The sequence below is a fragment of the Megalobrama amblycephala genome, linkage group LG12, assembly GCF_018812025.1.
Source record: "Megalobrama amblycephala isolate DHTTF-2021 linkage group LG12, ASM1881202v1, whole genome shotgun sequence".
Lineage (NCBI taxonomy): Eukaryota > Metazoa > Chordata > Actinopteri > Cypriniformes > Xenocyprididae > Megalobrama > Megalobrama amblycephala.
Genome location: NC_063055.1, coordinates 3,117,748 through 3,189,836, shown reverse-complemented (window position 1 = coordinate 3,189,836; position 72,089 = coordinate 3,117,748). Strand labels below are relative to the sequence as shown.

The following is a 72,089-nucleotide window of genomic DNA, read 5'->3' as shown; positions in this document are numbered from 1 at the left end:
TATATATATATATATATATATATATATATATATATATCAGTACAGTAGGCATAAATCTAAGTAAATCAACTAACATTAGTAGTAAAGAAGAAAGGGCCATAACCTGATACTGAGTTTCACAGTTCATTAATAGTTACTTAATAGTTATTAATAGTTACTTAATAGTTATTCCTCCTGAAGCTGAATTAGTAGTTACTTAATCGTAGTTCTTCAGGAGGGATGACTGAATTGATTAGTTACTGATTAACTAATAGTTACTTAACACAATTAAAAAATGCTATGACATACTGATTAGTTAACACATATTCCTTAGTAGTTAATAGTAGTTACTTGAGTGTTAATGAAGAACTACCGATTAATTCTGCAGTAATTCCTTATTAGTTATGCAGTAAGTACGATACAGTATTCTAAAGTGTTACCAGGGACTACTTCCTTTGGCGGGGACTTTAGACGTCATCATGACAAACAGGACATTTGGACAGCATTTCTCATGAAAAAGTGGATAAGCATTAATACACAGCGCAGATTATAATCAGCAAGCATGTTTTTAAATAAAATTGTTTTTTTAAATAAAGTTTGAGGAAGCTTGGTGGTGACATTGATCTGCGATCATGGTGTGCTGTAGTCCGTTTATAGCCTACTGTTAGCTTTTTATATCTGACGAGTTTATTTAGGCTTCAAAATGTATAAATGTAGTGTTAACTTGTAAAGATTATCTTGATAGACAAAACGTGTAAGTGTCATAACCCTTTGTTAAACACAGAGCTTATTTTTTGCGATTTTACAAAAGTCTATGGGAAAAATGCATAGGCTTTTGATCGAGGGAACCCGTGCGCTGCTAACTTCCGGGTTGGCCTACAAAAACACGTCATCCCTGAGGTACTCTATATGCCGGAATAAGTCCTGCCTTCTAAATAAGAGCCAATCGCGACTGGTAAAGTCATCGCGTCACTGCAGCGGCCGTTAGAAACTCCGGTTTCTATAGAAACAGTCAGATGCGCGCCTCCGAAATGAGGCACAAGAGATGTGCGTTTAGGACTGTGCACGTGCATTAGATTGATCCAGCCTGAAAAATACAATTTTTTGTCAAGATTCGAGCATTTAGAAACAATATTTATGAGACAGTTGGTGTCAGATTTCATTGGTGAGATGAAATATGAAATTTAATTGAAAGCTTGGCAAACAGCTTTAGAGAATTTTATGTTTCCCCATTCACAGACATAGGAGCTGCATGGATGCCCGAGAGGCGTTTCAAAGATGGCCGCCGAGTGAAATGAAGGGACTTTGATATTGTACGTTAAAACAGTATAAAATATGCTGTATTATTGCTGTACTCATCGACAGTAAAGATCAATGTCACATAAGATAACGTTACCTGTGGTTGTGTGGATTATTTTACAAAGGTTTAGAGGAAATTAAAAGTTAATATTACTCAGAAATATTGGTTTTTTTTTTATGATTTTCCCCCCAATTATTTTTACTCAGTTTTATTTGTTAATGTACAAAATGCAGTTACTCATTTCTACTAATTCCTTTACTTACATTTACCCAGTTCATATGGTGTATATAATTGGTTTCACTGATTTACAATTTAATCAATAATTTTAGGTGTAAAAATGTTTAACAAAAAAAAAAAAAAAAAGTAAATAAAAAAGTAATAAAAAAGTAAAGGTAAATAATAGTATAAAAGTTTTTAGAGAGAGATGAAAATGAATCATTGCCTTAATAAAAAGAAAAAACTGAAACTTTTTTTAATTTACATTTTTTTAAATGAATGCAGTTAATTCAGTTTCTCACCTGAATAAAATGTAGTTTGGGGTCACATATAAAGCCAGCGTCTGAGGATTATACTAGATTAGTGGTGTCAAAACTTGTTTGCAGAGGGCCACTGCCCTGCAGAGTTTAGTTCCAACTTGCCTCAACACACCTGAGGTTCTAGCCTAGTAAGACCTTGTTTAGCTAGTGTGTTTAATTAGGGCTGGAGTTACACTGTGTTCCAGGCAGGTTTTTGAAGTCACGACTTCAAATCATGACTCACGACTTTGTAGTGTTCCAGGCAAGTCACGCCAAACTGCGTAAATGTGTAAACAAACCAGCATGGCGGACCGTACGGGGCTTATGCTCATTAAAAATGATTTCTATCGCCAAAGGTGCTTACTCCTTGCTTATTTGAGGGAAACAGAGGAGGAAAATGGTGCATAAGGCAAGAGAAACTGTTATACCTTTTATTTTACGTTATTTTACCGTGCACTTGCATAAACACCACATCCGTAGGGGCTGCCATTGTTGTTTCACGGGCTATGTGATGTCAGAACCCGTATCTGGGAGTACATCGATCTACAACCCCAAATCAGAAAAAGTTGGGACAGTATGGAAAACACAAATAAAAAAAGAAAGTAGTGATTTCTAAATTTACTTTGACTTGTATTTCATTGCAGACAATTGTGAACACAAAATATTTCATGTTTTGTCTGGTCGACTTAATTTCATTTGTAAATATACATCCTTTCCTGTCATTCAGGGGAGCGTTTCCCAAAACCATAGTTGCTAACTAAGTTAGCAATTTTGTTGGTTGCAATACAATTTGCCATTGCCAACCAACCTTGGCAAAGGTAACTTGCACTTCTGTGATGGCACCATTAATACTGAAAAGTACATAGAGATTTTGGAGCACAATATGCTGCCTTCAAGAAGACATCTTTTCCAGGGACGTCCATGCATATTTCAACAAGATAATGCAAAACCACATTCTGCACACATTACAAAGTCCTGGCTGCGGAGGAAGAGGATACAGGTACTTGACTGGCCTGCCTGCAGTCCCGACCTGTCTCCAACAGAGAATGTGTGGCACACATTTTTTGTTTTTTTAAAACAAGAAAAAACAATAAAAATCATGAGGAACACATTAAATAATGTGCTGTTGTATTGTCTGCAATGAAATACAAGTCAAATTTAAAAATCACTACTTTCTTTTTTTATTTGTGTTTTCCATACTGTCCCAACTTTTTCTGATTTGGGGTTGTAGTACGAGTTCACGGGTGGGAAGCCACAGGTTTGACTGCTGTTCCAGTGCACTTTCACGGGTAGAAGATTGGAAAAACATGGGTTTCGGGTTGCCTGGAACATGGTATTAAACTAGAGGAACAGGATTGGACACAGATGATCATGAAAGATACAATTTTTACTAGATTTCTGTGAAAAAATGCACCAATGATTGAGAAGAGATGTATGACACAGACCAATCATAATTCAGTATACAGATATCTATGACACCATCCCTCCTGTCATTTAAGCATGACCAAACACACCCAAACCAGTTCATCAAGATTTGCCCAAAACCATTCGCTGTATCCAGCAAATATTGTGGTTAAAGCAAAAACATCTCTAGAGCAAAAAAAACTTTAAACAACATGTTGTTTTAACTACAAGTTGAAAAAGACTAAGGTATTTTTTTTAAATTGTTTTCAAAATATAGGTAAACAAAATTAACTGTCAAATACAACTTTTGGCCAGCAGGTTTCACTACTATACAAATGGGCCTAGAAACTAAACAGCAATCAGATTAAATGTTGCAATGAATGATCCACAATAAATGGAAATACAGAAGAGTCTGTTTAATGCTTTTGATATTGGTGAAATATCAGCAGTAGTTATTCTATTTATTTTACAGTAGTTATTATTCTTTGTTAACATTTTATGCAACTGTTCATTGCTTGTTCATATTAACAGATACAACTTTTGATTTTAATAATGCATTAGCAAATGATGAAATTAACATAAAATTACAACAACAAAAATCAAAATGCTTTAGAAGTAGCCTGTTGTACAAAGTGTAAACAAATGTTTAAAAATAAATAGCCTATTAAATCTTTAAAGGGTTAGTTCAACCAAAAATATTTGGAACAGAAAAATGAATGAACTATTTATAAAGCACAGTACAAAGTAAAAACAACAAAGTCACAGATAAATAACTACAAACATCAAACCAGGACAACTACATCATCAGTCATATATTGTAAGACAGATCAAATAAAAAACCTTGATTTAAAAATGGACAGAGTAGGGGCAGTTCTAATTTCCATAGGTAAACTGGAGTCTTGAGAGCCTATATCTAAGAGCCACTAAGAGCCTCAAGTTGGCAGACCTAAGAGCTCTTGTAGGTTGATGGACTGTCAACAAATCAGAAAGGTAAGATGGTGCTAACCCATTTAATGACTTAAAAACTAATAAAAGAACTTTAAAATGTATCCTAAATTGCACAAGTAGCCAATGAAGTGACTGGAGGACAGGAGTTATATGTTCCCGTTTGTGAACTCCTGTCAAGGCTCTGGCAGCAGCATTCCGAACCATCTGAAGGCGATTTATGGAAGATTGATTAATCCCCAGTGTAAAGCCCGCCCAATCGACCCAACGGCGGTTTCCCACAGGACGGGAAGGTTTCTTGCGCGTTCGGTCTTTTCAGTGTGGCAAATTAATTTAATTCCAAGTAAACTTTTATCTGACTCCATGTTATTATAATAGTGACGTAAATATCTACCTAAGGACATGTCATTAATGAATAATGAATATAAATGTGATGTGCCATCATACGTACCATGTACGTGCTCGCATGTCAGCGCTATCTATGGTCACATGATAATGACGTAGTGTTACGAATGAAGGAGGAGTAGGCATTTCAAAATACAGGTGGCAGAGGAGCCCAATTTTGTGAACAACTGTAAGCAATTTTTTTTCAGGAATGCTGTCACTTGTATCTATCAGACAGTGTGGAAGAGGATACTTTTCCATAATTTCAAGGCATAAGGCACACGCTGATGGGCGGCATATGGCACCGCCCGCCCACGGATTCAAGTCAAGTCACCGTCATTTATATAGCGCAATACAGGTTGTTTCAAAGCAGCTTTACAGTGATATCAGAAAAAAAAAAAGAAAAGAAAATATTATATTGCTATTATTCAGCTGCCAGTTCAGTGTTGAATTATTAATTATAATAGTTCATAGGCTATTTCATCTATAAAAGTAGGTTGGAAGAACCAACCTACTTTTATAGATTAAATATGAACTATTAAACTATATTCTAGTGATGTCAGCTTAGTTCAGTTTATTACAGCAGGGTCAGTACATGTCAAGTACAGTCAGATCAATACTGTTGTTGAATATATCTAGCTTTCAGACACAAATTAACTTTTTTTTTTTTTTAATACAGACAATGGTTAGATGGTTAGACTCGACAATGCACTGTGCCTTTCATGTATTCACTGTTACAATACAGAAGGGTCGGCGACTGAAGGTAACAGATAAGGTTGTTTATTTGACACAGCAGAGTTAACAGAAGTGCAGGTCTGTTGGGATGAGTAGCATGGAATGTAGGGTGAATACGAAATTGAGGAGGTAACTGAAGTTGATATGTGACGGGGTTGATCTGCTTGGTGATGGTGAATGGGCCAATGAACCTGGGACTCAGCTTTCGGCAGGGCAGACGCAGTCGGATGTCCCTGGTTGACAGCCAGACCTTCTGTCCTGTTAGTATGCTGGAGCGTTGGAGCGGTGAAGGTCTGCTGTCATCCTGCGTCTGCGCAAGGCCCATTGAAGTTGGTGGTGTGCGGAGTCCCAGATCCTCTCGCTCTCTCAGAACCAGTAGTCGACCGATGGAACGTCCGATGGTTCCCCTGACCAGGGGAACAGTGGGGGTTGGTAACAGAGCACGCACTGGAAAGGTGTGAGTCCGGTAGATGGTTGTCGCAGGGAGTTCTGTGTGTACTCGGCCCAACCAGATAACATATTCCGTATCTTAGCAATATTTCTGAGGTGGAGAAGGCTGTTTTTGTAACATATGAAATATGATTTTCAAAGGACAAGTTGCTGTCTAATATAACACCCAGGTCTTTAACTGTCGAGGATGGAGTAACAGTACATCCTTCTAAATGCAGATTGTAGTCTGAGAGATTCTGTGTACAGGTTTTTGGCCCAATAAGTAATACTTCAGTCTTATCTGAAGAAAATTACTAGTCATCCAATGTTTTACTTCTTTAACACACTCTGTCAGATTGGATAATTTAGAGATTTCATCTGGTTGTGTTTAAATCGAGCGCAGCGTTAGTTCAGGAAGGCCACGTAGGCATAGTGCTGCGACCAGCTGACGCGGTCAGCTGTCAAATCGCTCCAATCATTACCATTCTCCTATTAGACACGGGACATATATACGTGGCATTGCTGCTCGGTAAGTATGCTCAAACTGCTCGCAACCCTCCCTCCCTCCCCATTATAAGCATGAGCATATTACTGTGCACCTTCTGGTTGTCATCATCTTTTGTTTCAGATCACTACCTTTAAAGTCAATAAGGCTTCAAGTCCCGGCTGGCATGGACCTCACTGCTGAGAGACACTCATCCTCATAACCAAGCTACAGTATAGACGTCCCACATATCTACACGATACCACGTTCGCTCTTAAAGACATTACTAGTGTCTTAATTGTCTCTGTATTTCCAAGCTGATGGTTCCGGGGGGTTAATGTTAAAGCTCTTGTATGTTCAATTAATTTTGGAGCAAGAACCCCCATAAGGAACCATACCGCCAAAGATAATTGTGTTCAATAAACTCAAGTAACTTGCCAAAGTGGTCCTGTCTGAAATATATAATTGAGTATCATCGGCATAGCAGTGGAAGCTAATTTCATGTTTTCTTAAATATTGCCGAGTGGCAAAATGTATATTGAAAATAGCAGAGGGCCTAATACGGATCCTTGCGGCACTCCATAATAGACACTGTTTCTATAGACTGTACTGCACTCACATTTCTATCAATTAAGTGGGCAGAACACAGACTGTGATTTGAGGTTTGACTTACTAGTCATATGGTGCGAAGCGTCTTCTCTGACAGAAGATCAGCTCCGATTCTGCTGGGGTGCAGGCCATCAGCACTGAAGAGCCTAGGTCGCTCCCAGAAAAGCTTTCAATTATTTATAAAGAGCAGCTTCTGTTCATTACACCAAGACATTAACCATTCATTTAAAGCAAATAATCTATTGAACCTTTCATGTCCACGTCGGTACATCAGAAGCGGTCCGGACACGATCGTCTTCATCGCGGGCGATGTGGCTCGTACCGTCTCGATCAGACTCCTGAAGTCCTGCTTCAGTACCTCCGCCTGCCGCAGCCTGGTGTCATTCACCCCCGCGTGCAGAACAACAGCTCCGATGTTCTCAGCACCATTCGGGATCGAGGGAATGGCGCTGTGTAGCGACGTTGAGAACACGAGCACCAGGAAAACAGTGACTGCGCACCTTACCTTTGGTTTTGCTAGCGTGGACGTGGCGGACGATGGAGTCTCCGATGACCACGGCGTCACGTTCCGCCTCGCGAAGAGGGGAGAAGCAGTTCCTCGTCGAGACCTCGAAGACCGGGGGCGGCGGAGGAGGAGAGGTCCTGCTCCGAGGCCTGGCCTGTGCCTTCCGCTGCTGAAGAACCCAAGGTCCCTGGTGTGACGGTGCCGGAGTGAACAAGGGCTGGGATGAATGCGTTCTGGGTACTCGGGCCCTGTGCAGAGAAACACACGGCGTAGAGCAAGCAGGAGTGTTAACCCTTTCGCACGTAAGTTTAAAATATTCTGGCTGACCCCCCAGCGTGAGTTTTTTTAAGGCGACCGTTAACGTATCACTATTTCCATGGTGACGCGTCATTGTTTGTTACGTGACACACCGCAGCACTGTAGGAATGATGATCTGCTTTCATTTAATTTTTCCTTTGTTATTCAAAATATTCACAAATTTGTTAACTATAGCATGAAATATCTAATATTCCGATTGCCAAATATGTGCAAATGGATGTGTTTTGCTGTTTAAACACCTTTATAACGATCATGTTAGTTGAGCCATATGCACGATGGGCGCCGCCATGTTAGTTTGCGCCGCACAGAGAATCGGATCTGTTTGATTTACAACCCGTGAATTTATCCACTTCTCCCGAAATACATGAAACTAAGTGAGTCGGTGAACTGAGGAAGAATAAAGTAAGCTTTAAAGTTACTTTCACAATGTGTATCTGATATGAATAAAACGTGTCGTCTAATTATAATGGAAAGGGTTGTTATTTCCGCTTCTATAGACATCACTGTATATTTTACAAACTCTAAATATATTGTTTTGTTAGTACTCATGTGTATTTAAATGTCTAAAACCTAAAATAAACATTATTTGGTTGAAAACACTGCATATATGTAATATATGAAAAGCGCTGCGCGCGTCCGTCTCTGGTTTAGTGCGCGCATGCACATTTGAATTTGGCAGTTGATTACGTGATGCACTGAACGTTCTAATCACACCGGTGTGATCGTACGCGTCAAAGGGTTAATATCGTGCTGCAAACTTACGGAGGATTGGTGAGCGTCAGTACGGGATGTTTCCAGCACTGTTTTCCACTCCCGTAGCTCGGCCTGCTTCACCAGCAGATGTCGGATCTGCTTCTTCAGGGCCTCCAGCTCCAACTGCACTACATGCAGCTCGAACATGCACTCAAAGGTAGAGACACATCCGATACACTCGCCATTAGTATAGATGAACAATAATATTGTGAGTGAGAAGAGTACAAACGCTAGTGTGACCACGCCACTATTGCTAATGGGCTAAATCTAAATCGGGAAGTCGGATAAAACTAGCGATATCAATGCAATCTGAGTGTTTTTATATAAAATAATGTCGGGGATGTGTTCCCCGACGTAAAAGAGAGAATGATATGTTATAAGTTTGATATTAAGAGAAAAAACAAGCAATTAGGAATCAACTCGACGGAGCTCTAACTCAAACAGTGCGGCAGCAACAAACGGGAAATGATGTAATCGTGACGTAATGATGCTCCTTTGGCTACATACAGCGCCCATGGTGGTGGGGTCTTGCTCACTCTCCATTCACAATTAAGAAACCTTGCCAGAGATCGACTGTGTTGTGCACAACTTTCTCAAAGGATTTGTCCAGATGTTCGTCTCTGATTTCCTGTAGTTTTGCAGTGATGAATGGTTCTGTTCCTTGAATTCGCTTAGGATGAGACTTTAAGCCAGACCGGCGTAAGGCGTAGGCTATGATGGTTCGTAGATCAGGTTTAAACAGCTTGCGGGTCAGCTCGTCAAAGTGGGTGTCGAAAAAGTATGTGGGTGGTTCAAACAGGCATGAATGTTGCAGTTGGCTTGGATGATTTATCGCACAGCCTTCACAGTCGTCCTTTAGCTTTTTGCTGATGAGATGTTGCAGAAGTACAGCAATCAGAGCTTTTATGATTTTGAATCCGAGGTCGGTGAAGCATCCGTCTGGGGCATCGAATCCCTTTTCGGTTGAGGTAGAGGCAGTGTCAGACAGACCAGTTAGGAAACTCAGGTTGCGATATCCAAGTTTTTTTGCAGAATTTATCTAACCATTGTTTATCGGTATCAGATGTCCCAGGTTCATCTGTCAGAATAGTATCTGTAGCGTTGTCCTCAGGTGGGTCAACCTCAGGGTTGAAAGAGACACCGTAGCTGCACCCGTGAGCACCGTCTTGAGACATGACTTATAAAGATGTTGTGTGGGGTGGGACTATCTTGCCGCTCTCTTTATGGGCGTAGTGAATGGGTGGGGACGGCAAAGAGTATGTACTGCTGCGTGCGCATCTCTCAGGGTGGAACAGCCGGTATAAATTCACCGGGACTGTCAGTGGTGTAGAGCTTCACGTCTCGTGACGGTTTATGGAATATGTAACAGAATACACGGTTAATATTCAACGTAAATTCATCTCTCACATACTCCTTATTCTCGTGAAGAAAGTTTGTCAAATAGACATGCCAGCGCTCTTGTGTCGGAGCCAGAGTCAGACTTTTCATCATCTCTTCATCCCATTCTTTCTCAGGGGTTTTAGGTGAGTATAATCCAGCCATGTTTCACAACTCTTTTTTTCTGTCTACACAGAATGCCGCAGTGTCTATTTATATAGATGTGTTCTCCCACACATGTGCGATGTACATGCGACCCTCAAACATGGCGTGTCAGAGTTCAAAAATAACCCTCAACCCTTAAAATCATCCGTCTGCAATTTGATCACCCAGAAGACTTCCTGACAGTTCACAGGGCAACATCGCTATTCAAAATATGCTGACAAAGGTCATATCGGGCCCCCAGAGGATCACCAACAATGTCAAAGGTCATTGGGGTGATACTACGGTCAACCATGGGGGGGGATAGGAGAACTTTGTGGGTGGCCCATGGGGGAGGGGAACGTCGTGGGTAGCCCCCGCAGAGGTCACGTGGGTCAGAAAGGTTAGAGGTCATCATCAATCATCTTGACACAAGGTCCAGCATATCACTACTATCCTGTTCAAAAGTTTTCACCCCTCGGCTCTTAATGCATTGTGTTTCCTTCTGGAGCATCCGTGAATGTTTGAACCTTTTTTAATGGTTGAGTTTGACTCCCTCAATTGTCCTCAGAGTGAAAAGATGAATCGCAAAATCATACAGCCACTGCTGGAAAGGGTTCAAATATGCAGAAGATGCTGGAAAACTGAAGAATCTGCAGGATCTGGAGGATTTTTCTGAAGAACGTTGGTCAGTTTAACTATTCAGGACAAACAAGAGACTCATTAACAACCATCATAAAACATAAAAGCAGTCATGGATCATCCAGGTAACCACACACAGTATTAAGAATCAAGGGTATGTACATTTTTGAATGGGTCATTTTTATAAATGCAGCTATTTTTTGACTATATGTAAACATTTTTTATGCAAAATATCTTATTCAGGACAGTACTAAATAAAAAAAGAACACATTTTGCATGATCCCTCTTATTTTGTTAAAATAATTTACAATTTGCAGATTCTGAATACAATATAGAAGTACAGTACTCAGGAGATGGAGTGCGCTGTGATTGGAGGGTGCTGGAGCCTGGCGTGTCTGTGACAGCAAGGGGTATGTAAACTTTTGAGCACAAGTGTAACTGCCACTCAAAATACACAAATTATGATGGATGTTAAGACATCATAGGGGATTGTGAAGATATTTTCTTCTGGAACTATGTCACAATATGGAAATAAAAAGATCTATAGCTACTTATATTTTTTCACGCCTTTTAGACAGTCTTAACATAGTGGCTGTGTTTAGCAACTGGCCCCTCAGGTGGATGGAACCCCTTTCATTCCATCAACTAGACAGAAAAGGATATGGAAAAAGCGTGTAATTTCTGTCTGAAAGATAGTCTGTCATTATTCCAACTAGATTAGTGTCATTGAATGTAGTATCTTCTAAAGTTTGTTGTCAAATACAAACAAAATATCAATTTGAGATTACTTACTTTAGCTACTCGTTAGTGGTACTTTTTAAGCAACACATTATGTTGTTGTGGGAGGACACTGAGGATTTGAGTTGTAGTTAAAAGGACAACAACAACAACAAAAAAAGGCTGGGACATTTAACAAATATCTTCTTTTATGTTCCACAGATGAAAGTCATACAGGTTTGAAATGACATAAGGGTGATTGATTGATACATTTTCATTTTGGGTTGAATGGACTATCCCTTTAAACAGATCTTTTTTTCAGAAAAAAAAGGTTTTATCTCTCAGGTACTTTTTAATAGTGATGGCCGATTTCGAAACATCATGAAGCTTCATGAAGCTTTTGTTTCGAATCAGTGATTCGGAGCGTGTATCAAAATGCCAAAGTCACGTGATTTTATTAAACGAGGCTTCATTACGTCATCACTGTTTCGAAACATTTCAAAACAGTTTGAAATTTCAATGGTTCACCGGTAGAGGGCGATGATAAGTGAACCCATGAATCATAGATTCACTGAGAACTATTGAACAATGGTTTTACCTGATCTCTGATCAGTTTTTTACATTTGTAGATGTTTTATTAGAATAATTAAAATGAATAATGGTAGTTAATAACAAAGTCCCTTTAAGACAAGTCATTTCACTCGGCGGCCATCTTTGAAACGCCTCTCGGGCATCCTGGGCATCATGCAGCTCCAAAGCTGTTTGCCAAGCTTTCGATTAAATTTCATTTTTGAAATAAACCAATGAAATCTGACAACAACTGTCTCATATTTTTGTGCTGGATCAAGCTAATGCGCATGTGCAGACCTAAATGCGCATCTCTTGTGCCTCATTTTGGAGGCGCGCGTCTGACTGTTTCTATAGAGGGTATGCACGTGACGTCACTGTCGACCGTTACGACTGCGGCCACGCCCACTGAGTGGCAAAAGACTGAGCAGCAGCATTGGTTTTCAGCATGAATGCAGCGAAAAACACACAAAACACATCCAAAATGGGAAAGAGCTTTGTGTTTGACTGTACAAATAGCTTTGACACAAAACCTGAGGTAACGTTATATATTTAAAAACTGCAGAAAGCAACAGAAAAAATAAGAAAATGAATCACTGCAATTCACAGAAACAACAATTAAATATCAATTAAATATTTTCCATCTTATATTCTGCATAATTGGGTGTTTTTAAATAAACACTGACTAAAACTATATATGTTTTAGGGCTGGACAATATGATGATATATATATAACATTGATATAAGTGATTACGCAGATTTAAACCTACCTATATTGTAGTTATATAAAATATTCACAGGCAGATTTGCTTGTATTTCCCCGCCATCGAAATCAGGCACATATAAATGTCAGGAAACACGACTCCAGGCTGCATGTCAATATCCATGGATTAGGTTTATTTGACAAGTTGTAAGAAACACTTTTGAGTCCAACCTTTAGTGTAATCATTTGTTTTACTTGCGTTTTCGCAGTTTCCCCTATGTAAATCCAGTCATGCAGCAGGTTCTTTTGCCACTCAGTCCATCTGAGGGAGCGCGCTTTCGGCGGGAAAGTGACGTCGTTGCATACCCTCTATAGAAACCGGTGCTTCTAACTGCCGCTGCAGTGACGCGATGACTTTACCAGTCGGCGATTGGCTCTTATTTAGAAAGCGGGAGTTATTCTGCCATATTGCGTGTTACACTTTCTCCCATTCAAAACAATACGAGTGACACGTCTTGTGTTATTGCTGCGTCCCAATTCGCCTACTTATACTACGTCCAATAAAACTTTTGCAATACATTTGTAAAAGGGTATTTTTAATGCATGTTTGGCCTGAGTTTTGTTGCATTTACACTGTTCTGACCACTAGGGGTCACTGTGGAGACGGGTGTCAGATTGTTTCGAAGCCTCGACACATTACGGCACATTTGCTTCAGTGGCTACGTTCACATGCACCCAAATCATCCATTTGTAATCGGATTGACGGCTCAATCGGATTGAAAAACGTTCATGTAAACACCTTAATCGATCCGACTGAGCTCGATCCGAATGAAATTTAGATCGGATTGGAAGGGGTGGTTTATTCCTTTTCTAATCCGATCCAACAGCAAAAAAAATACCATGTAAACGCTTGAATCCGACTACTTTCTCAATCGTATTCAAAAGTCTCTGTAGCACATGCGCAGTGCAATGTTGACGATGCATTACGTAGTGCGCAAGTTCAAGTTCACGTCTTTAGTTGTAAAGATGTATGCCAAAAGGCAGTGGCATATGTATCCCTTCGTTATAATATTGGATTTGTTTTCCGTTTTAAAACAAGAAGGGGAGCCAATGGATATCACACAAGAAGCAACCTGCAAACTTTGCTCAAGAGTTATGCCGGTGAAAAAGTCTCAACCTCGGTCAGTAGGGCCTATTCACCACAAAAAGTGAAAGTAAAAACTGACAGAGCTGTCTGACACTGCATTAACGGAGCATATTCTCTCAGAGACGAATTTCAACATAAAATGCTAATAACGGTATACAACTGTCTAAATTTATTCCATTATTTCTCTTGTGGCCGTACATAGTGAAACAAATGAGAATAATAGTATTTTGTGTAAACAGGTTGTTTGAGTGTTTGTCAGTGCTTGAAGTTAAGCTGCGCTTAATTTTCATTGATGACAATATTATGTCATATTATATCATTGTATAAGACCTAAAAAAAATGTTTAAATCATTTTCAAAGATAGCAAATAGCCTAATCTTATATTATCCGTCAGTTATGCAGTGAAATGAAATTATTGCGGGACAAATTTATTATAATATTAATTTAATAATGAAAGAAAGAAGCCTAACAATAGTAATGTAACATGCCTACATTAATTGGAAATGCCAAATCTTCTTAATATTGCCTAGGTTTGATGCTTTTGACAATATCTCGTCGATACAAATAAGTATTGAGTACTATTAATGTATACTGTAGAGTTACGGTTAGGTTTAGTTACTTGTAATTATGCATAATTTACTGTTATTACTATAGTAAGTACATGTAGTAGGTTAACGTGTAACTACAGCGCTGTAAAATAAAGTGTTTAGTTATACATTCGTTTGTTATATGTATATATATGTATATATACTCATTTTTATTTTCTTAAAGTGTTATCGTGCATTTTTTCAATTCAGAACTTTTTTTGGTAAATACAAAATCACATATTTGATGAAAAAGAAAGAAACAAAACAACAAACAAACAAACAGAAAACTAAGTTCCCCACAAACAAACTTAAAAAAACTTCTTAAAGAAAACAAAACATACAACAACATATTCCCATGCCCCAAAACAGGAGAAAAAAACAAAAAAAACAAACAAGGCACTCACAGCTTCCCAAGATGGTTAAGAAGTTACAAACATGTTCAGTACAGTTTCAGTTTCAGTTTAATTTATTTATATACCACATTTAATAATGACAGAGTCGACCAAAGTGCTGCACAGAGAAATAAAATTATGCTAAGAGTATACAACACTAAAAACACACAATTACTCGAGTCCATAAGCCTTTTTAAAAAGATGTGTCTTAAGTAGAGATTTAAAAACCAGTACAGAAGTGGCTGATCTCAAGCTAAAAGGCAAGTTATTCCACAACTGGGGTGCAGCTACCGAAAATGCACGATCCCCCTTGAGCTTTAAAGGTGCCCTAGAACTTTTTTTAAAAAGATGTAATATAAGTCTAAGGTGTCCCCTGAATGTGTCTGTGAAGTTTCAGCTCAAAATACCCCATAGATTTGTTTTAATTCATTTTTTTAACGGCCTATTTTGGGGCATCATTATAAATGAGCCGATTCTGGGCTACTGGCCCTTTAATTCTCCTGCTCCACGCCCACGGAGATCGCGCTTGCCTTGAACAGTGCATAAACAAAGTTTACACAGCTAATATAACCCTCAAATGGATCTTTACAAAGTGTTCGTCATGCATGCGTCGGATTATGTGAGTATTGTATACTGTTATATTGTTTACATTGATTCTGCATGAGTTTGAGGCTCTGTGGCTAACGGCTAATGCTACACTGTTGGAGAGATTTATAAAGAATAAAGTTGTGTTTTTGAATTATACAGACTGCAAGTGTTTAATAATGAAAATAGCGACGGCTCTTGTCTCCGTGAATACAGTAAGAAACGATGGTAACTTTAACCACATTTAACAGTACATTAGAACATTTAGAAAGACAGTTTACAAATATCACTAAAAATATCATGATATCATGGATCATGTCAGTTATTATTGCTCCATCTGCCATTTTTCGCTATTGTTCTTGCTTGCTTACCTAGTCTGTTGATTAACCTGTGCACAGATCTAGACGTTAACTGGCTGCCCTTGTCTAATGTCTTTTATAATGTTGGGAACATGGGCTGGCATTATGCAAATATTGGGGGCGTACGCCCCGACTGTTACGTAACAGTCGGTGTTATGTTGAGATTCGCCTGTTCTTCGGAGGTCTTTTAAACAAATGAGATTTATATAAGAAGGAGGAAACAATGGAGTTTGAGACCCACTGTATGTCATTTCCATGTACTGAACTCTTGTTATTTAACTATGCCGAGATACATTCAATTTTTCATTCGAGGGCACCTTTAAGCACGTTTTGGGTACTGACAGCAACAGTGTGTTTGGCGACCTTAAAGGCCTATTGGTCTGATGGTAAGACAAAAGATCTGATAAGTAGTTTGGAGCTAAGCCATTCAGGGACTTATAGACAAACAATAATACCTTGAACTGGATTCTATACTCAATGGGGAGCCAGTGCAAACTAGCCAAAACAGGCAAAATATGTTCCCTCTTCCTATCCCTGTTAAAAATCTGGCTGCAGCATTTTGGACCAGCTGCAGGTGAGACAAACACATTAGGTCATTAGTGCATTGAGGTTATAGATGTAAGGCTCTCACAATCAAAGGAGCCTAACAGCACCCTGATAGAGCATAAATAACGCAAACAATCATGAGTAATCAAACCAAAGAGGCACAGAGTGCCCTTCAGCGGAATCCTTCAGCTTGGGTCTCTCCTCCTCTCCTAATGACAGAACTTCCATTTTTAGTGAGCTCTGATCTCTTTAATGGATCACAGTGACATTCCTTCTACATACATCAGTGACAGAACACATGACCATATAGTGTATGATGAAACCCAAAACCCAGAGTGATAAAAATGAAAATAAATGTGAAGCAATCTGCTGCAATATACAGATATTCATAATTTGTTATTCACAATAAGAATTACATCACTCCCAATATTAGATCATGTTTAGTCTTGAGTAAATAAAAACATCATGACAATCTTTAACCAGTGTTTTTTTTTTAAGTTTTTTTTTTTTTTTATTTTAGTTTTTTTTAGTGCATTTCTTTGCCTTCTATGCAAGTGCTGATAACTGAGTTTTGACCAGCATTTGATGGTTATTATACTGCAACGTTATACATTTCATCCATCAGTCAGTAAAAATGTTGCGTAGCTGATGGAAAAATATTTGCCAGGTTTTGATTTCGCACATTTCAGTTAACATCTGCTATGGGTTTGGACGAACAGCAGCGTAGTTTTTATTAACTTGAGAGAAGCGAATGATTTTGACCTCGTTTGTGTGAGCTTTGAAGTCCTGCCACAGATATTCAGCTGAGAGCACCTTGCTGGGTTTGTTATAAAGGAAGTACTTGTTCAAATGAGACTCCTCCTGCCATGCTGCCTCAATGGATTTAGCTGCATCAATGTCCAGCTGCTCCCGGCAGGTTTTAGCAACTTCGTATACGTCTTTTACTAAGCCACCAATCACAGCCCCACCATAATAATAATCACCCTCACCATAAGAAATAAACGCCTGAGACTCTGGCCTGCGCTCATATGGGTATTGTTCACGAGATGTTTGATAATAACCAGGATGTAACACACCAACAAGACGACCCAAAGACTCCACCCCCCAGCGACCGTAGAACTTTGTATCCACATCAAGGCTGAAAACGTAGTCGGCCTCATTGAACAATCGAGTCTCAATCAGTTCCTGCAGTCTTTTCATCCTGCTCAAAGTGATCTCCTGCCATCTGTTAGAACTAGCGACTTTCAACACCGTCAGATTGTGTTCAGCACCCAGCTTCACTGCAGGAACCTGTTCTGGATGATCAGTGAAGACATAGTAATGCACACGAAATCCAACAAAGTAATTCTGCTCTGCAGATTCCAGGAAATCTTTAAGAAATTGCGTGTACCTGAAAAACAGAGAGAGAGGAGAGAGAGAAAAATTAAAGTATTAAACTGGCAAAATATTTGAATTTTCTTTTCCCTTCTTTTGAATTTTTGAATCTATTTGAATCTTTTCCCTTTTGGCCAGATGAAGGGTGTCCAATCCTACTCCCAGAGGACCACTTTCCTGCAGAGTTTCGCTCTAAAGGCCTGTACACACCGGGACGAATATCGCACGCGTTTATCGCCAGCGTTTTCCGAGATGTTTTTTTGTGTTCACACCCAAGCGATTTTCACTGGCGATGCACAGAGTGAACGTGCAAATTCACTCCCTGACAGTATGTGGCGCTTGTGCTTAACGGTAGTGCAAATAAACATATTTATGAAACTAATAAAGTTAAAGAAGATATTAAATGGTATATATATGAGAGATGGTAGTCAGAATCGGTAGTGCAAATAAACATATGATATTAGTCAAGTTAAAGAAGATAAAAATGCAGATATTAAATGGCATATATTAAGAGATGGTAGTCAGAAACAGTAGTGCAAATAAACATTTATGAAATAGACATTCTCAACTATATTTCTTGAATGTAAAAGAAAAAAAAACAGCAAAAATACAGAAATAATACACATCTATTGGTGTGGCCAAGAAGTGGCAGAGCACCCATAGCGTGCGTCTCAATCAGCTCCCTAGTTCACTAGTCAGGGCACTGATCAGGGAGTCGGCCACATTCATTTAAATGGTATACTGATACACGACCTAGGAAGCTAGGGAGCTGTTTGAGACGCAGGGATAGTTTGTAGGGGTCTTCCTCGTCTACTTACTTTCTCTTCATCGTTTAGATATCACTGTGCGCTCGGCAAGACTTGAGCGCCACCAAGTCGTGTTTTACTGTAACTTCAGCAGCTCCAAGCACGTGAACAAAAGCACCAATCTCATTGGTCGGCCAGTTTTTAACGCAGCGCGTCAAACCAAAAAAACGAACCCGAGGCGTTTTTTTTTTTTTTAAATGACGCTTTTACGCCTCGCGTTTTACGCGTCAGTGTGCACACTCACATTGGCGCCCGTTGTTTAGTCACGAGGCGTTAAACGTCGGCGAAAATCGCGCGCGATATTCGTCCCGATGTGAACAGGCCTTAACACACCTGTCTGGTGTAATGTCATGGTGAACTGAGACACAAGGGTATTCAAGAAAGTACTGTAATGTATGATCATATGAACCCTGAACTCTCCGTTGATACATGGCTGGAAGTAAGCTGAGCGCAGAATCCAGGAGTCACCATAGAAAAGGTTGATAAGCAGCAGAGTGCCATACCCCTTTCTTCATTTATTTAATGGCAGTTTAAGCCCTATACACATTAAAGGATTAGTTAACTTTCAAATAAAATTTTCCTGATAATTTACTCACCCCCATATCATCAAGAAGATCATTTCTTTCTTTCTTCAGTCAGAAAGAAATTAAGGTTTTTGATGAAAACATTCCAGGATTATTCTCCTTACAGTGGACTTTAATGGCCTCCAGACGGTTGAAGGTCAAAATTACAGTTTCAGTGCAGCTTCAAAGAGCTTTAAACGACACCAGACGAGGAATAAGGGTCTTCTCTAGCAAAAAGATTGTTCATTTTCGAAAAAAAATTGGAAATGTATATACTTTATATAAACAAATGATCGCCTTCCAAGTGCTTCCGCCAAAACCGCACTTTCGTATTCTTCAAAAAGTTTACGCTGTATGTCCTACACCTTCACTATTCAACTTACGGAACGAACGCGGCGCCAGTTCCATATTTTCCGTTAGTAGAATAGGGAAGGCGTAGGAAGTATAGCGTAAGCTTTGTGAAGAATACGAAAGTGTGGTTTTGACGGAAGCACTTGGAAGGGGATCATATAGCATATACATTTAAATTTTTCCGAAAATGAATGATCTTTTTGCTAGAGAATACCCTTATTCCTCGTCTGATATCGTTTAAAGCCCTTCGAAGCTGCACTGAAACTGTAATTTTGACCTTCAACCGTCTGGAGGCCAGTGAAGTCCACTATAAGGAGAAAATAATGTTTTTATCAAAAACCTTAATTTCTTTTCAACTGATGAAAGAAAGACATGAACATCTTGGATGACATGGGGGTGAGTAAATTTTCAGGGAAAATTTTATTTGAAAGTGGACTAATCCTTTAACAAGCGGATAGTACATTCTTGGTGCATATCACCTACTAATCTTTTTTAAATCTATTATTTTAATCTTTAATCAGTTTTGAGTACTGTGAATAAGTTTGACAAATATTTAAATAAATTTATTGAACTAAAGCAGTCTGTGCTTACAAAGATAACATGGCTGTATAAGTAAACTTTTAGTAAAGATTTAGCCATTTTGCTTTGTTGTAAGGTGCACTCAAAAAATATTTCAGTTTTATGTAATTGAATTGCATTCAAATTTTCCATCCATTTGTATTACATAGTTTTTACATAAACTAATAAAGTTAAAGGTGCAGTATGTAATAATTTTGTCCGCTAGAGGTCACTAGAAGCCCATTCAAAACAAAGGCGCATGATGATGCCAAGTTTGCCAAGAAGATATGTTCAAAAAATACAGTACAACTTACTGAAGTGTTTTCTGTGTTGACTAATCTTTTGCAATGTCCTAACAGCCAGGATTTGCACACAACGCATCCATGTCCGCTAATGTCTGATTCGCGACTCATTTGAACCAATTCATTTTAATCAATGATCTGTCCAACACTGAACTCACAAGACACTGTCTGAATCGGTGAAAATACATGCAAACTTGTATATATGCATGTTTTTTTTTTCTTGAGCATCTATTTATACATCTGGCTTTTATAGCTCATTGTCATGTCATGTCTTGTTTTGGTTTTGTTTCATGTTCACGGTTTTTGGTTTGTTTTCATAGTTATGCTTTGTTTGTTTTGCCATTTGTTGTATTATGTGATTCCATTGCCCTCACGTGTTCATGTCATGTTCTGATTGGTTGTCACTGTCATGTGATTTCAGTTCTGTCTTGCCATTGGTCCTCTGTCTTCATTGTTCACAGGTGTTCCTTGTTTTGTCATTAGTCTCCCTGTATAAATAGCCCTCATTTTCCATTGTAATCTTGTCTAGCTTTGTTTATTGTAACCAGCTGTTTGGTGTGTGTTAGTGTTTATAGTCAAGTCTGGTCAAGTCAAGTCAAGTCAAGTCAAGTCAAGTCAAGTCACGTCACGCCTTTGTTTATGTTCCTGTTCAAGTTTGTATGTTGGATTATTGTTATTAAAATACTGCACATGGGTTCTACACTACGCTCGCCTCCAGTGGACTTCCTCCTCTCCGTTACACTCATATATGCAATTTATATTTCATTTATGCAAATCAATGATAACTGAGAGCCTGTTCTTTCATATTTGACCTTTACATTAACATGAAAAAAGTAAATAAATAAATAATAATAATAAAGTTTTAATTTGTTATATTAAAAAAAAATGGTGAAAATGGGCAAAAAAGACTTTTCTTGATTAAAAAAAAGTATGAATTATCAATCAGAGGGCAGAAGGCATGAAGCAGAATGTGTACAACAAGATTTTTCAGCAAAGTTTTGGTCATATTATGATATATATATATATATATATATATATATATATATATATATATATATATATATATATATATATATATATATATATATAAATTATAATAAATTATAATTATAATAAATTAATTAATAATAGATTAATTTTCTGATTTCTCTTTATGGCCCTTTTTAGGGCCAGTATGAAATTTAACTGTGTTGAATTAACTTTTCATTTGCATTATAAATTTAATCATAAATATTGTTTATCACTTATTGTTTATCAGAATGTGTTACGAAGGATATTTATTGTATGTTGTTAGATAATAAAATGTTTTAAAATAGTTTAAAATATTGTAGAAGGCATTGCCAAACAAGAATTTAGTTTCAATAAATTTATACTCCCAAAGTGGCAACGTATCCTGGTGGATACAAACATTACCTAAAATAAAAATCAAAAGTCATATTTTGATTATCAAGTTGTATTATTTGTGTTCTAATAAGATGGAAAATAGCAATAAATAAATGTTCTGATATCTCTTTATGGTCTTGCCATTTTAAGGCTTAATTTGCCTGTAAATTAGCTTTTTATAACATGAAATTTTGGCCAAATGACAGAAAAAAAAACATCTTTGGTTACCTAATGTAACCATCAGGTCATTCATGTTTATTTAATATTGTTCAAATTTAAAGTCAGTGAAGATCAAAGATAGGAGAGATATGAACTCACTTTCCAAGAGCGAAGACTGTAGTTGCTATGGTGATGTTTTGTTGTTTGTAGATTGAATCAATCAACGTGGGATCATATGTTCCTTCCCATACAATTGGGGCTAACCATGGTGTTAAGGTAACAACTTTGCCATCTGGGCTGTTTTAAATAAATTCACATACATATGAACATACACATACATAAAATGCAAATCATAATAGTATAAAAGAAAAAAAAAACATATATAAAGAAATGTATGTTCTTACCCCACTACAGAGGGCTGATTGTATGAAAGCCTGTACAATAAAAACAAATAAATAAATAAATAAATTGTGAAGAGTTGTGAAGTCTTGTAATTATCTCCTACACTCACATATGCTTGTTATTCCTCATTATTGTGTTTTGACTTCCACCTACATTTCAAATGTCTGTTGTATGTCATGAGTCTTACTGTGGGCTGAACATGGATCTTAACATCTCAAGCTCTTAATTAGGGGCCAAGCACTGAAGGTACAGAGGCACCTATTGTATCTGTTGGTGTTCTTTTTATTTATTTATTTTCTTCTTCTTCTTCCGCTCTTGAGTCTATGGCAGCCCATAGAACCGTATGGTAAAAAGTTGTGAAATTTGGCACACGGTTAGAGGACAGTCTGAACCAGAGGTCGCGTTAACCGAAAATTATCCGTCATTGACGGAATTTTTTTAACATTGACGGAAAAATCTGAAGGCCGTCCGTCACGTTGACAGATTACACTGAGGGTGAGCTATCATAAATTGTAACTGTAATTCACACCCCTGTTCAGTTGGTGGTGAGTGCACTCCAATGTAGCAGCAGAGCACTGGATCCAGAACAAAAATGAAACTGGCACGAATCTTTTGCTATGCATTTGATAACGCACAGAACGGCGAGTACCCAGAAGCTACAACGATATATGACGCCACATTAAAGAGTGCCAAAACGGTATTTATTGCTTGAATTTCTTAATGAAATGGACAGAATTTTAAATCTGAGATTTTGTTCCATATCAAAAGCAACACAAAGCTTTCAGCCTATTGCGATTTATTGGGTAAGAGGCGCACTATGCTACTGTTTATTCATCAACTGAAAAAGGCATATAGCCTGGGATTTACGAATCGATATTGGTCTTATGAATGTGACCAAAACAGCAAGGAGACATTTTAATTGTTTATTAATAAAGTAATGTTTTCTGAATGTCAGCGGTAAATATGAAGTTGACATTGACTCTCCTCATCTCCTCATGGACGCGCTTAGAGAGAGAATGCACAATTCATTCGGTTTATTCAACATAAACAGAGTAGCCGATTTCTTTTCGTTTTGAATTATTTCGTTTTCGTTAAAGTAGATATTTCATGCTTTCTATAGAGATATTTCTCATGTCTCTGAGGCAAGCAGCCGCTGAGTTTCGGTTTAAGATGTGTTCCAGTTCACGCGCCAGTGATCGCGCCCGCGCCTCCATGTCATGATTATGTTTTCTGCTATATTTGTTTCTTATTTATTACATCCAGGCAATTGGTTGATGAAACATTGATTAAAATTAAGATACAATTTTTACAAAACGAAATTCACTTTAAAGAAAGGCTTTCTACAAAATAAAACTTTATGAAGTGGTCAAAATCATGTTTGACACACTCCATGTCTCCCGACATGCGCATCTTATGATGCATCTTACTCATGCTGTTCACTTTTCATAATCAAATAGATGAATGAATTTAAAACATAACATAGGACTATTTAAACATAAATATGAAACCACGTTTTCTTTAATAGCTACCAACACGTACAGAGAATGTGAGCAAAAATAAAAGCAATTAAATGTGTTATTATAATTAAAAGATGAAAATTAAAATGACGGGTAATAATAGATTATGACGGATTTTTTACGACCTTGTCCGTAAAAATGACGGACAAAGTTACAGTCTAAAGCAACCTCTGGTCTGAACTGTGTCCATAGCAAATTTGGAGTCTCTAACTCAATCCCTCTAGCGCCACCAGCTGTCCAAAGTTGCACTCATGGTTATGTTAATAACTTTTGAACCGTAATTGTTAGAAACGAAATTCTTTGGGTCAAGACGAATCGATTGCACCCTATGACGTAATTTTCCATCATGAAATTTTTCCGCCATTTTGAATTTTCTGAAAAACCTACTTTTTCGAACTCCTCCTAGGCTGTTACTCCGATTTTCATCTTCAGACCATACTGACAAAATTTTATGGAATTCAAGTTGATTTCTCAAACCATTTTCGAAAAACACGTGAACAAATTTAATAGATAACGCTTTATCATATTCAGACCAAACTTGGTTCATGTCATCACAAGCATGACCTGAGGCAACATGCAGTGTTTTGGCGCAGCGCCACCTACTGGTGCGGAGATATGAAAAAATAGCTATTTTTGCTTATAACTTCTGATAGGTTTGTCCAAAAATCATAAATTTGGTCTCATTAGATTCAAGGCCGAGTCAAATGATATCAAATTTTTCAAATTTACGAATGCATTAGCGTATCGTTACGAAACTTGGTATGCGTCTTTAGCACCATGCCCTGACAATACTCAAAACGTTTTGGTGCAGCGCCACCTTGTGGTCAAAAGTTATAACAAAATGTACAAAAATACTAATAACTTTTGACTATATTAACCGATTGTAATAGAATAGATTCCTTGGGTCATGCTGAGAACATAGATATAAAATTTGCCATAGTCAGCTGAACTTCCTGTCCGCTATATTGTTTTTCTTTAAAAACCTACTTTTTCGAACTCCTCCTAGACTGTTGCTCCTATTTTCACCAAAATTGAACCGTATCATCAGACCATGCCGACAGAAAGTTATGGATTTCAAGTCGATAAGTCAAATTGTTTTTGTATACCAGAGCAAAGAATTTGAGGCATGATGCAAAAACGACTCTTGAAGCTGTATCTCTGCAATGCTTTGACATATTGACACCAAACTTTACAAGTGTCATTGTCACCTCACTCTGAACATACCACATTAATTTGGTCACAGCTTCATCTATTGATCATTTTTCAGCTCTTTTGCCTAAAATGATCTTAATAGGTCTTTAATTGCTCACTGTTGCAGTTGGTCTGATGCTCACAGCCATCAGACCGTTTTTGTGCTTGGCCCCGTAATTGCTGCTTGCAGCTATATTTGACTTTATTATTGTTAAAACTCAGCAGCACATTACACCAAAACTCTACCAGTTCCCCCGTCAACTTCTGCATTCAACTGAAAAATCAAATGATAACTTTCAAAGCTCTTTACAGTTTTGCCCTTCAGTACCTCATTGTTACTCGTTCTCTACACACCTTCCCACACGCTTGAGTCCTCTGTAGCCACTCTTTCTGAATTGCATACTACCATAATACTATTTACTTTTCTTCTATATCTTCATATTGCAGAAATAGCATAGTGGTCTGTTACTCCAAAACTGAATGTAACTGAATGTATGAACATTTTTAAGAAATAAGAAAAAAATTTGGACAAAAATGTATTACAATTGCTAGGCTCTGTAAGTAACAGTAATATGTTTTATATTATTTTATGTAGTATAGTACTAGCACTAAATTCAGAAAAAGTCAACTGCAAAACAGAGTTTTAGTAAAGGTAAAACAGATTCCTTTTCTTGTCCTTTAAACAAAATGGGTTAAGACAATCTAGATCCTCCAATCTTAACATGTCCTCTCCAACTCCCATACCATTGGTACTTTTGTTTGTGGGCTGTAGTTCCTTTGTAATCTTTATTTGTTGTTGCTGTTTTAAAGCTCTATTTTAAGGAAGCTGCATATAAATAAAACTTCTGCAAAATAAAGTTCAATGACTGCCATTACATAAAATACAGAAATGTGTGGGTTGAGTGGACTGCATTTCCTGGGCTCTGAATAAAATTGTGTTTCAAACAACTCAACACACGTCATTAAGTTAAATTAAACTGTCGAAGGAAGTGTACTCACCCTTGTGGCGAATGCAACTCAGAGTTTTCCTGGTGCTCTTTTGTTGGTCTAAGAAATATGATATACAATCAGTGAATACTTAAGTTCTTTAGTATAACTTCAGTTGTGGTTGTTTGTTTTTATTAGCATGTGGACGCATATGTGTGCAGGCTTATTGCACAGTATGAATCATTAGCAATAGCAATACTGCATACAGTTGCCAGATAGAAAGAATGTGTATATGTGATGGAGCTACTAACATGTAACCTACCTCATCAACTGTGGAGTATGGTAAACCTCTAAGCTCCAAATCACATGTTTAAACAACATGTGCATGTACATGAGTGTATTTGTATGTTCAGAGAGTATGTTTAGAGTGTTTTACCTCCTTTTTTGTTCTAATATAATATATTATATAACAATACAAGAACAATACTGTTATTTAAATACATTTTTTTTTTTTTTTTATAAATTGTCTTATCATTTTTATAATTACAACAAAGAAACTTTACTTGGGATTAAGTCTGAGGAATATAAAAGACATAAGTAAATGCAACTTTAGACATAAGTATATTTCTAAATCTTGAAATCCCAAGTAATGCATGATTTCTGTAAAAAAATAAATAAATAATTTTTTTTAAGATTTTTGATGAAACTGTAATTTTGACCTTCAACCATTTGGAGGCCATTGAAGTCCACTATATGGAGAATAATCCTGGAATATTTTCATCAAAAAACTTAATTTCTTTTCCACTGAAGAAAGAAGGACATGGACATCTTGGATGACATGGGGGTGAGTAAATTATCAGGAAAATTTTATTTGAAAGTGAACTAATCCTTTAAACTGCCATAAGTTTAAAAGACAATATCTCCGTTTGCATTGAACTTCATGAACATTGAACATTACACACTAACTAAAGTTTAAAAAGTGAAATCGCAATGAACCACCCCTTTAATATGTATGCCACAAGGTCCACTTAAAATATAAATCTAGGATTTTTCCACCTTTTCTTTCCTCTTTGCTTAGCTTGCATTACACTGATTCGATCACATATTGATCGCAAGTTTGGTATGGAGTACTGCCAGGCTCAGTATAAGGACTGTTGCTTGTACATGCAACCTTTGGGAGATTTAAGTTTTCACTGTTATGCTGATGATAACTGAGCTCTATATTTTTTGAGGCCTGACAACAATTCACAAAACTGTTGGAATGTATAGCTGATATAAATTCCTATTCCTATTACTAAATTCAGAAAAATAGTTGGTTCAAAAACCTCTAATTACCCAGAGTACTATCTAACTCTTAATGGATGTTCTGTAAAATCTTCTGTGTCAGTTAGAAACCTGGGTGTGCTCTTTGACAGCAATATGTAGTTTAAAAGCCACATTTGTAAAACTGCATTTTTCTATCTTAAAAACATCTCTAAATTACAACAAATGCTCTCAGTGTCAAATGCAGAAAATTCATGCATTAATGACCCCAAGTCTAAATTATTGTAATGCATTAGAGTAAACAAGCAAAAGTGTCCGAGAAGCGGAAATGAAATATAATATGAGGAAGCTGATTGTACTTCAAAAAAAAAAAAAACCCAACCAAACAAAGAAAACAACAACATTACACAGTCACTTAGCCATGGTGCTTCTGTGAATGTACTTTTTTATGTGTAAGTGTATGTTTTGAGCATGTGTTTCAGTGAGTGCATGAACAGTGAAAGTAGGCTACTTACTTAAGGCAATGTCCTTGTTCTTTATATCTGAAACAGATATTTGGTTATAATGCTGAAATACTGCATGGTCACAATACATTCTCCTATAAATCAGGAATAAGGTAATACTCCTCATTTTCTGTTACTTTTTTTGTTTTGTTTTTGGTCTACTGTGAAGCTGAAATGCAACTCGTCTCACATGAGGATGAATGGCTGAATTACGTAATAATAATTCAACACTGCTGTTTCCAGGAACCAGTTGTTCAAAAAGCTTAATCTGGATCAGAATGATCTGAATTTGGAAATCTCATGGTTTGATATCCAGGATCAGGTAATCCATCTTGTGCTGGTTTTTCAAAGCAAAATTGGATTGGATCACCCTGATCCAGATACACACTTTTTCAGAAGACCAAATCTGGATTACTAGTGCTCTACGGAGCCCCTAAAGGGACATGGTGAAAGAAAATTTCAATGCGTTCTCTCAGAAAAGTTCTGCGAAACTTTGCGTTCGCTAGCAAAGAACTTTTGACTGGTTCATCTCTTATGATTCTGCAAATGTAGTTTCCAAACAGTGATAAAAAAACCTCTTAAAAACCACTTTAAATTAAAATAAAAATATTTTTGTTTGATATTTACAGCAGCTTGGGAATTTTTGTGTCGCACCAAAAATCTCTTTTTTACTTTACAGTAGGTTGTCGAAAGGCTAAATATGTAGCCTAATGTCTACTTCTAATTTATTACTTCAACAGTTAGAATAATCAAGAGCAAAATAAAAAAAAATATGTGTGTATGTATATTACATACGGAGCCCTGGACATGACATGCAGGGAAAAAAATAGTAGGCTAAATCATGCGCACGATTAATTCGTTAGCTCGATTTACTAAAACGTGCGTTTGAAAACGTATGATTTATAAATCATAAATTGAGGGAACTAAATATTTAATTGTGTGCACAATTTATTTTTTTTTCTTGCATGTCATGTGCGGGGCTCTGTAATTACATGTTGTATTTTTTTATTTGTTTATTGGGGAAGAAAAACGAACAATGTAACATCCAGGACTAAATTTTGTTTTGATTAAAACGATTGACCGCCTCTACAAAGTACTTGTAAAAGTATATGTTAAAGGTTTTTAAAGTTCTAGAAAAAGTAGTAATAAGCAGGCCAATTATTACCTGGTTATGTTTTAGATATATTTGCTCAAGATTGTTTTGATGGGTGTAGTTGAAGCGGAACTCAGTAAGATTTGCGAAGCTCCCCCTACAGGTTCCTTCAGTGAATCAAACTGTCGTAAATACTCCAAGCGCAGCTCTGGACTACAACGCTCACCAGCGCAGTAGTTTTGCAAATACAGTACAAGAAATCTCGATGGAGGTGGGTAATTTTCGAAATTGTCTTATAAAGTCATAATATATACATTGTTTTTGAATTAAAATTAATTTTGTCACTCTCGCGTGAACGTGAACTTGAGGCGAGATTGGGTCGGGTCGGCGAAGCTCAACTTGCAAGTGCTGTTTTCTTGCGTAGACGTGCCAGAGACGCCTCAAACACACCACTACAAGTCAATTAACCATCGTAAGGACTTAGAAAACTATTTATGAAGGTAAAAAAGTTACTTAGTTCTGCTTTAATGCAAACAGCAGAAAAACTCACCTGAGTGAGGTGGTGGTGTAGCTCAAATAAACGAGTCTGTAAGGAAACACAATAAGAGATTTTGAATGATAAAGTGAAGCAGATCATATCTTTTCTCATTTGAATTACCCATCAAATTTAATACACAGATACACAAAATTCTGTTACAGGTAGCAAACATGCATCATTGTTTAGAAAAGTTTATAAGGGTTGAATCTATTCCTATAAATGCCCAGTGGACCAGCAGAAAGACTGTGGAGTAAATTTTCAGGAGCTACTGTGGTGTCATCATTACTTTTTCTAATGTGACTCTCTACAAATCAACTAATGGGCAAACTCAAAGTGATAAAATATGAACAATAGTGACGGGGATATAACTGACAAGCTAGTAATGTAATAAGTGCATTTTGCAATAATTACTTCACATTTTCTACTTCACTTCCAAATAATTTGCTGTGAAACTGTTTCAGCACCTGTTGCAATAGGATCATACGGAAACAAGGTGTTTTTTTACACAATAAAACCATCTGTCTAATGTTTCAGCATGCTGGAAAACATCTCATTGTTAAAGTGCGCAGCGCTCTACGTGAGCTCTTCCCTGACAACATATGATCCTCGTTTAGAGAGAAAGACATTTTAAAGGAGAATTCTTAGAGTAGTAGTGCAAAAAAAGAAGAAAAGTTAGATCACAAATGCCATAGTGTTTAGATCACAAATAATAAAGTACATTTTCTCACACACTTCCAATGTATTATATGAAAACTGCCTCTCAACTGGGCAATTAATTTAAGACCCAAACACCATTTTTCAAAAAGTAATTACATACCCACTCAGTAAGATGCCAAGCAACACCACAAAAAAAAAAAAAAAAGGCATTTGTTTGCATTGTTTTTTTAACAGTTGGGTCCTCATTCACTTTGGGAGGTGAACTGAATGGCCAGGTAATACAGGAGAAATACTCCTCTATAGGGGGAGGAGTCTGTTGCCAGGGTGCTGTTTAGGTAACAACAGTCTAAACTACCTGAGACTCAAACAACCAATTAAATTATCCTTGACAGTCCAACAGCCAATGACTGACCAGAATAAAACAGCTCCTCCACACCAGATCTAACAGGTTCTGCAAACCATACAGACTGCAAGAAAAGCATGAAAGCCCACTCTTGATATGCATTTAATACAAGGACAAAATTTGTTGATTAAAATAAATAAAAAAATTAAGGCAGATTATAAAGCCTTCACACTTTTAGCCAAAACGTTTCTATTAGACCAGCAAATCATACTTGGCTATTATTTGCTCATCTATTGCATTAATCCATGACCTAAAAAATGCACTGTTCATTTAGAGCACATAACAAAACATAGAAAAGCTGCACAAGATCAGTAAAAAACAAGTGCATAAATAAATTATTCATGAAATACAGGCCGATGTAATTTTGTGACTTCACAACCCCCAAGCCTAACTATCCTTGTTCCTTTTTACAACAAAGTGACGGAAATGACAAGCATTAAAAGGCTTGCTTGATAGTTGAATTGAAGATTAAGATTTGGGTGTGTGGGATCTTATTTTATGGATGAAAACATCCGCACACGTACACACCTGCCAATAAGAATATTTAGCATACCATTGCAACAATGTACTGTGAGCAGTGCAGAAATAAATAATAACCCCAATCATCGTATTTAAACCACCAAAATACTTTATATGGTTGTAAATTAAGAACATAAATACTCAAGCAAATAAACTATAGATAAATTTAAAACAAACAAAAAAATCACTGTACCAAATAATATGTCAATTAAACAAAACAACGTGTTATGCGACATTACATGTTAGGCGCTATCCTGATTATTGCACACAGCCAAATAAACAAATAAATGGACTTTAAATATTGACATTAATTTAGCAGATGTTGTAATCAAGCATATGAGACAGTAAACTAACATAGTAGATTGGTTTCCAGGGACAACATTAAAAAACTGTTTCTCTGGCTATATACAAAAATATTTTAGACCTATCACAATCAAATAATCCAAAGAGACATGTAATATAGTAAAATATACAGGATACAAAACACACAAATGATCAAAGATCAGCCTCAAATTGTGGGATGTTTTATTTAGGTATGAAAATAATCTGTACAAGTGAATGAAATATTTTACCATGCTTTACCATGCCTCAGAGAAAAACACTATTTTGTGAAGTAGCTAACATAGCATAATCAGATGCAGCTTTATTTTTAGTAACAGTAATACAGAATTTTCTCCATCATACAATACGTTTTAAAATGAATTGCATGCCATTTATCAACACAAGCCATCCAGTATTTAATGATATTTTTGTTTATTTTTTTGTAAGCATTAAACTGCCATAACTTTAAAAGACAATATCTCAGTTTGCATTGAACTTTCAGCGCTGTAACTTTGCAGATGTCGTTTATGCTCAAGCAGCAACATTACACACTAACTAAAGTTAAAAAAGTGAAATCGCAATGAACCACCCCTTTAATTTCAACATTTACTAATATATTATTAAACAGTTAATGCACTGTGAAATAACATGAACAAAACAATGACCTGTATTTTCATTAACTAACGTTAACAAAGATTAGTAAATACAGTAACAAATATATTGCTCATTCATGTTAGTTACATTAACTAATGTTTAACTAATGAACCTTATTATTTTATTTATCATTTTATTTGACTTGTGAACCTATTTCAAGGTCAAAAAGTTTCTGCAATGTTTTCCAAGCAGACTAAAAACCTGAAATACAGGATCTGACGATTTTGTTTACAAAAAGGTTATAAAAAGCTTGTCTATAGATTTTTTTTTTTTTTTTTTTTTTTGAAGTGACATATCAGGGTTTTATAAACATTCAGATTTTAGTTAGGCAAAGTGTTTTATATCTTGCATCTTTTTAATCTCAGACAGGTTTGTTGAGTAGTTTGCCAGGTCTTCTTAGGTAAATAGAAAAACCTATTTAAAGGATTAGTTCACTTCTGAATTAATATTTGACTGCTCTGCAATGCATCACTTATTACGTTGAAAGGTCTCGCTGAGTGACGAAGGCGGAAGTACCGTGGTTGGGCAAAAAACACCTAATTTTCTCCCCCAACTTCAAAATCGTCTGATATCATTTTTCCTTTTTTTTGTGCATTTCAGCCACCCCTAACCAAAGCTCAGAAAGAGAAAGATTTACAGTGGGTTTAGAAATACATGAAGACTGATTTTTAAATAGTTGTATTCACTGATGAATGCTGTGCTGCAATGGATGATGTATGTAAATGGTGGAGAATTATGAGAGTCGTTGAAAGGAAAAATTTAGCAATTTGTCAAAATGCTACTAAAATTATCCCTTGCCTGATTTAAGTGAAAAAGTTTCAGTTAACATTATTAGTCTCCAGTTGTCTCTCTATGTCATTTTAAATTGGGTTTGTATAAATGCAAATAATTTTTCAGCTTTTGGCCATTCGTAGGCAGTCCCTTGTAGAGGATGTCTCTCATTTTTTTAAATTTCATTAATCTTTTAATATATCATTTTACAGTGTGAGCTTTTATATTTAGTCTTGAGTAATCCACATAACCATTGAAAAAAAGTCCCAAATGAAAAATACCCCTCAAATCGTAAAACAATAAATCAGCTACACATTACAAAAGTGTAAATATATATCCTGTTACTGAGAGTCAACACAAGAAGAAATTAATATTTTGAAGTATCATTATTCCTCTACTCCTATATTTTTGTCCTTGTTCACTTCAAGGTTTGAATGGCAAAAAGCAAATGACAGATCTTCTCAATGATAACACGACTAAAATGGCTTCATTCTTAAATAAGCGTCCTATTGTGCCTAGTTCTTTATGACAGACACTACGTGTAAACGTGGACATTTCATTTGACTGTAATCATGATGTGTAATGGTGTATGTAAATCATCAGAGGGGATGGACATACCTCCTTGTCATACAACACTCTCAAGCAAGTCGTTTGCTTAAAGGTCCCGTTCTTCGTGATCCCATGTTTCAAACTTTAGTTAGTTGTGTAATGTTGTTGTTAGAGTATAAATAAAATCTGTAAAATTTTAAAGCTCAAAGTTCAATGCCAAGCGAGATATTTTATTTAACAGAAGTCGCCTACATCGAACGGCCAGTTTGGACTACATCCCTCTACTTCCTTCTTTAATGACGTCACTAAAGCAGTTTTTTGACTAACCTCCGCCCACAGGAATACACAAGAGTTGCGTTTGTAGAGTGTGTTTGTCGCCATGTCGTCGTAACGCTGTTATTTCCATCCCGCAGTCCAATCACCGGGTCTGATTCCGGCTCAAATTGATAGGGTAAAATTAAAGACATGTTTACAATAACACTGAGCGCGTGCATCTCCACGTTATGGTAAGAGGCGTGACCTTTCCGGGACCTTTCCGCTAAGCTGCTGTCGAATCACAACACAGGAACCGCTGGCACAATCAGAACTCGTTACGTATTTCTGAAGGAGGGACTTCATAGAACAAGGAAGTCATCAGCCCGTTTTTATGACAGTGGAAACAGCGGTATACGGATAAGTAAATTATGTGAAAAATACTGTGTTTTTTTACACGCGAAACATCAACACATGTTATATTGCACACTATAAACACAATCAAAGCTTCAAAAAACCACGAAAAACGGGACCTTTAACATAACAATATCCCAGTATGTGTAAAAAAGGCTAAACACACACACAAGGACAAGCTACAGCCTATTTTCTCTTCCGAGAAGCCATATGAATATGAAAACAATCACAATTTCTATTCATGCTGAATTTTATACTGCTTATGTGGTGACCATTTTACAAAATGGTGCATTGTGAATTTAGTCAACACAGTGCCTGCTTGACAACGCCCTCTCAATTTATTCTTTGTCTGTCCTGTTTACTCCACATTAAAACACAAAAGGAGTAATTAGGCGAAGCAATCAGTCACCACCCTGTATGGAAAAAACAAGAAATGAAAGTCATTTCTGAGTGCTAAAATAACATGTCCTACCTGCCTGTTAACTTATGTATTTCAATACCTCAGCACAACCTGATTGCGCAAACATCACACGTCATCAGCGTGTTTCATGCCATGCAAAGTAGAGTGGATTTTTTCATGTTGGTCAGCTCTTTAAAGGTCCCGTTCTTCGTGATCCCATGTTTCAAACTTTAGTTAGTGTGTAATGTTGTTGTTAGAGTATAAATAAAATCTGTAAAATTTTAAAGCTCAAAGTTCAATGCCAAGCGGGATATTTTATTTAACAGAAGTCGCCTACATCGAACGGCCAGTTTGGACTACATCCCTCTACTTCCTTCTTTAATGACGTCACTAAAACAGTTTTTTGACTAACCTCCGCCCACAGGAATACACAAGAGTTGCGTTTGTAGAGTGTGTTTGTCGCCATGTCGTCGAAACGCTGTTATTTTCATCCCGCAGTCCAATCACCGGGTCTGATTCCGGCTCAAATTGATAGGGTAAAATTAAAGACATGTTTACAATAACACTGAGCGCGTGCATCTCCACGTTATGGTAAGAGGCGTGACCTTTCCGGGCAAGGTTCGCTAAGCTGCTGTCGAATCACAACACAGGAACCGCTGGCACAATCAGAACTCGTTACGTATTTCTGAAGGAGGGACTTCATAGAACAAGGAAGTCATCAGCCCGTTTTTATGACAGTGGAAACAGCGGTATACAGATAAGTAAATTATGTGAAAAATACTGTGTTTTTTTTACACGCGAAACATGAACACATGTTATATTGCACACTATAAACACAATCAAAGCTTCAAAAAAACACAAAAAAACGGGACCTTTAACAAGGATGGTCTACTTTTTAGATATACAGAATTTCTTTTACAATATAATATACCTGTAACTCCCAAAGAGTTTGCAACTGGTATGGATGCTATTCCATCTGGCATATGCATGCTTTTCAGAAATTATACTGTATCTATAGAAACAATTCCCTTTCCTGAACCTGTTAACACACCTATTGGTGAAATATGTTTCACTGGTAAAAAAGGAAGAAATTATAAAATAAGAACTTTATTCCTTGAGAACATTCTCTCAGGATCAGATTTTGATACTAAATGCTCCTTTTGTCAGAATGATAGGCCTACTGAAACACTTCTTCATTTGTTTTGGTCGTGTAACTATACTTTACAGCACTTGAAAGATGTTAGTTCTTTTATTTCAAGTTCTATCTTACAAGGTTTTTCAATTAATCCTAAATCTGTTATTTTTGGTTTATTTGCAGCGGATTCAAATGTCTGCTTTATAATAAACCTAATTCTCTTTCTATGTAAATGTAAATTTTCAAATTGTAAACCTACTTGTCTAGTATTCTTTCAAGAGATAAAACATTACTTACTCACAATTTCACTCTCACTTAAAAAAAGCTCTTAAAACATGTACAATTTGCACGGCCTACAAACTCTTTACTGTATTTAATGTGTAATTTTTATTCATTTGTGTGATACCCTCTTATTTTCCTTTTTCGTTATGGTCTTTTACTGTTTTGAACTATGGTACTGATACTTTTTTTGTTTGTTTGTTTTTGTTTTGTTTTTTCTGTATATTTCTATTGGTATTATTATAATTGTTGTTGTTATATTTTGAGTTTGTTGTTCCATAGTGTAAACTAAATGTTCAAATAAAGCATAAAAAATAAATAAATAAATAAAATAAAAAGTAGAGTGGATTTTCAAACCTCTCCCGTCCCATCCCAATCCCACGAAAAAAACTAGGGGAAAATCCCGTCCTATCCAAGAAAAATTGACTCCGATTTCCTCCCACTCCCGCTGTGTTTTTTTTTTTTTTTTTTTTGGCGATCTCTCTTCTGTATTTAGAAATATTTTGTGTGTGTGTGTGTGTGTATTTGATCGTTTGGACGTGCACCCGAAGCCCAAAGTGTAATTCATCTATATGCGATCCGTTTTGGAGCTCGCACACACAGTTCAGCCTGGGGAACAGCGCCTCGTCTTGTGCGGATTATTGTGCTTTCAACGTTTTAAAACATTGATAATAATTATCAAACATGTCCTGCAATTTAGCAGCAATAAAGACTGCATTTTACAACAATCACCGGTTGAGCTGATTCTGACGTTAATGTTGTGAGCGCGCTGTAGCTCCTCAGAAAAGAACATGGCGATTTTCACATTGGGAAACTCATTTCACATGAGGAGCACTAACAGCATATATATGTTTTTGAGCAAAAAAAAATATTTTTTTGCCATCCTATTGGCAAAAATGGGCACAAAAAAGTACCTGTTCTTCATAATCAAGACATATTCTATTCATCAATAATTGTTTTGTTATTGTTTCAAGAATAAAAAATACTAAGATGGCAAAAGGGACATATAGGCCTACTATCCAAGAAAAGCCCATTATTGTTTAACATTTACATTATTAACATGTTGTGATGACTATGTATGTCCCTAACAGGGTGGAATATTTTCATGGCCAGTGTCTGAATAATCTACCTATAATTATTATTTTTATAGTCCCTGAGCTTGACCAATATGTATTCCTAATAAATAAACATGTCACTATTTTGGTAGAATGATAATAACATGAAAATCATTAACCTTTTTTTCCAACACTTATGAAGCCAAAATGTTACCGCATACCAGGAATGACCCATTTATACCCACTCGAGCGATTTGTTTGCTAAACTAAAGAAGTCATTCAGCATCGTTGAGAGGTTAAAAGGAATTGGACTGACGGTCGTGCTTGCCGTCACTTCTCTATCATCATCGTGTTATACCCGCCAATAGCGAGCAAGCCAGTCTGTGATTGGTTCCCGCAAAAGTGTAACAGAAGCAGTAGAAATGAATGTACGGGTTTCCAGACTGAGTTGCCGAGCGAAATAAAATCGCCGGCAGATCAGGCTGGGTTTACCCAGTCTACAGGAGACAGGAGTGGAAGCACAAACTTCAGTGAACGAGCGCCGCCGTGCGCATGCGCGCCAAACAGACGAAGCGCAATAATTCTGACTAAAATATACATTTAGCTAAAGTATTTGTTGATGATTATTTGTTTTTGTTTGCGAACATAAATGTGCCATATGTAGAATTTCGAACCCACAACTAAGTGTATTTTTATGAGAGCAGTAACTGTAAAGTGACTATTGTAGGTATCATAATAGACTAATAATTAGTCTGCTTTTTTATTTTCAGTTTTAGTTTAGTGAATGTAACTACTGCTTTAAAAAGCATTATTTTGTTTTTAGATTGTAGTGTCACAATATTAGAATGTAGGCCGCATGTAATTTGACCCCTTTTTTGCGCATAATATAATATAGACTACAAGGTTACATTCATGTTTGTTTTCATAGCCTTCAATATGAACATTGTTTGTAGGAAAATATTGGGCAAAATGAAATGAGAAATAATAAAAAAAATTAAATACAGATTTTTTTTTTTTTTTTTTTTTTTTTTTAGTTCAAATAGAAAAATGTACAAAATACCGAGATTATACTTCGCCATTCATCCCAAAAATAGAGATATGATTTTTTGGCCATATCGCCCAGCCCTATGACATTTTTTAAATACTGAATTTTCCATGTTTAAATAAGCACAAGCCACCACTGGAAAGCACTAGAAATTTTGTAAACAAGTCAGTTTAATAAAATTATTTCATCATATCCGAAATTATTTTCATCATGCAATCTCTTGATTCTTTTCCCCAAATCATTACCGTCTCGCCCTATATTTTTGCAGGGTAAGATAGATCATGGCCACGAATTAATAAATTGTTCCCACAACTAATAAATTCCCTTATTTTACAGAAACTACAGACATGTAAGACGATTACTATTTTAAATTAAGGAGGGACTATTTTAAATTAGCTATAGGATATAAGCTATAGCTATAGGATATAAGAAGTTAGGCCATTCCGGTTTTTCCTCTTCTTCAGCATGTCAGTTCGTATTCCCTCAAGCCAGTAGTTTCGCTTCTCTTGGCAGCGCAACATCTTGTGTGGAAGATACAGTTTGCTTTTCTGACAATTTTCAAATGGTGACAATAGATTTGGATTATTGGGGAAAATCATGATATGAGACAAGATGGGCTCTGTACTGCTCATATGTCAATGCCCTCTCAAAGCACAGAGCCCGGATATGATTAAATAATTGAATTAAACAGACTTGTTTACAAAATTTCTAGTGCTTTCCAGTGGCGGCTGGCGCTAATTTTTTTGGGGTTTATGTTCATATTGAAGGCTATGAAAACAAACATGAATGTAACCTTGTAGTCTATATTATATTCTGCGCAAAAAAGGGGTCAAATTACATGCGGCCTACATTCTAATATTGTGACACTACAATCTAAAAACAAAATAATGCTTTTTAAAGCAGTAGTTACATTCACTAAACTAAAACTGAAAATAAAAAAAGCAGCCTAATTATTAGTCTATTATGATACAGTTACTGCTCTCATAAAAATACACTTAGTTGTGGATTCGAAATTCTACATATGGCACATTTATGTTCGCAAACAAAAACAAATAATCATCAACAAATATTTTAGCTAAACGTATGGGTGATTCTTAGACTATGGGCACTTTTATGTTCTTTGGGCATATTTTTAAAAATACATATAATTTTGGACAAATTCCTCTTTCTTTATCAAACTAACAATAAAACCACCTTAAAAACTTTTTACTACCTTTTTTCATACTTTTCAACCTCCTTATATGTGCCAAAATCACTGTTTTCTCCTTGTCGCACACCCAGACTTTTAAACTTCAACAATGAAAATACAGTTTAAAAATATGACTTATCTGGTAACTATTAATGTACCTGAATTAAGCACTAGTAAAATAATTAAAATACATTATAGTATTTAATGTGAGGCTACTATCAATAATATGCTGTCGCACAGTATTGGTGTCATTTCCACCACAACACTGTAATGTCCCTTTAAAAAGTTTGTGTGAAAGATTGTTTAAGTGGTTTCTGTGGAAATGTTCAGTGACATCAGAGCACATGTTGGACATGGAGGAAATTTTAAATTTTCATCAACAACAAATGAAGAAAAATCAAGGTAAATATTGCTAGATGAGTTAATATATTTATTCTACGTCATATCCAAACATGCTGTACCTTCAAGGGTGTTTTTAAAAAGCTAAATATTTTAAGAGTATTTTGCATACATGAAATGCTAAGTATTAATTCAAAACTAATCAGTGAAGCTCACAAAAAAGACTACAGAAATGTCATTTCCACCACACAGGGCAGCTGTGTGGTGGAAATGACATTTATGGTTACAAAGTACAATTGATATGGATTGCGAGAGTATAGCTGTGTAATACTTTTTATATAATACACTATATTGCCAAAAGTATTAGGACACCCCTCCAAATCATTGAATTCAGAAGTTCCAGTCACTTTCATGGACACAGGTGTGGGTCGCTCTCAGGAGCTCAGTGAATTCAAGCGTGGTACCGTGATAGGTTGCCACCTGTGCAAGAAGTCCATTTGTGAAATCTCCTCACTACTAAATATTCCACGCTTAACTGTTAGTGGTATCATAACAAAATGGAAGCAATTGGGAACAACAGCAATTCAGCCATGATGCTGAGGCGCACAGTGCGCAGAAGTCGCCAACTTTCTGCAGAGTCAATAGCTACAGACCTCCAAACTTCATGTGGCCTTCAGATTAACTCAAGAACAGTGTGTAGAGAGCTTCATGGATTGGGTTTCCATGGCTGAGCAGCTGCATCCAAGCCTTACATCACCAAGTGCAATGCAAAGCATTGGATGCAGTGGTGTAAAGCACGCCATCACTGGACTCTAGAGCAGTGGAGACGTGTTCTCTGGAGTGACCAATCACGCTTCTCTGTCTGGCCATCCGATGGATGAGTCTGGGTTTGGCGGTTGACAGGAGAACGGTACTTGCCTGACTGCATTGTGCCAAGTGTAAAGTTTGGTGGAGGGGGGATTATGGTGTGGGGTTGTTTTTCAGGGGTTGGGCTTGACCCTTAGTTCCAGTGAAAGGAACCTTTAATTCTTCAGCATACCAAAACATTTTGGACAATTTCGTGCTCCCAAATTTGTGGGAACAGTTTGGGGATGGCCCCTTCCTGTTCCAACATGACTGTGCACCAGCGCACAAAGCAAGGTCCATAAAGACATGGATGAGCGAGTTTGGTGTGGAGGAACTTGACTGGCCTGTACAGAGTCCTGACCTCAACCCGATAGAACACCTTTGGGATGAATTAGAGCGGAAACTTCTAGAGAATGGTCAAAAATTCACATAAACACACTCCTAAACCTTCTGGAAACCTTCTGTTATAGCTGCAAAGGGTGGGCCAACTCCATATTAAACCCTACGGATTAAGAATAGGATGTCATTAAAGTTCATGTGCATGTAAAGGCAGGTGTCCCAAAACGTTTGGCAATATAGTGTATAGAATTATATTATGATTTTTTTATTTCTAAATTATATTACTTTTATATTAATTGATTTTTTTTTTTTTCTGTGTTTAAGATGCAACCTAAGACAACAAAAGAAAGGTCACAGGCCTATAGGTACAAAATAAAAGCTCACCCTATAAAATATGAAGAAGAGATTTAAAAGAGACAGATCTGTCAAACGCTCTCTCTCTCACACACATGCAAACATACATACATACACTCACAAATTCAAGGTGCTCAAAATTTTCCATATTCCACACCTCTGTTTAAATGATACAGTTTCAGGTGTTCTTTACAGTTACTCTTTACAGAAGATAAGTGTTCATTTAAGAGACCAATGAGAACAATTCATTATCAAACTCTCACAATTATATAGCCTCATAATTATCTCACAGTGTTGAAATTTTGATGCATCATTTATTGCTTATATTTTTGCCTTGCCATCATTTGTGTCAGTTATTTACAGTATGCACTGTAACCGTTCATCTGTGAGACAAATCAGTTTTATACATCAAACTCAGCACTACACTAAAACAGTTGCTTTTATGTTTAATGATTCTGTGAATTGAGTTTAATGAGTGTGATGTATTTAAGTATTTTTCTAATAAATATCTCTACTGTTTCTCTACATTCATGTTAACTCATTGTCTTTTCCACCACACCCTGTCATTTCAATCACCACACACATTTTTAAAAACTATTTAAAAAGTTCTCATCACACATTAAAAATGTATCCACAATTTATGAGATCATGCTCTACTTGATATAAAATTTAAAGTTATTTATTTTCAAATAAGCTCTTACCCAAACCAATATTACATTTCAGAGTGTGACAGATGTACAGTTCAGCATTTGGTCCTTAGGGCAGTTAATTTATCTCAACGTATAATTATTGTAAACTGTGGAAGAACTGGTAAAACTAGTTACAAAAATGATCTTAGACAATTCTTGAGTGGCATAAGTTATTCTTATGGTGGAAATGACATTTGTTCATTGCAGGTCGGAAAAACTGTAAAATATTAACAATTTCTCTTGTAATTTAAGTTTGTCCTCTTACAGACCTTAAAACTAGAGAAATTATTTAAACTTATGAGAATGTGTTACATGGCTAGTTTTTTTTTTTTATTCAACTTCACAAGGCTAAAAGTGCCCCTAGTTGAAGAAACAGCGTATATTTTAGTCAAAATTATTGCGCTTCGTCTGTTTGGCGCGCATGCGCACGGCGGCGCTCGTTCACTGAAGTTTGTGCTTCCACTCCTGTCTCCTGGACAGCAAAATGGAAATATTTTCTTGACCTTCTAACATTTACAGATGGAGAAAATGTCTGTGAAATGTAAGTTACGCACTGAGGAAATTATTGGATATCACTTCAGCTTAAAAAATTATTAATAGAGGTTTGTTTGTTTCCACCAATCGCTGCACAAGTTAAGGTTACATATGATGACGAAAGCACGTTAGTGCTAGTCCTCCCCGGAACCAATAGAGATTGCATTGCAGTGCCTGCAGTTCGAAAAAAAAAATTCTTTGAATGGAAACCTATGGGAGCAGTCGGGGCAATTCTCGGCCAGAGTGAAATTGCCCAAAAAGAGGAGGTGCTCCACAGAGCGTAATTGACGCTGATTGGACTATAGCCTATATCCAGAGGCAGAACAAAACAGCCTAGCAGTGACAGCTAGAGTAACTCAAGCGGCAACCTCCCCCAGTTTCTCTTGAAGCCAATACGGAAGTGACTTAAACTGCGATTCATCAACTGGCCGCTAGGGACAGGCTGCAAAAGAGAGCAGAATCTCATTGAGCCCCATGTTAAAACGGCCAAGTTTACAGCAGAAAAAAACATGTTTACACTCTGGTTCAAATTGTGGTTTTGGTCTATATAGCTAATTTTGCCCTTCATGACAACTCTGAGGGGGGTGAATTTTTTTATAACTCATCTGTTTAAATTATATTAAGCCTTAAAGTTCTGCATGATTAAGGGCGTGGTCACTTCAGTGACAGGTATGCCACTGCTGTCTGTGAGCCGTCACTTTACCTCAGCTAATTCCAGCCGCTGAATTTGGCATCTCGGCCGTATTTGCACTTTTTTTTCTGGATTATTTTATGCAATATATGATAAAATATGGCTTGCTGTATTATACTCGAGACAGATGTCCGTCTGTGAAGATGTGCTTGCACGCGGAATATAAACAGAACACACGTTGTTGGATCATCTTGGCATTGGCTAAAAGTTTTGTTCCTGAGATTTACTACAATGACAATAGCAGGATATAAAACTCTGACAGCACTGCTTGGATATTATAACTAAAACTGCTGCGCTGTTTTGAAAAATTATACTTTGCACATGTGCTCATTTGTTTGAGAGAACATTTGAGAGATATACAGATATACAGTTTTACATCAAACAATGCTCAGATTGCATCATTTCTTGAAGAACGATGATGGAGAGCAGATCATTCTGAAGAAATGTAATGCAAACAATGGATAATATATCAATATTTCATGGATTTAGCACTTTCGTGGACAAAAGCACTGTTTTTTGTTTTGTAATGGACATTTTACCTATGTGCCACGGACTGGATTCATCTCGCGATCTCTATTTCATTATAAAGGTATGAAGTTCTGTTTGATTTTTCATGTTATTTGCACACCCCACACAAATTAATTACTGGTGTTTGAGCATCTATATCTTTAAAAAAAATAATAACGTTGACAGTAAAGCTTTAGAACTTTCTAATGATACAACTTGTTATCTTTATTAATATTTTAGATAGTATCTAAGATAGATAGCTCCTGCTAACATGGTCATGTCGAGCTAGGCGGCGTGGTTTCAGCAACCATATATCTGTAATGATGTCATAGATATCTTTAAAAGACGCGTCATTTATCCGCAAAGGTAATTAGAGATATCTCTAATTTAATCGCCACTAGCGCAAATTATAATTTGAGATCTCTCTAACTAGGTTTTGTCTAGTCATAATCAAATTGGAGATATATTTAATAACAATTTCTACTAGTCAAAACTCATTTGTAGATATCTGAAAATATTTTCCAATTGAAGTCAATGGAAGAATATGACTAGTCATAAAAGCATTGTAGATGTCTGTAATGTATATTACGACTAGTCAAATTAACATTGTAGATATTTTAATTGCAATTACAACGAGTCAAAACTGATTTATGACTAGTACGGAAAGGAGTATTTAATGCTAAAACGGCTTGCCATAAGACAGGACTCCATGAGAACGCAATGTCCATGTTCTCTGCGTTCTTCAAATTGGGAAACTGCCACAATCTCTGGTTGAACGCCCTCTTTCCAAAAAAAAAAAAAACCTGTAATACTGGATTTGGAGATTTCAGCCAGGATTTCCCCTTTGTGTGCATAAAGTACATCAAAAAAATCTATTCAGCCAGTTGATTTAAAGGGTTAGTTCACCCAAAAATGAAAATGATGTCATTAATGACTCACCCTCATGTCGTTCCAAACCCGTAAGACCTTCATTCATCTTCGGAACACAGTTTAAGATATTTTAGATTTAGTCCGAGAGCTTTCTGTCCCTCCATTGAAGATGTTTGTATGGTATATGCTGAATAAAGTCGTAGTTTTTGTTATTTTTGGACCAAAATGTATTTTCGATGCTTCAAAAAATTCTAACTAACCCACTGATGTCACATGGACTACTTTGATGATGTTTTTATTACCTTTCTGGACATGGACAGTACACAGTAAATACATTTTCAATGGAGGAACAGAAAGCTCTCGGACTAAATCTAAAATATCTTAAACCGTGTTCCAAAGATGAACGGAGATCTTACGGGTTTGGAACGACATGAGAGTCATTAATAACATAATTTTAATTTTTGGTGAACTAGCCCTTTAATGCAGATGGTCCCTTTTGTGCATAACAAAATAAATCAAAGTGTAATAGTTTATAATTGTTTTATATAGTTTAATGTATTTTAAAAGATGAAACGTGATGATTTATCCAGGATTATCCACATTTATGCACAGTTTAATAATTGTCATGTGAAGTGTTTTTTTTTTCCCCGAAGTAAAATTACACCTAAACCTCAGACAGTTTGACTATGTATTTGCCGTCGTTTATTCATGTAAGAGCCAAACACTGAAGGTAACAGTAAGCCAGTTACAAATGACAAAATTGTAAATACATACCCAGTTACTGAGAGGCCAGCCACCACGAGAAGAAACGTGTTAGCATTTTGAAGGAGTTTCATTATTCCTGTATTAGGTTTACGGTCCTTGTTCATTTGGAACTGTACATCCGACAGAGGAAGCAAGCAAGAGAATGAAAATGGGAGGAGTGTGTTGCTTTGGTGACATGTTGACAGACTATCAAACTAACGTCAGTTGGTCGAAATGTATGTGTTTTCAGGCCAGGTGCTTTACATATCAACTGGGGATCATGTTAACTGGGGACGCGCACGAGCACGAGCACGCAGGTAGTTTTACCTGGATTTCCAGCAGATGTTAGAAGGAGACAGATTCGTCACATGCGATATTCCACGGATATAGATTTAAAAACGTATGTTTCACCAGCTAAATTGCGATGCGTAATAAAGCGTTTGTTCCTGCGTTTTTGGAGCAGTTTTAAGGAACTTTATCATGCTCTCACGTCACGCTCACAAACCACGCCCACGTCAACATGAGACACTAGTTTCAATGAATGTCAAACGAAATTAGGTAAAGTATAAATATTTATTTTCAACATTAGTGTATCATATTGTGTCTGTAGTGTGCTGCCATGTTTTCTAAACACAAATTACAACAGACAGATTAATTAGCAGTAGGCTACCTAAAGCAAACATGAATTGCAAAGTGCTTAATGTTTTGTTAATTGATATGTTGTTATACTAATCAAATGATTTATTTTACACGTAATATATGTATATATACACTACCGTTCAAAAGTTTGTGATCGGTAACATTTTTAATATTTTTAAAAGAAGTTTTGTCTGCTCACCAAGATTGCATTTATTTAATTAAAAATACAGTAAAAACAGTAATATTGTGAAATATTATTACAATTTAAAATAACTGTTTTCTATTGGAATATAATATAAAATGTAATTTATTTCTGTATTGGCAAAGCTGAATTTTCAGCATCATTACTCCAGTCTTCAGTGTCACATGATCCTTCAGAAATCATTCTAATATGATGATTTGCTGCTCAAGAAACATTTATTGTGTACAATATTTTTTTCCAGGATTCTTTGATGAATAGAAAGTTCAAAAGAACAGCATTTATTTGAAATCTAATCTTTTGTTACATTTTAAATGTCTTTACTGTCACTTTTGATCGATTTAATGCATCCTTGCTGAAAAAAAATATTAATTTCTTTAAATTCTTCTAAAAAAAAAATAAAAATAAAAATTCTTACTGACCCCCTGACGATTTGCTGCTCAAGAAACATTTATTATTATTATCAATGTTAAAAACAGTTGTATACTTTTTTTTCAGGATTCCTTGATGAATAGAAAGTTCAAAAGAACAGCATTTATCTGAAATACAAAGCTTTTGTAACATTATACACTACCGTTCAAAAGTTTGGGGTCAGTAAGAATTTTTATTTTTATTTTTATTTTTTTAGAAGAATTTAAAGAAATTAATATTTTTTTTTTTCAGCAAGGATGCATTAAATCAATCAAAAGTGACAGTAAAGACATTTATAATGTTACAAAAGATTAGATTTCAGATAAACACTGTTCTTTTGAACTTTCTATTCATCAAATAATCCTGAAAAAAAATATTGTACACAATAAATGTTTCTTGAGCAGCAAATCATCATATTAGAATGATTTCTGAAGGATCATGTGACACTGAAGACTGGAGTAATGATGCTGAAAATTCAGCTTTGCCAACACAAAAATTACATTTTCAAATATTTTCAAGTAGAAAACAGTTATTTTAAATTGTAATAATATTTCACAATATTACTGATTTTACTGTATTTTTAATTAAATAAATGTAGCCTTGGTGAGCAGACGAAACTTCTTTTAAAGACATTAAAAATCTTACCGATCCCAAACTTTTGAACGGTAGTGTATGTATATATTAAGAAAAAACAAAAACAGACACTTTGGCTTGTGTTTGTTGATTTTACTGATTTTGTCGATTTTATTTTCTGAAATATCTTGCTTAGGTTTCAGTTACAATTTCTGTTTCCTAAAACAACTATGTTTCATTCTGGATTCATGAGTGATTTAAACTCAACATTTGCTTTGGCTTAGGAATTATAAAAACACATTGTTTCCAAAAATGTGTTTTATTTTTTTCTAAACGATTCAAATAGCAGAACAGAACTCCGTTTAGAACAATTCTGTATTTAATACTGAAGTTTCTTACAATCATATAGCCTAATCAATTAAAAGTAATAGTGAGTATGTATTGTACATTCAGTTAGGTGCTTTAATTGTTAATATGTTATTCTTTGAAATCTGAAGAACACTGGCATGTTTACATTTTAAAGATAATACCGTGCTTAACAACTACAAATGAACCATGCTGTAATATCTTTCTTAATGTCTCATAGGTTCTTTTTTCCAGTATGGAACATACAAAAGAAAAAAAAAAAAAAGAAAAAAAACAAGTCACAGTTTGTCAGTTTGAGCGTGGGCCTCTTTATAATATAACTTTGAATTATGCCAGTTATCTTTATTTGGTACCGACCTCACTAACATTTGGATTCAGCCTTTGTGAAGATTTTAGACGACCCCAACACCTGTGAAGAGATGAGGACAACACCTGCGAGGACTTCACATGACACCAACTCTGAATCAACATGCAAAATTATCCTTATATTATAATCGTTATGGCCACAATATGTAATTGCCTTAATATATTTCTGCTTAACTGAATGATGCTAACTAACCATTCTATTATCAAAGAACCATATATTTTTGCCATATGAACATTACATTGAGAGTTATTTCTGACATAACAGATTTCTCTTCATAGTAATGTATACACGCATTTTATGTAATGCTGCTTTGAAACTAGGCCTACAGTATATGTGTTGTTAAAAGGGCTTTTTGTGATTTTGCACCTGTTAACTATGCATATGTTTGTTGATCATTCCTTTAAATAAATATTCTGATATATATTTCAAAGCGATTTCCATCATTTTGACAAAAAATTGCATTTACCTGTGAAAACAAACCTGGAAAGAGACGTGAGGATTTGAGGAGAAAAATGAGAGATTCTTCGTGCATTCCAGTGAATTATTAATGGGATATATCGTAAATTAAATTGACAGAACATACCACAAATGTGCAGTAGATGTTGTCCTTTTTCATACTATTACAGCGGTGTGCAAAGAAAATAATCACGAGGATAGAAAGCAGCTACTGAAAAGAGCTCTACCATAGATATTCTTGTTATAACATGTTACGTTAAAATACCAAGCTACTGAATTATTTTTAGTAGCCTTTGTCTCCCACAGAGCTGTGAACAGAGTCTTTTTAGTGAGGAATTTATGTTTGATCTTGTCTGTGAAAGCAAATATTGACTTTTTTTCTTTAATAATTCCTTTCAGATCCCAAAATGTCCAGCACAATGACTTGCTGTGTCGTCTGGGTCTAGTTACGTTGGCAGGTGTCGTCTTTCTGATAGTCAAGTTCGTCTGGTTTCCTTCAAAGAAATGTCTACCTCCACTTCCTAGACACAAAACAACTGAAAGCAAAAGCTCTGTTACTGATGCAGTAGAAGACAAACCTGTACTTCTGCTGTGGACCTGGCCTGAAAATTACAGGTTTGACCTGAGTGACTGCAAGAAGTTGTACAATAGTGATAACTGTCAGTTAAAGGATTAGTTCACTTTTAAATAATCTTTTGCTGATAATTTACTCACCCCCATGTCATCTAAGATGTCCATGTCTTTCTTTCTTCAGTCGAAAAGAAATTAAGGTTTTTGATGTAAACATTCTAGGATTTTTCTCCATATCATTCATTTCAATGGGCAAATGGCAGCTTCAGTGCAGCTTCAAAGGGCTTTAAACGACACCAGACGATGAATAAGGGTCTTATCTAGCGAAACGATCGGTCATTTAAAAAAAAAAAAAATTAAAAAGTTTAAGTTTTATAAGCACAAATGCTGGCTTTGCTCTTTTCTCCGATGCGCGTTCGTGACGTCACGTAATACGCAATTACGTTGAAAAGGTCATGGTTGACGTAGGCTTAGTAACCACAGTTTCATTCGCTCAGGATTGTGTATAGGAAATTTATGAAAAGTCACAAATTTCTGTCCTGGCAAAAATTTTCTTTTAGGCTTTCTAATATTAAAACACCCAGGATACGCACACCTTTCAAGCGTGAGTTTAAAATATTCTAACTGACCGCCAGAGTGAGGTTTTTTTTTTTTTTTTTTTTTAAGGCGACCCTTATTTTAGAACGTTTGCCCTGCGGGGCATATCCATCATCGCCAGTATCAGCATTACAAGTAGAAGCAGGCGACATGCCTCTCAAATTGAGAAGACAGCAATTAGCTGCAGGATCTCAAATAAGTTATCAGTTTTTTCAGGCGAATTAATAGCAATAATGATGGCATTAAGATGGATAAATGAGGCAGGATCAAAGGATTTGTTAGTTTGTTCAGACTCCAGTTCTGCTCTCATGTGCATTGAAGCACAACAGTCAGACACTAGACAGGATTTAGTAGTGGAAATCCTGCAAGAATTATATACATTACAGCAGAAAAGGGTGAGTATAATATTCATGTGGGTTCCTGCTCACGTGGGGGTGAAAGGGAACGAAGCAGCAGACAAATTGGCAAAGCAAGCTTTAAAGAACACTAGAATAGAAATGGAAATACCATACAGTAGATATGAAATTAAAACTATAGTTAAAAAACAAATAATTCAAAGATGGCAACAAATGTGGGAAACAGGAAATAAAGGTAGACATATGTATGAAATACAACCAAAAGTGGGGAAAAGTAGGTACTCAGGTGGAAGTAGAAGAGAGGAAAATATTTTATCCAGACTGAGAATAGGACATACACACTCAAAAAAATGAACTTTCACTGTTGTTAGTTTCACTCAAACCACCCTTGTTCCCTTTCGATACTTCACTCGTACTGCGTATGGGGAAAGGTCTCCTTTTTCCCCGTTACTGAAGCCTTTTTCAATAACGCAGTGTAACTGCATCGTCATTGGTTCACTCATAGACAAGTTGTTGAACCAATGACGGCGCGGCATAGCTGCGCGACCTATGGCGACAGAGCGCGCGAATATTCCCGCCGAAATGGGCGGGGTTTAGGGCTATATAAGCGGGCTTTTCGCCATAGGATTTCAGTTCTCTCTCCTTCAGCGACGACTTCACATCGCTCCTCGCTGATCTCCGGCTGAAGCCTTCGCCGCCTGGAAGAAGCTCGCCTGGAAAGAAGCTCTCACCGCCGTCGAAGAGGCTCCCGCAGCGGACTGCTGAGCTCGCCGAGGAAGAAGCGCCGGCGCCCTTGTCGACTGCCGACTGAAGAAGGCGATCTCGCCGCTCGCGCCCTCCCGTCTTCTTCCTCCCGCGAGCCGGCTAGGAAGAGACGGCGGGGTAGAGCGGCCCAGCACACGGAGTTGGATGACGTCACGCCGGCTTCCCCGCGTGCCTCACCCTCTCCCCCGAGAGAGCAGTCCCCCGTCTTGTTCTCCCGCCCTGAGCTGCGTCCCTCGGCAGATGCGAGCGACCTCATCTCTTTTGGCGGTTCTGAGGACGAGCCGCTTGATGACGTCATGTCTCTCGCGGCCTCTGAATCCGAAGGTTGGGCCGGTGATTCTGACCCCGCCCGCCTTCCCTCGCTGGAGCCCATTGACTGCAAGCCGGGTATGGATGCCGAGCTCTTCCGCATCCTTTCGAAAGCAGTAGAGGTTTTGGACCTCGAATGGGCTCCGCCAGAGGAGCCATCATGGAGCAGGCTCAATGAGTGGTTCCTGCCGGGTTCCCGCCAGGCCCCTTGTCAACGCGCCGCACCGTTTTTCCCAGAGGTTCACAACGAGCTGACGAGGTCATGGCGCGCCCCGTATTCTGCCCGCCTATGTACTACGCATTATTCAGCTCTCACCTCTGTGGATGGCTCTGAAGAGAAGGGTTACGAGCATCTACCGCCCCTGGACGAAGCGGTGGCGGCTCACCTCTGTCCCCCCACGGCTGTGGGTTGGAAAACTAAGAGGGCCCTTCCATCCAAGCCCTGCAGGATCACTTCTGCCCTGGCTGGCAGAGCATATGTCCGCGGGCCAGGCTGCCTCAGCGCTGCACGACATGGCTATTCTCCAGGTGTTTCAAGCGAAGCTCCTCCGTTCTCTGGATGAGTCCGGCGTCGATGCACCTGCCTTCCGTGACCTCCGCAGTGCCACTGACTTAGCCCTGCGTGCCACAAAGGCCACAGCTCAGGCCATTGGACGATCCATGGCCAGCCTGGTCGTGCTTGAGCGCCATTTGTGGCTCAACCTGACCGAGATTAAGGAGATGGACAAGACAGCCTTTTTGGATGCCCCGGTCTCTCCTTCTGGTCTCTTCGGGCCAGCAGTAGAGGGCTTTACAGAGCGTTTTACTGCAGCACTAAAGTCGTCTTAGGCTATGCGACACTTCCTGCCTAAACGCCCTAGCTCCACGTCTGCTTCCAGCCGCCCCAAGTCTGCGCCGGCTCAGCGGAACAAAACTGCCCCCTCTACCTCTCAGGCAGCACCACCCAAGGAACAGCGCCATCGTAAGCGCTCCTCCTTCCCGAGGCAACGTCAGGGACCCCGGCCTAAGATTACGCTGGACCCGACGCCTCCTAAGCCCTCCTGATATTTCAGGAAGGAAGAGGATGGGGCAAAGTCTCGCCACGGCCGGACCACCCCAAAAGCTCTTTCGTTCCACCCCCCCTCCGCCTCGTTCAGCTCCGGGCGTGGGAGATATGTTCAGTGTTGTACTAACTGGGCCCAGTGTTGCGTCCATGCAAAACGCTATTCTTATGGCGAACACTATGAATATTCTACCTTCTCTAAGAAAGAGCAAAGTTCCTCTTCCACTCTCTCCGGTGCACGGGCCCCCGATTGGCGGCCCGTCAGCCGATACCATTCAGCCCCTTGTCACGCGGGCCGAGGCCTGGCGGGCCATCCCCGGAGTGTCAAGCTGGGTTCTGGGAACCATAAGTCGAGGCTACTCGCTTCAGTTCGCCCGAAGGCCCCCGCGCTTCAGCGGGGTGCTTCAGACTTCAGTCAACATGGACGACGTTCATGTCCTCCGAGCCGAAGTCACGTCTCTTCTGAGGAAAGGAGCTATAGAAATAGTCTCCCCCTCAGAGAGCAATTTGGGGTTCTACAGCCGTTATTTTCTAGTTCCCAAAAAAGATGGTGGTCTCAGACCCATCTTAGATCTCAGGCTCTTGAACCTCTCCCTCATGAGACGGAAGTTCAAGATGCTAACGCTGAAGCAGATCCTCGCGCAGGTTTGCCCCGGGGACTGGTTCTGCTCGCTGGACCTGAAAGATGCATACTTTCATATCCAGATAGCCCCCCATCACAGGCGATTCTTGAGATTCGCGTTCGAGGGTGTGGCTTACCAATATACGGTCCTTCCATTCGGACTGTCCCTAGCTCCTCGCACTTTTACCAAGTGCATGAACGCGGCGCTTTCCCCACTGAGACAGATGGGAATCCGGGTTCTCAATTACCTCGACGACTGGCTCATCCTAGCCCAGTCACGAGCCGAGCTGGAGCATCACAGATCCGTGTTACTCAGCCACTTGGAGTGCCTGGGTCTCAGGGTCAACTTTGCCAAGAGCTCACTGCTCCCCAGCCAGCGTATAACGTTCCTGGGTGCAGTTTTCGACTCAGTCCGTATGACGGCTGTAGTATCTCCAGAGCGCGCTCTGGCCATTCAGCAGCTCGCGGCATCAGTCAGGAACAGAGCCTATTTCCCTCTGAAGTTTTTCCAGAGGATGCTAGGGCTGATGGCTTCCGCCTCCCCGGTTCTGCAGCTCGGCCTTCTTCGGATGCGGCCTCTGCAGTACTGGTTGAAGTTCCGGGTCCCTCCTCACGCCTGGCGGCACGGCCGCCTGCGTCTCAGGGTCAATCAGGCCTGTTTGGCAGCTCTGAGACCCTGGATGAACCCTGTATGGTTCAGCCAAGGGGTACCCCTACAGGCGGTGTCCAGAAGGACGGTGCTCTCAACGGATGCGTCCAACACAGGTTGGGGCGCTCTTTGCGAGGGCAGACCGGCCTTCGGCTCGTGGTCTCACGAGGAATGCCATCTGCACATCAACTGCCTCGAGATGTTGGCAGTGATTCGAGCCCTTCATGCGTTCCAGGCACACCTGACAGGGTGCCACGTCTTAGTCCAGTCGGACAGCATGACAGTGGTGTCATACATAAATCACCAGGGCGGTCTTTCGTCCAGCCGCTTATGCGCTCTGGCGAAGCGTCTTCTGGAATGGGCATCACCGAGGTTTCAGTCACTCAGGGCGACTCACATACCCGGGAGAACAAACTTGGGAGCAGACATGCTATCTCGGAGCAATGTCCCCTCAGACGAGTGGATGCTCCACCCCCATACGGTTCTGATGATCTGGGAGTTCTTCGGAAAGGCAGAGGTAGACCTCTTCGCTTCAGAAGGCAACTCTCACTGCCCAATTTATTTCTCGAAGGAGGAAGATGCGCTGGCCCATGTCTGGCCCAGCACCCTCCTTTACGCTTTTCCCCGATCGCTCTGATCCCACAGGTCATCAGACGAATCAGGGAAGACAAGCACAGAGTCCTCCTGGTGGCCCCGCTCTGGAGGAGCCAAGTTTGGTCCTCAGAGCTGTTCAGGCTTTCCACAAAAGCTCCGTGGCCGATCCCCCTGAGACGGGACCTCCTCTCTCAGGCGAACAGGACAATTTGGCATCCCCAACCAGAACTCTGGGCTCTGCACCTCTGGTCCCTCGACGGGAGCCTGCTAACCTCCCCGGGGATGTGCTGAATACCATTTCTCAGGCAAGAGCTCCGTCCACGAGACGCCTCTACGCCCAGAAATGGTCGGTCTTTGTTGACTGGTGTTCTACACGCAACATAGACCCAGTGGAGTGTGACGTATCTCCGATACTGTCTTTTCTCCAGGAGCGTTTGAATCTGGGTCGCACCCCTTCAACGCTCAAAGTTTACGTAGCAGCCATTGCAGCGTTTCATGCTCCTATAGCTGGCCAGTCAGTGGGACGAAACAACCTTGTGGTGCGTTTCTTGAGAGGTTCTAGGCGATTAAATCCTTCTCGTCCTCTCACTGTTCCCACCTGGGACCTCTCTTTGGTCCTCAGAGCTCTTAAAGGGCCTCCCTTTGAGCCACTGCGTTCAGCTGACCTCAGGCCCCTGACACTCAAAACCGCTCTGCTACTTGCACTAGCATCAGTTAATGCCTTGAGTTCGGGCCCAACGACTCCAAAGTCGTTTTGAAACCTAGGCATGGCTACGTCCCTAAGGTGCTCTCGACTCCATTCAGAGCACAGGTTATTTCCCTCTCAGCGCTTCCTCCCTCGTCGGACGAGCGAGAGTTGGAACTACTCTGCCCTGTCAGGGCATTAAGGACCTACGTTGATTGATCACAGCCTTTTCGGCAATCTGATCAGCTCTTTATCTGCTTTGGTGGCCGCACCAAGGGGTCTTCGGTCTCAAAGCAACGTCTTTCGCGTTGGATAGTCGACGCTATTGCTCTTTGTTACTCCTCTATGGGCCTCGACTGCCCCATAGGAGTTAGAGCTCACTCTACTAGAGGAATGGCTTCCTCTTGGGCCTGGTCTAGTGGAGTTTCGATTAAAGACATCTGTGAGGCGGCCGGCTGGTCCTCGCCGTCCACTTTTGTCAGATTTTATCATTTGGACGTCCCGACCTTACAAGCTCGGGTCCTCTCGGTATGATCCAGCGGCCTCTATCGAGCTCCGCTTCATGCCACTCTGGGAGTTAACTCCCTTTTTGTAGTGTAACGAGGGTTCGACGGCTCCGGCCTTCTCACTTGTCCTCTGGTTCCCTCACGGTGCCCAAGACAAGTCCAGTCGTTCCCTGCCGTGGCACGGCGCGGTTGAATTCGTTCCCCATACGCAGTACGAGTGAAGTATCGAAAGGGAACGTACTCGGTTACTAACGTAACCTCGGTTCCCTGAGATACGGAACGAGTACTGCGTTACATGCCGTGCCACGAGGCTGCGGCTTCAGTGTCGTCGCTTCAGTCGAATGACCTGAAATCCTATGGTGAAACGCCCGCTTATATAGCCCTAAACCCCGCCCATTTCGGCGGGAATATTTGCGCGCTCTGTCGCCATAGGTCGCGCAGCTATGCCGCGCCGTCATTGGTTCAACAACTTGTCTATGAGTGAACCAATGATGATGCAGTTACACTGCGTTATTGAAAAAGGCTTCAGTAACGGGGAAAAAGGAGACCTTTCCCCATACGCAGTACTCGTTCCGTATCTCAGGGAACCGAGGTTACGTTAGTAACCGAGTACGTTCACATTACTTAAAAAACTCATGTAACTACATGAACGTAATTTAACTGCGTTGTTTCTACTAAAATTGAGTATTGTCAGCTTTACTTAGTAAGTGTTTGTTCAGTCAACCTAACATTGCTGTGTGAAACGCTCACATTATTGTTGACATAACTAACTGTGCAGTGGATCCGTAGTTCCCAGCATGCTTTGCAAGGGACTGCATTAGGAGAGTAAATTTAGGGATTAAAGTGTTATTTTATGTGTTTTTCAGTAAAGGGAAAGATGTTGTTAGTTTATGTTAGTGTTTAACGTTCAGTTATGTTGGACATTTAGAGTAGTTTTTGAATTTTGTGGTTACCATCATGCAGAAGATTGTCGCCTGTGTTTAGGCTGTGTGCGCTCATATATGCATGTTTATAGGATGAAAATCCTGTTCTCAATTCAATTGAGTTTGTTCAATTAGTATTTTTTGAGTGCATTCTGGGGTGAGGTGCTGCATTCTGATATGTTGTATCCTTTTTATTTAAATGATTATTCAAAAAATCAACATAACATTATTAAGTAAACTGCACATATAAATATTATGTAACAGTGACATTCAAATGATTTGATTTACTCAAAGAAATGTTGTCAGCTTTACTTGAATTCTTTTGTTCATTCAACTAAATCGTTTTTTGTACAAATTACTCAATATTGTTGCGTGGAACCACTTGACACTTATTTTTTAAGTAAATCCAACAATTCATTTTTTTGAGTGCAGGACTTAATAAAACAATGAAATTAATGTCCAAGCATCCAACAGGAAAGTGTGAATGGTGTGGAGAAAATGAAACGGTAGAACATGTTATCATGTATTGTGATAAGTATAAAGATGATAGAGGAAAGATATTAGAAGAGGTTCAGAGGAAAGAGGATATGGAAATCAATTTGAGATATCTGTTAAACCCAGAACAGAAAAGTAATAACAGAGCAGCGTTAATGAAATATTTGGAGAACACAGATTTAATTAATAGGATATGAATAATAATTTTTTTTATTTATTTTTTTAGCCGGAGGAGCTGAACACGCAGCGCTGGCTTTAGTATTTAGTGGCTCACAGTTTGAATCTAGCAGTTATGTGACGTCGCTGAACATTCTAAATCCCATATGTGGAACCGTACGCCCAGGGGCACAGAAATAAACATCCCATATGTGGGAACGTACCGCTCAAAGGGTTAAACAATAAACTGACTCAAAGAAATTTGACTATGTGTATATGATCCTCCTTCCGCACATTTGTAATGTAAACACTGACTCGATACTTCCGCCTACATCAACCGTGACCTTTTCAACATAATAGGTTGTTTGCACATGACGTCACAGCAGCAGCGCGAATGAGCCTGGAGGGCAGGGAGTGATTTTTCTATATCCGCTTGTTAAGTCATGACGTAAGGAACGCCGTTTCCGGGTCCAAGCCTCGACTCATTTCACTTGAGAATGCCATCGACGGCCGTTTATGAGCGCTATTTATTCATATTAAACATCAATCATTTTAAAAAGTTAAACATTTTAAATACTTACAGTCTACACAACAGTCTCCGTGCTCAGAGCGTCACAGACATTAATATTTTAACGATTAATAAAAGCTGAATAATTGTCTGGCCATCTGGAATTTTGGTGTGGAGATAAAGGTTATGATTATCATTCTTTGTAGTATTACACCACATCATGTGTGTATATTAGCACCATTTGTTGTTTTCTTGTGGTATGAGATAGAGCGTTAGGACCCGGAAGCGCTGCCGTGTGACGTCAGACTTAACAACCGGATAGGAATCCTATCAAAAACTCAAAATTCGTATGTTTTGCGTCATTTATGGTTTCTCAAATCGATAAAATCGGGAACCCAGAAGGTAATTATATCATTTACATAACTTATACCGTTTTTTATAACTTATATCATTTTTTAACTTTAAAAGTTGTCGCCTTTAATAGCGTTTTGCGTCTGCTGATACTGAAATGAATATGCCTGCTTACCTCATTTGTTTTTGACTTGGTTAAATATCCACATTCTTCATGGTATCGTTTGCAGGGAAGATAAGCTATTTTATCCCACTGAATGATAATTTGATATTTTCACTTCAGTTTTGTAGTTTTCCGTTCACAATGTTGATCTGGTTACCATGAGAACAGTGTCACGCGCTGCTGCTTCAGCCATCGTAGAAAATGTCCAAATAAATAAATGTTTAAAAAGCTGACAGACGTCGATTCAACAACAAAGACAACACTTTCAAAAACACTCAGCTATGTGATTATTTTATTGAGTGATAGGGAGTGGGTTAAATCAGTGACATTATTAGATTTGATATACTGTACGGTGTCTTCCCATCACCTCCTCAACCTGCTTCCCTTAGTTTGTTTTTACACGTATAAGGCAACAATTGTATTACAGCATCCAGTTTTTTCTTTGAACGATGATGTGAGCTCCTGTTGCAATTCTCGATTCAGCATAAATGACCTACAATGGTGACATTTTTCACAATCGCGGGGAAGTCATTCACATGAATGAAGGATTTGGCAGGAACAAAGTTTTCATATTTTTTCTAGGAGGACCCAAAACCACAGGGACGGTACCTACAGAAAGCCCATTGATCTTCTCCGTGATTGATATTCTCTCAAAGGAAAGGTAAAACTTGCAGCTTGCCATATTAGAATAGTATTCGTTATGATCCAGAAATTTTGCATGAGCCTTTCCAAACATATGCACTTCAATGTGCAACCAGTTTGTCCTTTTTGGGAATCACAAACACCCTCATTTAGTATGTTCCTGGCGATCAAGTTCAACCGTACAGTAATGTCAGCATCACGTCTGTAGCTGAGAGTGAGATTGAACAGGTTTTCTAGACCTGGTATTTTTTTTTTTGTGTTGGTTGGGGATTCTACATTAAACCATATTCAACTCTGGAATTTAGGATGAGGAGATGGAGGAAGGTTGGACAGGTCCCAACTGATGGCTGAAAAATTAGGACAACATCTGCATTGCTAGTGAGGGATCTATTATCTGTTATACAATAGCTGTGAGGTTTGTTTTCGTTCATGACATTTTTATTATTAATTATTTAAATTAAATAATATTTAATAATCAAGAATCGCAAACAAAATCATCTCATTTGCTTATTAAACCCATTTTAATTAGGGCCCAAGCCACTCAGGCGCAGGGCCCTTTTGTTTTTCTAAGGAGATTTTTTTTTTTTTTCCATCATCTGGGGCATTTTTGAGGGCATTTGATTTTTTTTATGAAACTTCAGCTGTGTGTTCGTTGTACAAGGCTGATCACATGGATGTGACTATTGTGAGTTATAGCGCCACCAACTGGCAGCAGGAAGTGTGTTACTTTCAAAATGCTTTAAAATCACCCTCTAATTTTTACCCAATTTGCTTTAAACCTCTTTAGAATAATGTCAAGACATAACAAATGTAGACCTGTAAAAAGATTAATATTTTTCAAACACTGTTGCCATAGCGACAGATCAAATATTCAATATCAATATTTGTAGTGTAGGGTGTGTGTGTGTGTGTGTGTGTGTGTGTGTGTGTGTGTGTGTGTGTGTGCGCCCATTTTTTTGATGAACTTATAAAATATTGAACTGCAAATAATTCACACATTTGAAATTGAACCATGACCCTATATCATTATTTGGACAGGACTACTTTTCAAATGTCATTTGAGTTACAGTTATTACCAACACCTGTGATTTCATGTTCTGATTCATACATGATTTAAATCTTTGTTTTGTTTTTACAGAGGAGAGTGTGTGTTTTCTAGACATGGGTGTTATAGAAAGTCAGGTGCTGTTTGCAAACATCATGTACAACGCATGTATTTAAATTAATTATTGATATAATTCAAATTTATTAAAAATCCCTATTTAAGTACATTTCACTTGATTTTATAAAAGTGGCTGTTTAAAATAAACTTGCATAAGTGAGCAGAAAAAATTAGACATGTACCTTATTATTACCTGAGACTGATATTAAAATCGTCTTTGCAGGTTCTGTGATTTGGCTCTATTTATTAATTGTATTTTATTTTATTTTTTTCGTCATATACCACACATATTGAAATTAAATGAAAGCATGCTTTTGGAGCATAAGACTGGTGCACAAACAATAGTTCAGGGAGGTCAAAAAACACATGAAGAGAAGTGTTAGAATAATACAACATCAGCAATCACAGACATTCGCATTAGACTGGATTAGATTTCTCAGAGCACTGCGGAGTTTGAACAAATAACAGTATATAATTTGCTCTGTAATTTTTTATAGAGATTGTCTGAGAAAAACACAGGCATGGCAGATTAGGATAATATTCTGCACTCATTTGAAATTGACTTATGACATTCTATGACATGAAATTCATCTAAATTTAAATGATCTCATGGATGTGGCTGTTGTGGTTTGTGATCATATGGGCACCAGCGGCTGCAGTAAACGTGGTGTATTCAAATAACTTTGACAAAGTCCTTTTATGTTTACCCATTTTAAATGCCTATTGCCCACTGTGCACAGTTGCCCCGAAGCCACCGGGTTGGTGGTGCCACCGGGCTTGGGCCCGCCATCGCTGCTTGCAGCTATATTTGTAAATTTGAAATTCATTTAGGTAACACAATTCCTCACCTCTTTTAAGATCCCCTGAGAGAAATTCGCAGCTCTATGTCACAAAGTAGGCTACCACAAAATGTACCGATGGATGTGAGTAAAAAGCAACACATGGTGTTTTGAAACTAGTTTGCAGTCTCTGAAGGACTTACCATTGCTTGCAGGACCAATCATAAATCAGTATGAATGAATGAATGAATGAGGCATTTATATAACGCTTTCATATGTACTACTGTACACCCAAAGCGCTTTACAATCATATCAGGGGTCTCTCCTCATCCACCACCAGTGTGCAGCATCCACTTGGATGATGCGACGGCAGCCACAGTACAACGGTGCCAGTGCGCTCACCACACACCAGCTGTATGTGGAGAGGAGAGAGAGTGAAAGAGCCAATTCAATGGATGGGGATTATTAGGAGGCCGTGATTGGTAAGGGCCTATGGAGGGAATTTGGCCAGGACACCGGGGTTACACCCCTACTCTTTACGAGAAGTGCCATGGGATTTTTAATGACCACAGAGAGTCAGGACCTCGGTTTAACGTCTCATCCGAAGGACGGTGCTTGTTACAGTACAGTGTCCCCGTCACTATACTGGGGCGTTAGGACCCACACAGACCACAGGGTGAGCACCCCCTGCTGGCCTTACCAACACCTCTTCCAGCAGCTACCTGGTTTTCCCAGGAGGTCTCCCATCCAGGTACTAACCAGGCTCAGCCCTGCTTAGCTTCAGTGGGCAACAGGGTGATATGGCTGCTGGCGGTATGCAAATATAAAAATATTTGCAGTATGCAAATATAAAACGTAATATATGTCAAATTATCTGTTGCATTGACTGCATTCAAACCAGTTAATCAAGGTTACAGTGTGTTAGGTAGGAGGATGTATAGCTAGGTTGGTAACCTATGATTATCTTAATACTCAGTTATGCGAAATTGTGCAAATTTAAGCAGGGTTGGACAATAAGGACTGCCTGATGGTTTTCTGGTGATGAATGTATGCAAACAGTTCCTCATCATTATATATTTTATTAGACAGATGAGGAATATAATATGTCTTTGGTGTTTGCATGCATGGTTTCTACAAAATAAAACCAGAAACCGAGGGTAATGTGGGTGTGATGCCATTGATAGGCGACGCACGGACACAGCCCGTGTCCTGGGTAAAATTGCTTATTTCTCTGAATTTAAACATTCTTGGAAACATTTGGTAGAATGTAAGTACACAAGTCAACAAAACATATAACATTGTTCTAGTGGTTTTTGGATATTTATATTTTGGGGGGGACAATAAACATTAAATTTCTCAAGAGCAATTTTTGAAGGGGACACAAATAATACAGCGAAAATTTTACTTATAAAGGATATATGTAATGTAACACAGACTATTATTATTAGTGTAGCATGCAGACTGTGCCATTGTGCTCAATGTTTTTCTTTGGTTCAATGAAAAAACTGACTAAATTGACCAAAATATTCTTCTTCAAAGCCATTTATTTATTTGAATACTTTTCAATTTATTTATAAAGCACAATTAAACACAACTACCGTTGACCAATGTGCTGTACAAAGTAAAAACAAAGTCACAGATAAATAACACAACATCAAACCAGGACAACATCATCACCCGTCATATAGTATAAGACAGATCGAATAAAAAAGTTTTTAACTTAGATTTAAAAATGGACAAAGTAGGGGCAGTTCTAATATCAGTGGGCAAACTGTTCCAGAGTCTTGGTGCTGCTTTGGAAAAGGCTCGATCTCCCCTAGTCTTGAGCCTCGATCTAGGAGCCACTAAGAGCCTCAAATTGGCAGACCTAAGAGCTCTTGTAGGTTGATGGATTGTCAACAGATCAGAAAGGTAAGATGGTGCTAACCCATTTAACGACTTAAAAACTAATAACAGTACCTTAAAATGTATCTTATACTGCACAGGTAGCCAATGATGTGACTGGAGGACAGGAGTTATATGTTCCCGTTTGTGAACTCCTGTCAAGGCTCTGGCAGCAGCATTCTGAACCATCTGAAGGCGATTTATGGAAGATTGATTAATCCCCAAATAAAGAGAATTGCAATACTCAAGCCCTGTGGTGATAAAACCATGTATTACTCTTTCAAAATTTGTAAATGAAAGAAAGGACTTCATTTTTACTAGGGTTCGACTTCACAACTTGTGTTGTTTGACCTGTCTATCAAGCTTTAGGGCACACACCCAGGTTTTTCACACATGGCTTAACATAAGGTGCCAGAATTAACTGTACCATGTACATCAGAGGGGATAAACACCATAACCTCAGTTTTACTCTCATTCAAACTTAAAAAATTCAGAGACATCCATGCTTTAACATCCAAAAGGCAAGCGGCCACCTGCCATTTTTATGTGTAAGAGGAAAATATATTTGTGTGTCGTCTGCATAACAATGATAATTTAGGCCATACTTTTCAAAGACAGTACCAAGAGGGAGCATGTATAGAGAAAATAACACAGATGTGGAGCCCTGAGGAATCCCACAGGTCAATGGTACAGATGATGATCGAAATTTACCAATATTGACAGAAAAACTCCTGTTTGTCAGGTAAGACTGAAACCAATGTAAGGCTGATCCTCTGATGCCCACTATCTGTTCTAAATGGGACAGCAGAACATTATGGTCTACTATGTCAAAAGCAGTACTTAAGTCTAAGAGTACCAAATACTACCGAATCTCCAGAGTCAGTGGCTAGATAGATGTCATTGAGCACTTTTAAAAGATCAGTTTCAGTAGAGTGTAATTTTCTGAAACCTGATTGAAATATATATAAAAAAATTGTACTCTGCCAGGAACATAACTCTTCAAAAATAACTCTTTGAACGAATATAAAAAAATCATGGAAAGGATTTCCACATGATTAAGTTGCTTTATTTCAGCATTATGCAATTCTGTTATTCAAATTTAATGTACTTACGTTGGGTCAACTTAATTTATTAAGGTTGATTCAACTTATTTACTATGGTTGGGCACAGCTTAATTTAATAGTGTCAGCCCAACTAATTTGCAAAGTTTTGGAAAATAAATAAAAAGCAATAAATAAAAAAAATGTTTTCATATACATTGATTTTTACAATTAATTCTTCTTGGTTAATTTTGTGATTTATATAACTTTTGTGATGTTCTGTGTTAGAAATCTAGATGTGATACTGGATTCATCCTAAATTGCCTTACCGAAAAACATTGTAAAGCCTGAATTGATCATAAGTCCATTGGTAGCAATGGTTTTACAATCAATAAAAGCTTACAATGCTTTTGGGAAATGCAACCCAGAGCACTACCACAGTGATTACTTTCTTAATAAAGTAATTTGAAAGTTTGTTAGCAGGTCCTCAACCCAAGCACAAGTGCAACAATTCACCACAATGGTAACCCTAAAACTATTAATTAACAGAAACTTTTAAATACCAACATAATAGAACAGTAAACATTAAAAAGTCTTTCCATTTTCTCATCTTCCTAAAAACTGCTTAAAATAACACTTTATTTCAACATTTACACTCCTAGTTCAGCCCCTTTGCAAAGCATGATGGGAAGTGAAAATCCTGTTTGATTGAGTCCTGGTTGGGTTTACTTGATTTAAACATGTTATTCCAATATGAAAACATCAAGTTAAGTCAAAGAGTAATAATTTCAAGTCAATTTAACATGAATCAATCACATTTAAACCTAATACAATGGTGTTGAATAAAAATAAATTGTTTCATTGCATCAAAACATCTTTTTTTTGAGTGAAGCTTTGGAGCTGACACAAAACTACTTTGTCTAAAATTTTTGTTAAAAATGGAAGATTAGAAATGGGTCTGAAATTTGATAAATCAGAGTAATCTAAATTAGGCCTCTTAAGTCTGGGTTGAACCGAGGCATGTTTCAGATACTCAGGAACGACTCCTAACTCAAGACATTTGTTTATAAAATTTAAGATCGTTGGACCCATCACATTAAACACTTTTTTAAATAACCGTGCAGGGAGGTGAACCTGTAGGTTTGAGCTGCTTCACAATGTCATTTAAGAAAGACATTGAAATAGGTGTAAACTGACTAGTAAACTGACTTGATGTCACCTGTTGGAGTTTGGTTTCCTTGCCGCTGTCGCCTTTGGCTTGCTTAGTTGGGGACACTTGACATTTGACTAGACATTTGATATTCAACAGTATTCTTGACATTTATTCAACAGTGCATTGACACTATTCTTGAAGAGCTGCTGTGCAGCAAAAATTATGTACTAGTTATCAATGTAAGCTGCTTTGACACAATCTGCATTGTAAAAAGCGCTATATAAATAAAGGTGACTTGACTTGACTTAAGCACACCTATATATTTTAACTGACCTGCAGGATCACCAACAGCCGGTTTGATGTCTAATTCCAGAAATCTTACCTATAAAAAACTGCCAGAACCACTCACACATAGCTACTGACTCTGTCGGGTAGGTACATACTACAGGGTTTAGTACAGCATTAATAATATTAAAAAGTATTCTTGGATTATTATGATTCTTGTCTATAAGAGTAGAAAAATAGTCTGATTTGGCCACTCTCACTGCATTCTGATACTTAAAAAGGGAGTCCTTAAGCATCTCACAAGAGATGAGATGAAGTTGCTTACAACCAAGTCACCAAAATACAATGAATACACATTGAGCAAAACCCAACAGTAAATCTATTAGCCTTATTACAGTTCACATATGCTTATCACAATGTTAGTTGTTGTTGGTTTGTGTGGGTGACTTAATATCCAACAAGCTATCGTAAACAAGCTACCAAGCTAGGTAACATTATAATCGCTACTCACAGGAAAAAAATCATCAGTTATCATCATTTTTTGTTGTTGTTGTTATAACTAATTACTCAGCTTCGTCTGTATTAAAGAGAAAATAATAACTTAATCCAATGTTTTTAAATAAAATAGCCTTGACAGCCTACTTAGGAGCTACTTTTAGCCTTAAGATGTTTTGTGAATACGGCCCCTGGTTGTTATATTTGTGTAATATGAGAAACGGCGCAGCCAATGTGTCTATTCACAACGTGATTTTGCAGCACTGAGTATTGTAGCCAATCACAGTGATTTCTGTTGAAAATATTGACCAATCAGTGGTGTCTCAGTTACTGGTTGTCCTAACCATATATATACAGGTGCTGGTCATATAATTAGAATATCATCAAAAAGTTGATTTATTTCACTAATTCCATTCAAAAATTGAAACTTGTATATTATATTCATTCATTACACACAGACTGATATATTTCAAATGTTTATTTCTTTTCATTTTGATGATTATAACTGACAACTAAGGAAAATCCCAAATTCAGTATCTCAGAAAATTAGAATATTACTTAAGACCAATACAAAGAAAGGATTTTTAGAAATCTTGGCTAAATGAAAAGTATGAACATGAAAAGTATGAGCATGTACAGCACTCAATACTTAGTTGGGGCTCCTTTTGCCTGAATTACTGCATCAATGCGGCGTGGCATGGAGTCGATCAGTCTGTGGCACTGCTCAGGTGTTATGAGAGCCCAGGTTGCTCTGATAGTGGCCTTCAGCTCTTCTGCATTGTTGGGTCTGGCATATCGCATCTTCCTCTTCACAATACCCCATAGATTTTCTATGGGGTTAAGGTCAGGTGAGTTTGCTGGCCAACTGAGCTCACAAACAGGTTTTTCTACCATTTCAAATGCAATAATGTATGCATAACTATCAAATATATGATGTAAATGACATGAAAAAACAAAAAACAAATGCTGAATAAATATTCTAAAATATATAATGAATGTAGTGGTCCCCTGGAGTTGTGCCTTTAAGAAAAATCAATTATTTTGAAATAAAAAAAATCACACTGATGACATCACTTGACTTCCTTCTTCCTATTTCCTGAAGATCAATGAAGAAAGGCCAATGGAAAGTCCACTATCTCTTTTCAGGTATCAGGAATTTTAATTAGAAAATCATAAATTTCATATGAAGTTTTTAGTTGAAGTATGACCTACTTTTTTAGGGAATTTTAAAAAACTAGAATACAAATGGATTAAATTACTTGATTTAGTGAATATATCATGATTGACAACATGTGGATTGATACCCTGCAGCAGCCATTTTGCAAAATGCATTTTTCATGAAAACTGTCACTGGTGTTACCTTTTTATGAAATTGTCACTGGTGTAACCCGTTCATAGATAAACTTTATTTAAAGCTATTCATTTAGTTATTTTGCATAAAATAGCACTAAGATTACATGATTCTAACTTTTCTTTCTCATTGTTAATCCTCCTTTGGTCAGGTATGGCTAAATTGAGTGCAGCTGAGAAGCAGCAACTTTACAGACAACGTATTTACAGACATTTTTAAAATGTTGTTTATGATATTTTACTGGCTGCTTTCACTAAGAGTCAATGATAAGTCTTTGATTGTATACCAAATGTAAAAATTTAGTCTCATCTACTTAATTCTAGTTGAAGAATATGGATCTTTGGTCTTATGTATACGTCACCGGTGATTCATTTTGTCACTGTGTTACTGTTTTTTGTCTGTCACATTAAATAAAATGTGTCATATGTGACATGGAAATAACTTTCCATTCATTGAATTCTGCTACACTCAAGAATTAAGATGTAAAGGATTGCATCATTACTTGTTTATAACTTTTTCAAATATTTTCATTGTTATAGCAAATATGGTTGCACAATTGAATTAACATCATTCAATCACACTTTTAACTAACCTGATTAAAATAAATAACACACAATCTCTTTATTTTTTGCATTATCATTATTATTCTGTAACTCTGACTGCATGTGCTGAAAAAATTGAGAAATAATATTTCATAAAAACGTTTAAAAATGCCAGAGAAGTATGGTAACACCAGTGACAAAAAAATGGTACATGCGGTCTTTAAATAAATGCACAAAAAAAAAAAAGCATTAAGCTGTCATTTATGTGTATTCATAAAGTCAAAGTGTAATATAATAATGTGGTCTAAGTTTAAATGTTAGAAAAAGAAATACATTTTAAGACATTTTGTTGTACCAAAAGTGGACATTTCTGTAGAATGACCCTGGAATGTTTTCATCAAAAACCTTTATTTCTTTTTGACTGAAGAATGAAGGACATGGACATCTTGGATGACATGGGGGCGAGTAAATTATCAGGAATTTTTAATTTAAAAGTGAACTAATACTTTAAGATTTTTGCCATCTTTTTGCCATCAAAAAGTAAAACATTACCAGTAGATGGCTGCAGAGCTCCACTATACTGCAGAGCTTCACTCCACTAGAACTCCACTAGTTCTCCACTAGTTTTGCTATTGCTACTTGATATGCTATTTGACACACTATTTTACAAATGTAAAGACATCTTTTCATGTTTTTCCAGTTGGATTCATATCTACATATTATAAAATCACAATTATAACAATAAAAATAACTTTTTGTCCAATTTGTGATTTTTTTGTTTTGTTTTTTTTTTGCACTGAAGTTTGTGCTTTCATTTTCTCTCTCTCTCTCTCTCTCTCTCTCTCTCTCTCTGTGTGTGTTTGTGTGTGTGTGTGTGTGTGAACACATTGTTCTCCATCTTGGATGTGTCATGGTGTAGGCCCTATGTATATAATCATATAATCAACAACTTCAAATCAATAGTTTTATATTTCTGTATTGTTTCTAATTCGACTATCCCACATTAAAGCAGTTAAAGGGTTAGTTCACCCAAAAATCACCCGTGAGACCTTCTTTAATCTTCGGAACACAAATTAAGATATTTTTGTTGAAATCTGATGGCTCAGAGAGGCCTTCATAGGGAGCAATGATATTTCCTCTCTCAAGATCCATAAAGGTAAAATATTTTTAAATTAGTTCATATGAGTACATTGGTTCAATATTAATATTATAAAGTGATGAGAATATTTTTGGTGTGCCAAAAAACAAAACAAAAAAAAAACATATAAAGTGATGGTCGATTTCAAAACACTGCTTCAGGAAGCATCGGAGCATAATGAATCAGCATATCGAATCATGATTCGGATCGCGTGTCAAACCGCGATGAATTGAACATGAACTGATTTAAATATGTTTTTAGTACCTTTATGGATCTTGAGAGAGGAAATGTCATTGCTGGCTATGGAGGCCTCACTGAGCCGTCGGATTTCAACTAAAATATCTTAATTTGCGTTTTGAAGATGAACGAAGGTCTTACGGGTGTAGAACGACATGAGGGTAATTAATGACATTACTTTCATCTTTGGGTGAACTAACCCTTTAAGTACACAGTTTTGTCTGATTGTCAAATCCTGTCAAAAGTTTTTATGTTGTGATTCACCTTGGCAAGGTTCATGGCTTATAACTTTAACAAAAACTTTTTCTGAAATCCCTATAGTAAAAGTACTTCCAGAACCAAGGCTGCTGAAAAAGTTATCAATTCCCAATCCTGCCTTATATCATGTTTGCTGACAGATTAATTTATTAGCATCTACTATAATACAACCCTATAATAATACTATTCAAGGGTGCTTAACTCGCTGCTTATACTACGATGCATCGTTCAAGAAATCAACTAGTCACGGCTGTTTCCCAAAACCATACTGTTGCAAAATTGTCATTCAACCACATTGGTTAATGATGTCATGCAAGTGGTGGAGTAAAAATGTCTTTTAATTAATCCGTTTGAGTTCAAATTAATGCCAGATTTTTTGCTATAAATTACGAATATGGCATCTGAGGACTAATTCTCATTTTCTCATTTATTTTGCTTTATTTCCAGATTCAATCAGGCTCCTTCTTACATGCCAGAGATTGTACACACATGCACACTCATCAAAAATGCCGCTTTAAATCTCTTGACAAACTAATAGACTTAAAGGGGTTGTTCACCCAAGGGCCCCAAGATGTAGGTGACTTTGTTTCTTCAGTAGAACACAAATGATGATTTTTAACTCCAACCGTCGCCGTCTGTCAGTCAAATAATGGGAGTGAATGGGAACTCGAACAATAAGAATCGAAAAAACGTTCATAGACAAATCCAAATTAAACCATGCGGCTTGTGACGACACATTGATGTCCTAAGACACGAACCAATCGGTTTGTGCGAGAAACCGAACATTATGTCATTTTTACCTCTAATACACTACAATGTCCAACTGCGTTCAGCACTCGTTTAGTGAGGTCTGATCGCGCTCTGACAGTGGAAGTGATGTCTAGCACTTATGGAAGTCTATGCGTGAGACATCACTGGCGCTGTCAGAGCGCGATCAGACCTCACTAAGCGAGTGCTGAACACAGTTGGACATTGTGACGTATTAGAGGTAAAAAATGACAATATCGGTTTAATTTGGATTTGTCTATGCATGTTTTTTTTTTTACTCTTATTGTTCGAGTTCCCATTCACTCCCATTATTTGACTGACAGACGGCGACGGTTGGAGTTAAAAATCATCATTTGTGTTCTACTGAAGAAACAAAGTCACCTACATCTTGGATGCTCTGGGGGTAAGCAGATAAACATCAAATTTTCATTTTTGGGTGAACTAGAAACTATGCTTCTAATCACAGGTTGAGAGGCATCGTTCTAACCACACTACTTTACGATGCTGTTTGCGAATGTAGCCTACATTGAAACTATGATTTTGGGAAACACTGACTCATTAAAGGAACTGTGTTGTTTTTGTTTCATAATGTTTCCTGGGGTGCACTTATAATGTTAGTATGATTTTTACATCAAATATTGTCATAATAAAGAAATAAAAGCCATTTTTCTTACCCTGATATTATCCCTCTTATTTGAACGCTCCGTTTTAAGGGGCGTGTCTGCTGTGAGACTTCAGTAAAAGTCCCTTTAAGACAAGTCATTTCACTCGGCGGCCATCTTTGAAACGCCTCTGGGGCATCCTGCAGCTCCAAAGCTGTTTGCCAATCTTTCGATTAAATTTCATATTGGAAATCACCAATGAAATCTGACAACAACTATCTCTTATTTTTTTCCACAAACGCTCGAATCATGACAAAAAAAACTGTATTTTTATGCTAGATCAAGCTAATGCGCAGACCTAAATGCGCGTCTCTTGTGCCTCATTTCGGAGGCGCGCGTCTGACTGTTTCTATAGAAACCAGTGCTTCTAACGGCCGCTGCAGTGACGCGATGACTTTACCAGTCGGCGATTGGCTCTTATTTAGAAGGCGGGACTTATTCCGCTATATTGCGCGTTACACTTTCTCCCATTCAAAACAATACGAGTGACACGTCTTGTGTTATTCTATAGACCTTATGTAGCTCCGCCCCTTTTCAGCGTTGCGCTCGTTGTCTTTTGACTTCCGGTTTGTATTTCCACAGCGATCTTACATTTATGAATGAACTGCTCGTTTTAAAATCCTCCAGGTCTACTGACATTTGTTAAGACATCTGCTTTAAATATAACAATGCTCATGATAACTTTAATTAACTCTACAACAAGGAAATCCACTTAACCAACTAATTATTCTTTGACAGCGATGCCATAGAAATGTACAGAGCTACCGCAAAGCGGAAGTTCAAAGACAATTTTATAAAGATGGCGGCGCGCTTGTTTCTCTGGTAAATAAGGTCTATAGTCTTTGCTTCGGTGTAAACGCCCACTGCTGTGATTGGCTAACATCTTTGCAATATGAAATAGCTAAGTATTACTCTCTCGAAAACTTTTAACATGTTTTTAGAGGGGACGATTCACCCCCTTCCAAACTTTCATTGCCTATGTGTCATTAAATATGGTGGTAACACTTTACAATAAGGTCCCATTAGTTTACTCTGACCAGGATAACTTATATAACCGCACAGTAATACAGACACAATAACCATTCTTTGACATGAAGATATGTCTCTCTGCTGTAGCATGTTTTGAATGTAAGGACTGGTGGCAGTTATGTTGCTAGATCCAGCCCTCTTTGCATTTCCCTCTTCAACTTGAAATGGAGGAAATCTCAGGGAGGCAAAAGAACAACAGAGCTAATTAGCCGCGCGCAGCTGACAGAGCGAAGCCAAATGGCTGCCAGCCAAACCAGCAGAGGAAGGAGACCCAATGTTCAGCAGGATCGATGGAGGAGACCACTTCATTAAAGACCCGGTGGAACTGAGAGAGAGAGAGAGAGAGGGTCTGTTTAATTAAGTCTGCGCTTCAGGGTCTAACAGCAGCCGTACAGCCACTGCTGTCACTGATTCGGCCCTTCTCCAGTGTGGCTCTCTTCTCTACACCAGGGGCCTTCTGAAAGTGTAAACGTGAACTACACTCATTCAGGTGACCTGAGGCTGTATACATCAATCTATACCGTTATACCACGGTATGTGCGTCACCCAGCGTGTCTTTTGCTTTGTGTCCATCAAGTTTCAAAACATAAATAAATAAATAATCAAATGAAAAATTATTGAAGATAACATGCAAATGAAAATGCTCTGAACTTGCGTCCTAATGCGGTGCAAAGCGACAGGTGGATGTTCAGTCTATAAACCATATTCACATCTTTATATTAAACATTCACTCAAAAAAAATTCTGGGTTAAAAACAACCCAATTTGGGTTGAAAATGGACAAACTGAGCGGTTGGGTTAAATGTTTGCCCAACCTGCTGGGTAGTTTTATTTAACCCAACTATTGTTTAAAAATGACAGTATGGCTGGCTTAAAATGAACCCAAAATAGGTTGGAAATTAAAAATCTAAATGTTAATTTATTAAAATGTTAATTTCCAACATACTTTTGGCTCATTTTAAGCAAGCAATACAGTCATTTTTAAACAATAGTTGAGTTAAATAAAACTAAAAAAACCCAATTGCTGAGTTTGTCCATTTTTAACCCAACTTGGGTTGTTTTTAACCCAGCATTTTTAACCCAGTGTACAAAGCATGTTTGTGAGTTTCTACAATACATATTAAACATATATTAAACGAACATAAAGCTACAGTTATTTAGTCATTTCATTAAATGTAGGGGTTTTGAGTGTAACATTTTTTTTTTTTTTTTAAATAAACAGTTGGATGTATTATACATTTACATGTACACTAATGTTCAAAAGTTTGGTGTCAGTAATATCCTTTAGAAGAAATTAATACTTTTATTCATCAAGGACGCATTACATTTATCAAAAGTGACAGTAAACACATTTATAATGTTGCAAAAGATTTCTATTTCAAATAAATCCAGTTATTTTGAACTTGAATGATTTCTGAAGGATCATGTGACACTGAAGATGATGCTGAAAATTCAGCTTAAGAATAAATTTTATTTTAAATTATATTAACATGGAAAATATTTATTTGAAGTAGTAATAATATTTCACAGTATTACTATTTTTACATTTTTGATCTGCCTTGGTGAACACAAGATACTTCAAAAACCTTAAAAAAAAAATCTTACCAACTCCAAACATTTGAAGAGTAATATGAAAATAAATATATATACTTTTTTGATGACATTACAGGGCAATGCAAACACAATTTGTGAAGTTTTCTATATACATAAATTATGCTCTCAACCCATCTAGTGTTTAAAAGTCCTTTATGTAG

General features: G+C 37.7%; 2 protein-coding genes, 1 long non-coding RNA gene and 2 pseudogenes across 3 annotated transcripts; 2 read left to right on the top strand and 3 right to left on the bottom strand.

Moving 5' to 3' along the window:
* The first annotated feature begins 5,962 nt into the window (after positions 1 to 5,962).
* LOC125280136 lies at positions 5,963 to 7,596 on the top strand. The gene is made up of 2 exons (XM_048210466.1): positions 5,963 to 6,220; positions 6,320 to 7,596. Exon 2 carries the CDS (start codon positions 6,856 to 6,858, stop codon positions 7,483 to 7,485), a length of 630 nt encoding a protein of 209 aa, XP_048066423.1. The 5' UTR covers positions 5,963 to 6,220; positions 6,320 to 6,855; the 3' UTR covers positions 7,486 to 7,596.
* An 8,754-nt stretch (positions 7,597 to 16,350) lies between these two features.
* LOC125279747 (globoside alpha-1,3-N-acetylgalactosaminyltransferase 1-like) lies at positions 16,351 to 44,772 on the bottom strand. The gene is made up of 7 exons (XM_048209734.1): positions 44,640 to 44,772; positions 29,066 to 29,101; positions 27,435 to 27,461; positions 25,729 to 25,776; positions 22,024 to 22,053; positions 21,779 to 21,916; positions 16,351 to 17,513 (listed from the first exon to the last, which is right to left on the bottom strand). Exons 1-7 carry the CDS (start codon positions 44,732 to 44,734, stop codon positions 16,823 to 16,825), a joined length of 1,065 nt encoding a protein of 354 aa, XP_048065691.1. The 5' UTR covers positions 44,735 to 44,772; the 3' UTR covers positions 16,351 to 16,822.
* A 263-nt stretch (positions 44,773 to 45,035) lies between these two features.
* Positions 45,036 to 47,594, top strand: LOC125279748. Its single transcript, XR_007187444.1, has 2 exons — positions 45,036 to 45,167; positions 47,018 to 47,594. It is a non-coding gene; the product is annotated as an uncharacterized LOC125279748 (long non-coding RNA).
* Positions 47,595 to 55,798: 8,204 nt separating this feature from the next.
* Positions 55,799 to 58,596, bottom strand: LOC125280100 (annotated as a pseudogene).
* A 1,607-nt stretch (positions 58,597 to 60,203) lies between these two features.
* On the bottom strand, positions 60,204 to 60,306 carry LOC125280777 (annotated as a pseudogene).
* Between the last annotated feature and the right edge of the window lie 11,783 nt (positions 60,307 to 72,089).

Excerpts from the sequence above, each read along its gene's own strand:
- LOC125280136 (XM_048210466.1), top strand. The coding sequence starts at position 6,856 with ATGGTGCGAAGCGTCTTCTCTGACAGAAGATCAGCTCCGATTCTGCTG.
- LOC125279747 (XM_048209734.1), bottom strand. The coding sequence starts at position 44,734 with ATGAACAAGGACCGTAAACCTAATACAGGAATAATGAAACTCCTTCAA. Across the intron at positions 29,102-44,639 it reads GCTGGCCTCTCAGTAACTGG|ACTCGTTTATTTGAGCTACA; the intron begins GTATGTATTTAC and ends GTTTCCTTACAG. Across the intron at positions 27,462-29,065 it reads TACACCACCACCTCACTCAG|ATATAAAGAACAAGGACATT; the intron begins GTGAGTTTTTCT and ends TATCTGTTTCAG.